The 72,089-nt window shown below is 37.3% G+C and overlaps 4 pseudogenes; 1 reads left to right on the top strand and 3 right to left on the bottom strand.

Moving 5' to 3' along the window:
* The first annotated feature begins 31,209 nt into the window (after positions 1-31,209).
* LOC149164874 (putative helicase MAGATAMA 3) lies at positions 31,210-32,916 on the top strand (annotated as a pseudogene).
* A 4,713-nt stretch (positions 32,917-37,629) lies between these two features.
* Positions 37,630-44,051, bottom strand: LOC149164873 (phosphoglucomutase, chloroplastic pseudogene; annotated as a pseudogene).
* A 4,622-nt stretch (positions 44,052-48,673) lies between these two features.
* On the bottom strand, positions 48,674-50,192 carry LOC149164872 (phosphoglucomutase, chloroplastic pseudogene; annotated as a pseudogene).
* A 4,630-nt stretch (positions 50,193-54,822) lies between these two features.
* Positions 54,823-65,301, bottom strand: LOC149164871 (phosphoglucomutase, chloroplastic pseudogene; annotated as a pseudogene).
* Between the last annotated feature and the right edge of the window lie 6,788 nt (positions 65,302-72,089).

The following is a 72,089-nucleotide window of genomic DNA, read 5'->3' as shown; positions in this document are numbered from 1 at the left end:
AACTAAGTCACCAACTTGGAAGTGTTTGGAATCGGATGAGGTTAAGTCAAAGGATGCTTTGATCATTTGTTGATGTTTGGCGTGAGTGATTCTGGCTTTCTCCCTTTCTTCTTCTAATTTGAGAATTTGGTCATGTCTAAGTGGGATAGAGGAAGAAGGAGTCTCTTCGATGTACTGTACTAGGGCTAAAGAGGGTAGAACAAGATTGGTAGGCAATACTGCTTCTTTTCCGTAAACTAGATTAAATGGGGAGGAACCTATAGAAGCCTTTTGTGTAATCCTATCAGCCCATAATGCAAATACTAGAGATTTGTGCCAGTTTCTATGATTCTGTTCAACAGTTCGCTTAATGATTTTGATGAGATTTTTATTAGTAGATTCTGCTAAACCATTTCCCTAGGGATAATAATTAGCAAAATATTTCAATTTAAACCCCCTCTTAATAGCAAAATCATATATAGCATTTCCTGAGAAATAGGAAGCATTATCAAAAACGAGAGCGTTTGGAACACCAAACCTGGTAATGATGAACTGGTCTATGAACTCGATGATTGCCTCTGAATTTGCTGCCTTCAAAGGAATAGCCTCTACCCATTTGGTAAAATAATCGGTAGCAGTGAGGATATACCTGTGTTGTTTGGAAGATGGTGGAGTAATCTCTCCAATGATATCTAATCCCCATTGTTCAAATGGATGTTCAATGTTGACAGGTTGCAGGGGGAAAGCTGATTTCCGTTGTCTTCCACTAGCAGTTTGGCAATTGAAGCATTTTCTTACGTATTCATGAGCATCTCTAAACAGTGTAGGCCAATAATATCCAGCATGAATAACAACTTGTGGGCTGTCGTGTCTGCCCCAAAATGTCCTCCCGCTGGCCCATCATGTAGTTCCTGTAAAACGTTTTGAGCTTCAGGTCTCTCAAGACATCTTAACAGGATAGAATCATAATTTTGTCTAAAGAGCACATCATTAATGAGAGTGAAATTATTTGCTTTTAACCTAATGGACCTTTTATTTTTGTAAGATAAATTTGGAGGAGCATAACCATTCTTCAAATAAAATATCAAATCTGCATATTGAGATTCGGAATCAGTGACACTTATCTGATTGATTGTTTGAGTCTGATCCATGTCGTTTGATTCAGGAATGTTTGATGCTCCTGCCAATATCCTGCAAAAACCTTGGTCCCTAACAATCTTTGCTGGCTTTATTTATAGGTCATATTCTTGAAGTGCTGTGACCCAATTGGCCCTTCTTTCTCCTAGTTCTTTTTGAATTAAAAGTTGCCTTACCGCCGGGAAAGGGACTATAACTTTTGTGTGAGTTTTCAAAAGAAAGGGCCTGTAATGTTTAACTGCTTTGAACACAGCAAAGGCTTGTTTCTCCACATCGGAATAATTTAATTCGGCACCCTGAAGATTTGAGCTAAAAAATGAAATGGGTGCTTCCAAGTTATGAGCATTTGGCTGCGTGAGAACTGCAGCATAGGATACATCGGACGCAACGGTATACAATGTAAAATGATTAGAAAAATTGGGAGTATTCAAGGCTGGGGCATTGATTATTGATTGCTTGATAACATCAAAAGCTTGCTTTTCTTCTGCTCCCCACTTGAAGACTGAATTCTTCTTGATCATTTCTGAAGTGGTAATACAATTTGAGAGAAATCTGGAACAAATCGTTTGACAAAATTAATCTGACCCAAGAATGACTGCATCGATTTTTTATTGTGTGGGAAAGGGATTTCAGAAATTTCCTTAATCCGATCAGGATCAATATAAATGCCATCCTTGGATACTATAAAGCCTAGGAGCTTTCCTTGATCAAGAGCAAAGAAAGACTTCTTTGGGTTTAGAGAAATACCATACCTTTTGCATCGCTGAAAGATTTGATTTAAGTCATGCAAATGATTATATCTCTTTTTAGAATATACAGTAATATCGTCTAAGTAGACGACTACTGATCGATTAATCAACCCTTTGAAGGCTATATCCATGGCTCTCTGGAATGTCGCTCCTGCGTTTATGAGTCCAAAAGGCATTTTCTGATATGCATAAGTTCCCCATTTTGTTCTGAATGTGGTTTTGAGTTGGTCATCAGGATGAACCAAAACTTGGTTGTATCCGGAGAATCCATCAAGAAAGGACATCAATTCAGAACCTGCTACTGATTGAAGAATTTGCTCCATAGTAGGTAACGGGAAATTATCTTTCAAGCTCGCTTTATTGAGGTTCCTGAAATCAATACAGATTCGAATGTCGCCATTCTTCTTCCTGACTGGCACCATATTAGAGACCCAACTTGAATGTCGGACCGGAAAGATAATTTTGGCTTTCAAAAGCTTATTAAGCTCCGACTTTATTTGGGTCTCCAAATTTGGATGTATTTTTCTTAATTTTTGCTGAATTGGTTTCTGATCAGGAAGCATAGGGATGGTATGCTGGATAATAGATGTATCATATGTCTTTAGGTCATCATATTTCCAAGCGAAGACCTGTTTGTTTTTTCTCAATAGTTTAATAAATGCTTCCTTTTCTTCTTGGGAAAGTCCTATTCCTAAGTTGATGTTTTGAGGAGCATCTTCTGTGCCTAGATTTATTAATTCAAACCTAAGGGTGGAACTTTGAAGCTTTGCATTAATTACAGGTTTAAACCTGTCTTTGATATCATAAAGGTCTTCAAGCTTCACCACGGGTTTAGGAATCGAATTTTCTTGAGGCGCTTGTTTCATCTGTAGATCGTGATCATCTTCCTCAATGACTTGATTGTCATAGGATTGTTCCGAAGTTAGAAACTGCAAGATATCTTTATCATGGTTAAATACTCTCCAATTAGTGACATTGTCAGGAATTGAAGGTCTAAAAAGTAATTCTACAGAAAATCTATCAAGGCTGTAGTCTTCGGAAGGTAGCAGTTTAGAGGCTACATTGGCTAGTAGGTCGGCTGCTGAATTTTGTGACCTAGGAATAGAAGAAATGTTGAAGGCTGAAAAGTGTGAGGTAAGATCCTGCACTAGCGATTGATAATGCTTAAGGTGAGTCGAAAGGCAATGAATTGCATTTCTAACTTGTTTAACAATGATTTCCGAATCGCCGAACACTTTTAGATATCGCACTTCAAGGCCGATCGCTTTATATAAACCCTGGACCAAAGCTTCATATTCGGCTGTGTTATTAGTACACTCAAATTCTAACCTACAAGACAGCATTGTCTTTTCTCCTTGCGGGCTAACCAAAATGCAACCTGCTCCTGAGCCTTCACTGGACTTAGAGCCATCAAAATATAAAGACCAAAATAAAGGAGTATTAACAAACATATCTACAATTTTCTCAGCATCATTAAAACATCTGGACTTATCTGTTTGTGAAAAAATTTCAATCTGAGATGTAAAATGATTAACTGAAAAAGGAGATGGTTGGGCAACAAAGTTGCCAAAGAATGATTCGGACGAATAGTTCCCCAAAATATTGTTGTTGAATGCCACAGGTTGGTTTTCTTGCTCAAATTCAGTAACTGTGTGGGTCATATGCTTCTCCCGATCGATCTTTATTTGATTCGGCTTTCCCTTGTAGGGAAGCCACATATGTGACCAATCTGTGGAAATATACCCATGTAGTTTTTCGGACCAATCTCTGCTTAAAATCAAACCATAAAATTCAGGTATGTCGGCAATTAAGATGTCAATCCTCTGAACTATTCTGGGGTCGGCTGACAACCTGATGGTTACAGAATTAATTTCTCCCACAACCTGCACCTTAGTCCTATCCAACTGCACTATATGAATGGCAGACTTCTGGGGTTCAATATTCAGTTTAGAGAAAACTAAAGCTGGCATTATATTAGATGAGGCCACTGAATCAATTAAACAGTTGTGCAAGTTTCTATTATAAATCTCATAAGTGAGCAGGAAGGGTGGAGTGTGAGAATTAGATTTATCTCCGATTAAAACTGAATCGGTAATTTCAACCATACCTGCAGGAGGCTGGCCTTAATCGTTGGCAGCTCTTGCACTGGGAAGGGGAGTAGAGGGGACAGCATTTAATTCTTTGAGAAGTAGCTTTTGTTGATATTTTAGTTTACTGAGTTCAAACATGGTTATATTTGCCTTAGTCTTCTTCATGTCATCAACAATGTTATATTCCATTGAATCCGATACCACCAGAGTCTTGGATGTTGAAGGAGAACTAGAAGTTGAAGGCTGGTTTTGAGGAACTACTACAGGTGACTTCTTTGGGGGAACTTTTTCCTTTGCTGTAGTAGCACCCGCACTCCTCTTCTTTGAAATTGCCTGGGCGGGTTCAAGAGTGCTTTTACTTCTTGTAGTAAGCGGGAAGGCTTCTTCTTCATTCTCCGTATCAGAGTTGGGGAGTATAAAATCCCACATTCCGTGGCATTCAGCTACTTCTTCTTCATCATCGGTCTGTGAAGATGTTTCCTCTTCCTCTTCTTCTTGGTCTGAATCGGCGTTAGATATTACATTGGGCGGCTTTGATTCGGTTTTCTAAAAAGTTCTAAATGGTCTTTTGCTTGAAGTTTCGGCCACCTGCTTCTTTATCTCAACCATTTCGTTAGACATTGTTTTAAGGACCTTTTGTAAACCTTCCATGTCATACGGGTCCTTCAGGGTTTTCTTCTTGGAATCTTCTTTAAACGAGACTTTTTTAGCTTTTCTATGCTCTAGAGCAGCTTTCTTTTCTAGAGCATTTATGCGCTTTTCAACAGCAAGTGCTTCTCTCATGTTTTCAGCTAAGGTAGGTTTGCCAACCCTGTCTACAAAAATGGATATGTTGGCAGGTAGGGCAGTGATATACCATTCGCTTCGGATTTGTTCACTTGGTTTAGAAGCAGTAGGGATTTTATTCAGTAGTTTATTAAATCTGGCATTAAACTCTTTTATTGGTTCCCTGTGCTCTATTCTCAAATTGGAGAGGTCGTTTATTAAAGTTGCTAGGGACCTATCATCTCCATATTTGGTGAGAAACTACTCTTGGCATGTGTTCCAACTGGTAATTGAACCAGAAGGTAAGGAAAAATACCAGGATCCTCCTGATCCTTGTAAAGTGTAAGGGAAAAGTCTTACAACAACATCTTGCTCTGTCACTCCTTTTAGGTTAACTGCTAACATAAAGTTGTTGATGTGTTCTTCAGCCCGAGTCCCATCATCTGGATTGAATTTAGGCAGCCATTTTTCGGGATAATCGGGTAGATCATGCAAGGGTGCAGGCATATTGACTGCTCCTGGCCTAGTCCATGGATCTGCCATTATGATAGCAACAGTGGTTGAGACTACTGCTGGGATTCCGGATGTATGGGAAGGAATTAAAGATGAGGAGTGAATAGGTTGGGATATCGAGGCTTCTGATCCCTGGTGAACGACAATTTGTAATGGGGGAGTGGATGGTCGACCTTGCAGTGGAGAAAATGAAATTGAGGACGTGGATGAAAGCCCTTCACTAGCGGACCCTTCAGTAATTTTCTTTGCCCTTTTCCTTTTAGGTAAAGGAAACTCAGTGGGTTCAATACCGAGTTTTTCGCTCTGAAGTCTGGTGAGAGGGTGAGTAAGGTTGAACTGCGAAGTCGCATTGCTTTCTGATACCTCATATTTCTGTGGTGAAATCGAGAAGCTCTGAAGTTTATGGATTAGAGACTGAACTTCAGGTGATTCAAGACTTAATTGTTCTGTGGTATGATGGGTTTGAGCAGTGGCAGTTGATTCCTCTTCTTCTTGTTTGGGTACCGGCGAACCAGTATACAAATGGGAAGATCGAGGAGATTCGGAGGGCGAAGTACTCTTAGAATGGCTTATAGGTTTGGATTTATGTTCCATTCATAGCTGAGGCCCTCCTTCTAGCGCCAATTTTGTTGAGGCCTCGAAAATTGCTGCCACAACAAAGGGGAAACCACCCGGTCCGGACCTTGAAAGCAGCTCCTTTTCCGTTTGGGATAGTGGCTCCGACTGGGGATAATGGGACCAGTTTCCCAATAATAGATAAAAGTGGGATGGATGAATAACTTGTGAGGTATGATAGTGATGAATAAACAACTAAAACTATCAGCGAAATATATATTAACTATAATCTAATTCCGGGACTTATCAATCTTTCAAAGCGTAGCGTTTGATAATCTGTGCTTTAAGGCAGGCATATAGATGACTCTAACACTAAAGCATAGATGTTTACGATAATAGCGAATTACTACACATTGTCATTCATATCATTGCTACATGCATGATTAAAAGAAAGGCATATCACAAAACATCCAATAGTGGAATGAAATGAAGATTTGCTGTTACAGCGCATACACGTATTCAACAATAGCAAAAGATAATAACACAACAATTCATATGAAAAGAAAGAGGACAGATGCAGATAAAAGTACCATGTAAGCTTCTCAACAATCCATTATATAAATCGCTATGTCGCAGTCCTTTCATCAACTAGAAAGCATTCCAGACAAGAGACAATAGTGCACAAATGCATAAAACAGCCTTCTCGTCAAATAAAGGACTATTGGTCGAGTTTCACAAAAGAATATAGGCTGAAGCACAGTAGTGCAAACTTCAGCCTTTAAGTCTATTACAAAATTTTATGACCCTTTCCAAAACAATGAAACGGTCTATAAATACTAATCTAATCTAAATATCTAAGAAAAACTGAACAACTACGAAATTGGAATCAATAAATGTTTTTCCATCTTTCTTGGTGATCTGGCAGTCGGCAGCAATGCTTCATTCGGTGGGCTCTTTGCCTTTAAACCTCAACTGACATATCATAAGCATTGGCTGTACTTCCGGTGGAGTGTTGAGACGCGACGTGAGTTGGGCATCATATGTGGCATCTTGAAAGTCGGGGATTAGGCACTTGAGAGCATCTGTTAAACACTTAAGAGCCGACCTTTGAGTGTGCGGCTTGATTAGAAAGTGCCAATATGCGTCAGAGGTTAAAGTATTTACTCCAGTGATTAACTTTCTCCTTTCTTCCAGTCCATGATAATTTGTTTGTTCAATTAAGTTCGCTGTGGTTATGCTTCCAGGTGTACACTGAGAGATCATGTTGGCCCAATAGAGTGTATTGTTGACCAAATCAATCATATTGTTGGCAATCATTTTACACCTTGAAGCTGCCCTTTCCACTTTCATCATCTGAGTGTTCCATTCCGTGAAGAGTATGTCTTTGAATGGCTCATAGATCCTAGGCAATTTTGCTTCTTTCCCCATATCAGGATCTTGCCAATCAAGATATGAAGTTATGGTTTCTTCAGTCTGATCTAGCTCATTTCTAGCTTTTTCAATTTGCTTACATACTGCTGTAGATACTTCACATAATGGCTCAGCCTCAGTTAATTGTTGGCACAAGAGTCTAACCTGAGAGATTAGTGCATTATTTATTTGAGCTGCCTCTGCTCTGAAATTCTCGACTTTCTTAGTGCCCTTGATATCTTCGAGCTGTGCTAATAATTGAGCGATTTGCTCATCCTTTGACTTCGTCATTAGCTCGTTTGCCTCTCTCAATTGTGCCAATGATTCCGTTAATTCTTTCTGCTTCTGGATTGCACTCTGATCAATCCTATGTTTTTTTGTCTGCAGTTGCTGGGTTAATACATTGTTTGCTTGCTGTTGCGCCAGCAACTGCTCTTCTACCTGTGCTGTCCTGTTTCGTGCTTCGGCTACTTCTGCTTGCAATGTACAAATCTCTTGGTCCTTAGTCTTTAACAAAAGACTTACCTCTGATGCTTTATCTATAGTTGCTGCAGAATAAGCTCCCGCATACTGCGATAGCTTGGTAAGATCATCAGAGGGGTCCAATTCTTCTTTCCAGACTACATTCCCTGTGACTGTCTGTTCAGGGAAGATGGAAGGTTGATCAAGCCTTCGTCTCTTCCTTGAGCGCTTAACAACTGCTTTGAGCCTTGGGCTGTAGAAAACGTCCAGGGGAGGAATATCTTCCACCAGGAGCACAATCTGATCGGAAGGGTCTTTGGTGATTACCTCGAGATCCTTTGAAATGGGTGGGCCGCTGGTTCCACATAGAACCTGAGAAGAAGTGGTGTCTGGTGCGTCTTTGGAGACTTCCTTTCCACTGATAATGGAATCGAATTGATTCCATTGTTTCAGCAATTCAGGATCTATGGAGGTCTGTGATTTACTCTTCTCCTTTTCTTGTTCCAACCTCTTTTTCTCCTCCAACTCTTTCTGCTGCTGTTCTTCTAACTCCTTTCTCTGTTTCTCTTCTTGCTCTCTTCTTTGCTTATCTGCTAATTCCTTTTTCTATCTATCTGCCTCTTCCTTCTTCCGTTGTTCCTCTATCTGCTTCTGCTTTCTCTGCTCTTGTTCCTTCTGCTCTTTCTGCTGCTTAGCCATTTGCTCCTTTTTCTGCTTCTCTGCCTGCTGCTTCTCTTATCTTTCCTCCTGCTGTTTATTTTGTTCTTTATTTACAACAGGAGATTGGGTTGTATGCTTCTGACCAGGCTCGCTTGAGGAGGACGCTGAGGTTAATGAAAATAAATCTAGAGGCAGAGTTTGCAACCTCTGCTCTCTAAGTTTATTGAACTCAGTTAAACTCTCATCATTATATCTCATCTTGGCAAGCTGCTTGGTTTGGCCTATTGAATCGGCAGCTCTGAACAGGTCATCAAACTCATCCTCTTGATGGTCAATCTTAGTCAGTTTGGCCTGTTCTAGGGCATTGTAAGCAGTTTTATGTGGATCATAGAGTCTGGCTGGCATAGTGGGCAGGGATAAAGCTTGCATCTTTATAGCCTCCTTTTCTGCATGTTGGAGATTATGCAGAGTAAAAACACCCATCCTTAAGGGAAAAGAGGGCCAGCCCCTCTTCTTCTCTTTCTTGAGTGTTTGGGTTACACTCTCAGCCATAATTTTGTAGGATATCTCTCGGGCTAACAGTTTATCTGAAACATATAGAGGGAGAACATGCGGTTTGGCTTGGCTTCCATAAACCCTAATATAGGTAAAGTGCTCTTCTCCAAACCATCCTGTGATAGCTGGTAAGTCGAAGGAAGCGAGATAGGAGATTTTGGGAATAGGCCGATAAAAAATGGAATAATGAATAGGAACCATAAAACCATTGCAAATTTGATACAAATGGTCCTTGTAAGAGGACTTCCATAATTTCCGATGATACAAATGAATGGGCGAAGGGTCTTGGGTGGTCCATCTCCAACCGAGGATGGGAAACTCAGAGTTAAAACACAATGTGTCGATAATGTAGGCGCTATAATAAAATGGGGGGAGTTTCCTTTCGGTGACTACAGATTTAGCTCTAAAATCCCGAATAGCTACAGTCAATTTATCAGAAAGAATGGTGGCCCAATCCATGATAAAACTATTAACAGATGCTTCCATTAGGGGAACCATTTCTATATCGAAATTGGTAGAATCATGTAATCCCCATAGCCTACACATCATAATTCCCGCATAGCAATAGGGAGAAGCCAAGGAATCGACAGAATACTTACCCGAGCTCTCGTGGTTGTGTTTGGCCGGGTTCTTCCTCCAATCTCGAATGGGCTCAGATGGTACATCGTTTTCAGCTGCAAACTTCTCCACGAAGTCTTTGTTGTAGATTTTCTCTGGCTCAAGCAAATGATACATTTCCCTCAGGTGCTCTGGCTTGAACGACCAGAAAATCCGTCCGTCTCTTGTGTGGAACGTTCTGTCAGTGATTGGAATTTACTCAATTGCCCATCGCACTACATCAGTGTAGGGAAGCACTTGCTCTCTAGCAGCTATTCTGTGAAGAAAGGAATCGGCCAACTCCTTGAGAGTTGCGTCGGACTTTTTGAGTGTGTCCGCAGTAGCTACTGTCACTGAAACTTGTGGTTGTTCGGCCTCTAATAGATTATATGTGCCCTGCCATGTAGCCTTGTTAAGACTAGTGCATGTAGTGTCTAAAACGAGGCCTTTCTTGCTAATTGTAGCAGCTTGACCTACTACAGGTGTAACAGTAGAGCCCGTAGCCCTCTTGGATCTTTTCCCCATCATGCTTAAGCTTCTCTCAAAAGAAGAATTCTACACAATTGCAAGAGAAATCGTAACAACATAATAACAATGACGTTACACAGTGAGATAGATATATCATTTGAAGCGTGCCAAGATTAATTTTCAAAAGTGGTTGCGGATCCAATCGCTAAGAGTATATTGCAGATGCATTAATGGTGATTTGAGGCCTACTACTCATTAAATGTGATAATTATACCGTTATCCGGGTGAATGACTCACTTAAGCGTGTAACAGATATTCTGGCGGTTAAACGCAGGTGCTCATTAATCGAAGGGGCAAAATCTTTTAAATACCCACGCATTACCTTATCCCTTGTATTAACGGCATTTTGGGATTCGCGCTTTGTCAACCGGATATGAATATAAAATTAAAGCTTTTAAGTGATGGCTTTTAAGACTCCCGACCACCGATGAGCGATACCACATCGCTTCGGGGATTAGGTGCTGCACAATTATTACCAAAAGATCGTGCCGATAGCCGATAAGCGATATTGCATCGGGCTAGCGCATGGGAACAGAAGTAGGTGCATATACAATGGTTTGGGGTTACCGATTGCGATATCACATCGCATCGGGGGTAGGAACCGAATGCCTTACCGAAGTGCGCGACGGCCGATAGCGATATCGCTTCGGGTCGGGATTTAAATCACAAGGCGGTTTCACATGAGGTATCGCCGATAACCGATCGCCGATATTGCGTCGCATCGGGACATGAGTTATGTGCCTTTACTTTGTGTGTATGTAACATTGCCGATCGCCGATAGCGATATCGCATCGGCGGAAACCAAAATTCCATTTGAATGCATCTCTCATGTTGTTGCGATATGCGATCTTGCGATCGCTTTATCGCAATAATAAAAGATTGTTTGTTATTTGAAACATTAATGTCCAAAAAAGGCTTAAGTACATGAAAGCTCATTTGATTATGCGGCCTTTTTTGAACATGCAAGCATTGATGCCAAAATTTTAAAAGGGACCCATTCCACATGTTAATTTTTTGAAAAATAAGAATGATATGAAATGGGGGGTTGTTGTAGGGCACAACAACTTCATAAGGAGTAATTCCGTCTAAAGAAGCAGTTGGAGATCTGTTTCTTAAGTAGACAGCTGTATGTATTGCTTCTGCCCAATATGTGGGACTTAACCTCTTGAAGGTTAACATGGATCTTGCCATTCCTAACAAATTGCGATTCATTCTTTCAACTACTCCATTTTGTTGTGGAGTGTAAACATTAGTGAGATGTCGTCTTATGCCATTTTCACTGCAATAATTTTTTAATTCATTTGAAGTGAATTCTCCCCCATTATCCGTCCTGAGAGTACCTATCTTTTCTTTGACTTCATTTTCAACAAGTTGGTGAAAAATTTTAAACTTATCAAATGCTTCTGACTTGTTCTTCAAGAAGTAAACCCAAGTCATTCTGCTGAAATCATCAATGAATAGGAAAAAATACTTGCAACCACCAAATGAGGTTTGTAGTGGACCACAAACATCACTGTGAATTAGTTGTAGCCGCCTGTTTGCACGCCATGAACTTGTTGGAAAACTTTCGCGATGTTGTTTGCCATAAATGCAAGCTTCACATTGTGCATTTTCCCTTTTGAATGTGGGAAGTCCTTTAACCATTCATTGTTTCTGCAATTGAGAAAGACTCTCAAAATTCAAATGTCCATATCGTACATGCCATAGTCTGATAGGTGAAATACTTGTAGTCACTGCCCCTGCAAAATCAGAATGTCTTGGAATAACTGTCCCTTTCATCCGTAACAGTTTTCCATCTTCATAACCTGTCATGACTGTTTTCAAATTCTGTTTTACAGAATTAATCTTCACTAAACCATCTTCCATAATCACCTGATATCCTGCTTGTCGAATCGTGACTAAAGAGAGCAAATTTTTCTTGAAACTGGGTACATACCATACATTGGAAATCAATTTTTCTCCAATGTCAGGGAGAAGAACTTTCACTACTCCTTTTCCATAAGGAGTATGTTTTGTATCATTAGCAAGAAAAATTGAATTAAGTTGGCATTCTTGAAAATTCCAGAAAAAATCACGTCGACATGTCATGTGCTGAGTTACCCCGGAATCCAAGATCCAGGCATCTTCATAGTCACTTCTAAGATGAGATGAAATTTGTGATGCTGGTGAGGAAGTAAAAACATATTCTGAGCTGTCTTCATCTTGATCATTTGCAAATTGTGCTGAATGCTGCTGAAACTTGGGAATTTTATTAAGTGAAGTTCGACAATCTTCAGCATAATGGCCAACTTTGCTGCATCTTCGACACACAATTTGACTAAAGTCTCTTCCTCATCCTGAAGATTGTCCTCTACCTCTGCTTTGACCTCTATTTGGAGATTGTCCTCTACCTTGACTATTATATCCTTGTGCTTGAAAATTGCCTCTTCCTTGGTTGTTTCCTCTACCTTGAAAATTATTTCTTCCTCCTCTGTTAAAATTGTTGCCTCTACTTTGGCTTTGACCTCGATTTGCTTTATTCTGATTCCGTCGGACTCTTCCTCGAGAACTATCTGCTGAAGACTTACTTGTGCTGGCTTCTGTGAGAAAAACATCTTCACCAACTTTCTTCTTCTTCCCAAAATTTTTATCATGTTGACTTAACATTTCACAAAGTTCATCAAACTTTAGTTTTTCTAATTTCCCAGTTACTTGTAAAGTCTCTAAAAAATGCGTATAGGAAGAAGGAAGCCCAGCAATTACAATTGTGACCATAAAGCTATCATCAATTGCGGGAAAACCAGCATTAATAATTTCCTACCTAATATTCTTAAGTCTGGAGAGATATTCAAGAATATCACCATCTTCAGTTAATTTTTGTTGCAACAATTTTAACTATAAATCAACCTTCTTTGATTCAGGCTGAGTATCAAAGAGGTCTTTAAAAGTTTTCAAGGCAGTCCATGCATCTGTGGCATTCTCTATATGTACATACATTTCATCATTCACAGACGATTTAATAAGAGCTAAGGCTTTAGCATTCTTGATTTCCCATTTTGCCAGTGGATCTGCATCTGTGGGTTTATTAGGCTTAACATCTCCATCACATATTCCTTGCCATAATTCATTGTAAATGAGTGTGCTTTCAATAAGACGATGCCACATTTTATAAGATTTGGTGCCTTCAAGTTTTTCGGAATCAGAAAATAAGTTAATCAACTTAGACATTTTTAGCGATGAAGAGACGCACCAAGAAGCAGAACAGAAAGGACAAGATAGTCAACACAACACACCACGCAAAAACACGATCTATCGGGGCTTGGCCTTGACCCTCGAATAGTCGTCAAAACAGGAGAATATTGACTGAGCTTTGCACTTGGCTCTAGTCAATTTCTCAAATTTTTACAGGGCAAATTTCAAAATTTGACTTTTTACAATGGTGCCTTGCACAACCTGGTAAAAAAAAAATTTACCCCCCCTCAAAGTAAAATTACTTTGAGTTACAAATATGATGATCCCAATTAAAAAATAGCTTCTTGAAAACAAATTACCAAACACACCTTATCTCTCCAAGTTACAAATAAAAAGTCATTATCTCTCATATAAATATTCTCACTAAATCTCTCATGGAAACACTCCACTCATTCTCTCACATTCCACTTGCTATCTCTCCAAACTTATCACTCCATTACATAAGGAATTAGAAATACTCCTTATGTCTCCTTAAAATTCCATAAAGACTTTATAAACACTCTTTTTAAAAAAGCCTTTACATACGTTCCTTTAAAAATTACAATCACCGTATTTCTCCCAAACAAAATCACTAATTACTTCACACACAATAAATTAAAAAAATACCATAACTCTCAAAATACAAAAAAAACTCCTTATCTCTGCGTCTTTACTCTTCAATTTAACTTTAGTTTTAACACCATACAAAATCAGCTACTTCCTCACATTGGAAGGTGAAAGCGAAGGTGCTGTAGCGAGCATTAGTATGAGGCTTTCAAAAAACACTCTCAACCTTTTTGTTTATCACTTCTTTGAACCCAACGAAATATAGTTAAATATTCTTTTAATGATACTTTCGAAAAGCCCCTGCTGAAACTGTAGATTGCTTCCTTATGTACGGTTTGCACAATGAGAAAACGTTTTTTTTATGTCGATTTTCCAGGAAAGCTCAGGCCAACTTTTCTAGATGACAGCAAGGATTCGTCCCATCGTTTGACATCATGAATCCGGTAAACACTCCCTCTATGATTACTGTTATATTTACATCATGTACAGCAGATGTCGGCAACCCAAAAGAACAAGATACACATCCGCGCTTTGGTGGAGCCTGAACAACAATATCTTTAATTTCTTTTTATTGCAGATAATTGCATGCTGCAACAAAATTTGTCATGTGGAATCAGATGTTAACGGTATAAAAACAATTAGCTCTGGATCATGCCTTAAGTTACACTTCACCAAAGAAATGAAGCAGCAACAGCTGTTGTGCCATCTTCTTTCGCTTTCGGTAGCGCTGGTAGAGTTGCTGATCTAGGTGCCCACAGGCGAGCGGATGGATATTACAATTACAGTGCAGGGAAAAGCAAGTACACATCCCACAATCGACATTCAATAACCTGTGCTATGTGAATTTTAACAACAGCATTTTTAAAAACCGCACCATTAACAACAGATTAATTAGTTTTCACCATTATGTATATGGCTTCATGAGTTCGACTTTCGAATCCGACATGCCAGAATCACACATTTACTGTATTGTTCAATGCTATTCGAAACATATCAAATTTCAATTGAATTCCGACAGAATTTCAACATAACTCTGCGCACTTCTATATTTAACTTACAGATTTGAATTGGTTTTCAATAGCCTCAAAAAAAAATTATTTTCAGATTTGAAAAATCTAGAATCAATAAATTTTTTCTCTTTTGAACAAAATTTTGACAAATTTCATACCAATTGCTGAGCACTTCAACGGAGTTGAGTTTTTCCACGATCTGATAGAGCTGGAATCTCCTCCTCAAATCAACTGCTGGAATCTCCTTCTCAAATCAACTGCAGCATTACCATAGCTCCGATACCACAATAATGGCAGAAGTGTCCTGAGACACGTAATTTTATTAATCAGAAAAAAAACAATTACATAATTGATTTGCAAGAGTTTACACCCAAACAACCAAACACTCTTGCAATGAGCTATTTATAAGCTCCATGTCCTAACTACCTCTAATTATGGATCACTTATTAAATAACAAGTGTCCATTTACATTAAATGCTATTCAAACCAACTAGCTAACTAATCTCCTAAAATAGAGCCTAAGATACGACACATTTGGAGAGTCATATCTAGTTACAACAATATGCTAATTCTAACAATCTCCATTAAATAATTAAACATTCTAGAATAATAATTATTAATTTAATATCTTAAATTAATAATTATTTTATTCTAATTTTATAACCTATGATAAAGTTGTATTTTTGGATCATCTAACAGCGCCTGCGGACCCTCACGAGCGGTGTTTAAAACAAAAATTCTTCCTAAAACTCAAAATATAAACCTAAAAACAAATTTCAAACAGTTGAAATGCAAGAGTAAAGTGATGTGGATTACTTGGAGGCAACGGTTGTCGATTCCAACGGACGGATTTTCCGCAATCTTCACGGGAAGTGTCTTACTGAAAGCTCTCTTTTCTCACTCTGAAGTCAAACGGTAAAAATGAATTTACAAAAGCCCTTTTTACAATCTTTTTTGAATAAATGAATTTTTAATTTGTTTACTTTTCACTTTAAGGAGGTAACTTTTGAAGTATTTTTATTTATTTTAAACAGGTATGAGTAATGTTTGAGTTTTTGTGCAGAATATCGTATTTTTCAAGCAAAATTGATCATTTTCGACAAAAAACATTAGAGCCATATTTTAAGCTCTTTTCTGACTCCTAAAATATGAAAATATTGCCGAGTTTTTCTTTTTAAGCTCATTAAAACGGAATTAAAAAGACGGTCCACTTATAGCTTTTTTCTGACCGTATAAACATGAAAAGATTGCTGGATTTTTGTCGTTTCAAATTCGATATTGGTTATAAAATGACGTGTCCTTGATCGCTTTTTTACTTTTTTGGATCAGAGACACTAATTATGAAAGTACTCCTTGATTGTAATGGTCAAGCGGTTCTCTCAAGTATTATTTTATACTTTTTCGGGCTTGGGAGACACAAATTTACGGAAAAGGACAACCACGGAGTTTTCTTAAGTTTTTCTTCCGACTCTTTAAAATTGAAAAACACTGAGTTTCTCCTATACTGGACTCGTTAAAATTTAACAGTAAAGGACCTGTTCAATTACGAATAGGAATGGACCACTCCTTCTTAGGGTTTGAATTTAAACTAAGTTCAACTCATCTGAAGGATGAGCTTATAATCAAGAAAATGTTATCCTCCTCAAACTTGTCAAAAATAAAGAGGTACTTGCCAGAAATGGTGGGGGAAAAGAGAAAAAAATGGACCTGTTTGTCATACTTTATGTCTCAGAAAAAAAAATTTAACCACTCTTGAACACGACACTTTTTGTTCACTTGGGTTGGGAAATCCTTTGCCTAACAGTTAATCAAACCATATTGAAAGTCCTCAGCCGGTTTCTGGGTATTAGCTTTGGGTCAATTGTCACCAAACCATCTGCAGTGTCATTATGTGTTCAAGAGGTCAGTGCAAATAAACCATTCATCTACAAAATATCTGTCATCCATCTTGACCATCCCTGAGTCAGTCCTTGCAAACATATTTCTTCAAACTTGATCTATGATTTCCTGTTGTGGGCTTGCCTACGACGGGTCGCTTTCTATCGACTTCAGCTCATTATCTAGAAAGATGATCTAGAAATCAGCGGTACCTTGGAATCTGCATGCCTCAATGGCAGGTTTCTTGCCTTCGACGACAGGTTGCATCCTTGACCTTCGATCAAAGGATTCTGTGACATGTTCGACATCAACACATTTATTCACAGTTCATGGATTGTACTGATTACTTTGAGTGCCATTGACATTACTGGTGGTTTCTCTCACACTTGTTAACAGTTTACATCATTGACTGGTAATTAAGTGGTTTCTACAATGTTCGACTTCGACACATTCATTCACATGGATAGAATCGTACTATTTCAGGAAGTAGAAATCAAGACCCTGGATCTAGTTTCCACCATCCAGGCTGCAAGGAATTTTGTATTCATTATACAGTGGAATATTCATAAAAATATGGTTGTGCCCATACTGTGTCTACATGTGTCTATACTTGTGATGTATTGTAAGATCATTCCTATATCAGAGCAGTTTAGTTAGTTTTCTAGTCAGCATTGATCTGAGTATGGGAATGCCTACCTCAGCGATGATATGATCTCATATATATATTTTGTATTGAATGTTTTTACAGGTTCCAACCAGGCTCTCCACAAGATGATCCTCGAAATGATAAAGTACTTCACTCTTCTTAGATGATAAATGAAATCCTCATCTACTACAGAGTTCACACTTTAGGGGGCAATCTGTTACACAAAATATTGTCACCATGACTTTCTGCAGTCAGTGTGAGTCTATCACCACTCATACTGTCCTCCTTTGCAAGTCTCAAACCTCAGATCTTCATGTCAAAGCCTTAAAAATGAGAGAAAGCCTTTGAAAATCTCTAAAACTCTAGTTCTTCACTTTCTCTTAGCATTACCTACGGTCCCGCACCCCTTAGTCATGTTCCCTGCGGACCTGCCCGCTCTGTCTTTAAAGGAATGGGTGCGGACCCCTGTAAAAGTAAAAAAGGTGCAAGCTTATTATTAAAAACTCACTTTGGATTAATTCTGGATGCTTCTAGAAGGAATCTTGAGGTGGCAAGTTCGCTCCTAGGTGATGTATGCATCCCATGACTAAAGGAGCTAACCCCTTGATGAGAGGAGCTTATCCCTTTGAAGAAGAACTCTATCCCTTTGAAGGTGGACCTAGTAACTTCCTTCCTTTGCACTATAAATTGAGGCATTGGGCTGGTTGCTAGGGAGCTTGAAAACTGAATATTTTTTAGGGTAAATGCTATTGGAATTTAGACTTCCTAGTTGAGCTTGAAAGGAGAGATTACATGCCTTTTGGCTTCATTGGGAAGAGAGTGAAACTTGTCAAAGTATAGGAGATTCTTGCTGGACCCTGGGAGGAGCTTGTACATCATCAAGGCACTAAGGTTGTAAAGTTCTTCTTTGTTTAAAGTTAATACAATCAAATTCATTTTTCTCAATAAATTGTCTTCTATGGTTTATTTCATGAATTCCTTGATCATCATAATAAATATGGTTTATTATATTGGCTATGAAGGTGTTATTTGATGTGTGTGCCTGTTTGTGTTTGCAGGTTCTTTAAAAGGGAGCTCATTTGGACAAACAGAGTGTGGCTTCCACAAACTAGCACTGGACTCGAGGTAGGCCTAAAACATCTATTAGCCTTTATTTATAAATCACATATTTAAAGAAAGATAGAATTTGTTTGGTTTGCTTGTCGCTAGATATCCAGAGATACTAGGGAGATCGGTCTTGTCCGCAAGAATGATTTATCCGCCCGACAGTAACTAGAAATGCCTCCGCAGTTTGAGTTTGTACAACTGTCACCCTAACTCCATCTCCTGGGATATAGGCCAGACCATAGTCCATTGTGCCTTCTAGGTACCTCAACCTCTCACCCTAACTCCATCTCCTAGGATATAGTCCAGACCATAGTCCATTGTTCCTTGTAGGTACCTCAACACATGTTTCTCAACCACCTAGTGCACTCTCCTGGGCTCCATCATAAACTGACTCAATGTGTTGATTGTGAAATAGATATCCAGTGTAGTGTTGACTAGATACATCAAGGAACTGATCAATTGGTGATACAAGGTGGGGTTCCCCAACTCAAAATTTGAAGCATGCAACTTCTTCCATTTTGTGATCATAGGAGTAGCCATAGGCTTGCAATCCTCCATACGAACTCAGTATGTCCCTTGCATATCTTCCCTAGCCCACAAACATATGCCCATTCTCCTACCAAACCTCCAACCCCAAAAAGTAAGGAATTATTCTTAGATTAGTCATATCAAACTCTGAATAAAGGTCCCTCTTGCAATGTTGGATGAGTATGTCCTCTCCTGTAATAAAGAAGTCATCCACATATAGAACTATAGTGAGTGGATCGTCACCAACCATGATAAATTATAGGTTTCGATCTGCATCACTCTTCTCAAAACCCATTTGCTGCAAGTAGGTATCTATCCTCTCGGACCATGCTCTCGACACCTGCTTTAGTCTGTATAAGGATTTTTTAAGCCTACACACATCGGACTCTCTCCCATGATAAAAGCCCTATGGTTGTTCAATGTACACCTCCTCCTGTATGAAGCCATTGAGAAAGGTGGTCTTCACATCCATCTGGTGAATCCTCCAACCTATCTCAACTTCTATCGATATCACTGATCTAATAGAGGTATAACGAGCATCTAGTCTGAAGGCCTCCTCATAGTCAACTCCCTCTACCTGTGAGAACCCTTGTGCCACAAAATGACCTTTGAACTTTTCCATGTTGCCATCCAAAACATGTTCGGTCTTATAGAACCATTTGGAAGTCACCACTAACTTCCCATCAAGTCTCGACACTATCTCTCATACATCATTCTTCATGATGGAGGTATATTCCTTCACCATGGCATCTCTCCAGATTTGCTGACTAGCAACCTCCTCGCAGCTACTCGGTTCAATCTCCACAACATTTTTCACGTAGCCACTCAACCTCTCTGCTGGTATGCTTTCCTACACTGATTACTTGGGTTTCCCATTGTCTCCTATGCTTTCTCTTCCCTATAGTAGCCTCTTTTATTCGAATGGGGAAATACTCAACTAGAGCCTCTCCTCTTGATGAGGAAGGCCCTCACGTATTCTATGGTAAACCCTTACTCTGACATCTTGTGCCTGGTGATACTGGACTCTGTGGACCTGTCACCCTAGAAGTAGGTAATCCTCCTAACCGTGGCATACCACTTGAAGATCTTGATACTTGTGGTGTGACCCCTTGCTGACGAGCTTGCTTCTCTACCCAATCATTCTCCAGAGACTTCCTTAAGACCCTGTCCTCTTCAAATCTCACATCTCACTTAAGGACGAATTTCCTCTATTCAGGAATGTATATATGATAAACCTTGTTGGTCTCACTGTAACACCCAAAGAAACCCTTCTTTGCAGTGGGTTCTAGCTTCGTTCTCTTCTCCTCAAGGACATGTGAATATGTAAGGCACCAAAAAATCATGATGTGCGCAATCTCAGGCTTCTTCCTAGAAAACGCGTCCTTAGGAGTCTTACTCCCCAAAACACTATGTGGGCTCTTGTTTTGTAGATACATTGTAGTGTTACATGCCTCAACCCATAGAAAATGGGTAGCCTCTGATCATGCAACATAGCTCTAGCTGCACCCACTATGGCCCTAATCTTCCTCTCTGCCACCCCATTTTGTTAGGGGTTATAAGGCACTATGTACTCTATCTTGATGCTTGCACTCCTACAAAACTCCTTCATCTCCTTGGAGGTATACTCACCCCCATTGTCTATTCTCAATATATTAATCTTTTTCCCCATATGATTCTCCACAAGAGTCTTAAACTATTGGAACATCTTGAATACCTCATCCTTGGTATTCATAAAGAAAATACAGGTATTCTTGGAGTACTCATGTCCACTTAATGATACATGAGACATGAGTGTACCAATTTTAGGATACATACTATTTTTTTTTCATTGCTTGGGAAATGTGTCTTAGTGTACTTTCCAAAAGCACATCCCTTGTACACATCATGATGCTCAGTGCTAAACTCAGGTAAGCTTGTAACCATCTCTCTTAGCAACCTGAATGCTCCATGGTGAAAGTGGGCCATCCTTCCATGCCATATCTCACACAACTCACCACTGTTGGTCTCCGCCACCAAGGCTTTAGTAGGTCAAAACATAAACTTTTATAGCCTCCCACTACAGACTCCAATCGCTCTCGCATACTCGACACTAGATCCCATGGGATATATAAGTTGTCCTCCTTGGAACAACATGGAATACCCTCTATCCTCAATATTGGATATTGAAATCATGTTCTTCCTCAGCCCTAGAACATAAAGACATTCATTACTTTGAAAGGAGGTGAAGACTCCCTTTCAAATGATATTGTATCCACTCACATTGCTCTAATCATGGCATTATCTTCAAGCACAACCTCCAAGTTAATATCATCCTCTATCATACTTGTGAAGTGTTCTCTCACTCTAGTCATATTTCAGGAAGCTCCACTGTCTACAAACCACATGGTGGAAGACGTGACACTTGTGGCAAGGTTCACCACTAAGTCAAACTCTATGTCACATTTGGAGGCAAACTCATCCACCTCTGTCGAAGTTGTTGTGCCCTTCTTCTTATTCTTCTTGGTGTGACACTGTACAACACAGTGACCCAACTTCCCACAATGTGGTGTGCTAGGGAAATTTTCCCTAGGTTTTCTCACACCGTTAAGTATTATTCAACAATTTAACACTTCTCATGGGTAATAGTTTTAATACCACAATTCACAATTTATAAAATTTAATGAACAATACATTCCAAATAATTAGTTACAACTAGATAACTCAATATACATGTCACCATGCCCCGGATGCGGGTGTCAGTACGTCTGCAAGTGAAGGGCCACATGGCCAACATGTGCCGCCTCGTGACCTTCAGCGGAATTCATTTCTGATTGCCGCCGAGGAATAAAGTTCTGAAACGTTTGCACAGGGCCTTCAATGCAACACAAGGTGAATTGGTTTTGTTGCAGAGCGCATTTATGGCGTCCAAGAATCGAGAGAATGTTGAGAAGCTTAAATTGGGAGAAAGAATGGGGTAGGTCCATACTCAGAGTAAGGAGCACGTCGCGAAGGTTTGTGTTGGCTATCTCTTCCTCCAGGAAGCAGCCTCGGCTGTTACAACTAGTTTACAAGAGGTCAAGGGACATTTCGAGCTCGTATGCCCTGTTGATAGCGGTGTGGGTGATACTGTGCTTCATTCAAGATCTGGTGGGAGAGAGCTATTCTCCGTCAAGCGGGGGAAACCTTCAATTGAGGGTTTGTTTCACTCCGCCAGAATCACTGCAAATATGGTCAGACCAAGGGAAAGGATGCCTTGTAGACGCGACACAAGTCGAGGAGGCTCATCACGCCATCCCGCTGTGGATTCCCACCACCATTGCTGTTTCTGTTACTTCCACATAAGGGCAGGGGCTACTCCCATACAGGCTGCTCAATTCATGGAGACGGGCGGCCCCAATGCAGGACCACCCTCTCTTCCAGCGTTTGGAACTGCCGTTTTCACCCTCGGCAGCTCGAGGAATAATTCATGCATCAATGCACACATATCAGTCTTATTCATTGAGGACACTCAGGAAGGTGAGGGCGGTTCGGAAAGCAAGGAGGCGCTATCAGATGAGCAACCGAAAATCGTCGAGGAAAAAACAGAGGTAATCCCTGAGTAGACTCCCATCCAATCTCAGAAGGAGGAGGCGTCGACCTCCAAGAAAGCTGTAGCGGAAGAAAAGGAAGGCCTCCCTGAACATTACGGATGGTGTCCGATCATCGAGGAGAAGCCCGAGGAGTAGAACTCTGCGGCAAGCTCCGACGTCCTTCACTTTTGTTCAGGTCTGGTTTAAGTCCTCTGTCTCGGTCTCTGTCTGTGTCTGGGTCTGGTATAGGGTATATGTTTATGTCGATGTCTCTCAAGCTCATATACAGGTCCATATTTGCCATGGCTCTGATAGTAGGATTCGTAAAGGCGCTGTCATAGGTCCTCTGTCGCCCCTGCGAGGGAAGTTTTTGAGTTTCACAGCCCCTGCGTGGGTTATTTTTGCTTGGATTGAAAACAATGTTGTGGTTTGTGGCATTCTGGATGACATTCTGGTTGGAAATGCTGCCCCTGCGTGGGCTAATATGGAGTGGCGAGCTGATAACCCACAGAGCCACAGTCGGCCTTGGGCAACCTGACTTTCTGTTTGTAATGTTTTCCTGTACATAATATAATACAATAGCATAGATTTACTGAGAAAAAAAATATACATGTCACCATGACAATTAAACAGCATACCCCAATTTTGCCAAGAAAATATAGACTAATTGTATTCACTGTCAAATAATTTAATTCCAGTCTCACACAAAATTTCTAATTAAGTTCCCAAATATGGAGTTCAACAAGAATTTTAACGACTATAACAACAAATAAAAATAAAGTCTCGTGGTATGACTCAACGTCCTGGCTTGCTGTTAATCTTTCATTTTATCATCCCATGGCAGGGTTAGGATTTAGTTCTTGTTTAGATCCCATGGATTTCCATGTAGCCAACAGTCATTAAATCAGTTATTCCAAGCCTAGATGTTGGGTCCCCTTAATCCTTAGTGGGGATTGAAGCTTGACAATGATGATTCTTATTTAAATATCTCATTGTGTTACCATTGTATGGGCCCTTGAACCCTTTCGTATCACCAAAACGGAACCTTCCAACGAATCATGAATGTTGTGAAATGTGTGGATCTTTATTGGGTTGCCGCAAAACACGCTTAGATTCTATCGATTGTTTGGTTTTCAGACCACCCATGGAAACTTTCTAGCAAATCACGTCCAATGAACCATGTTTTCTTCAGTGTTCGAATTTGTGTTCGACCTGTCACATGATTGTTGTAGGAAGCTTTCCCTTAGCACGAAATGACTGCGAGTGGGTAGGAAACCCTTCACTATAATACTGGTCACATATCCTTTGCTCAATTTCATGCCAGAAAACTTGTATGTGGCTTTGCTTCAGAAATAAATCCTGACTTGCCACAAAATAGAATCGTATGGTCCAATTTCTCTCCGTCCAAAACTTTGTTAGGGTTTTTGTTCTCATATTTAGCTTTGCAGTACTTCAAAAAATAGATTTGATCTAGCTCAATTAAATGGATGCCGCCTGAGAAGAGTCTGAATTGGTTTATTAATCCTTTTAGATCAGAAAAGCCTGCCCAATAACCTGCGCGAAAACAAAACAAACAAAAATAAATAGAACTAACTAGGGTGGAATATTTTACCACCGAAATTAGTGGAAGGAAGGGGTCTTAAAACCCTTAGAGCCTCAAGCTCAAGAAAAATATAGATAAATTGTTCTACAAAATAATGATTCCAAATGAATTCATCCCTCTCATATTTATAGATTTTGTAAAGGGGGTCTCTTCTTCTAAAACAATTGAGTAAGCTTTACTCCAAGCCCCAGTTTTGGGTTTCTTCGCTTGTGGGAATTTTGGCTTTTTTCCCCTTTATGGAGGATTATAGCCTACAGGGATCAATAGGCTACTTCATTCTTTGGATGACTAATTTCTTGGGAACATTACAGTTCCCCCTTCCTGACATTACTTGTCCTCAAGCAATGATGAATCCTACTACTGGCCACTTTGTTTCCCTTCTTTGATGTATTGGAAGTATTTTATGATATCCTCCATATACTAGTCTTTTGACTTTTACAATTTCATGACTTTTTTGCTAATTATTAATTCTTTCTCTAATGGATAAAGAAGGGGATTTACTTCTTTTCCCTGTTGCTTTTATTTCTGCAACTTTAGTTTCATCTTTATTCATGGGAAGGACACAAATAAAGGGTGGAGAAAAAGAATCAATAAAACTATTTTGTCCCTCTACTAGTGTTTTTATAACAAAAACTACAAATCTTGTCATTGAATTAGCTAAACTAGTCTCAATTGAAATTTGATGAGAAGTAACCATTGTAAGATGTCTGTGAATAAGTTCCCCAACCATGGGTTGTAGTACTATTATGTTTGGTATTGTATTCATTGCATCTAATAGGTATGCATCAAATACCATTTTTAACAAAGTACATAATGTCTTCCATAGACTCAATAGCTTGCTATTGAAACAAGATTCTAGTAGTTGAGTTCCTTGCTGAACATTGTTTCGAATAAACAGATGTGGCTTCTTTTCTAAAATCTTATTCATGACATCAAGGTCATGTAAGAGGATTGTTGAAGGATCTTTGTATTTCACTGAAGGTTGCGAATTCCCTTCCAAATTATTGAGCTTTACATTAAGTGCTAGCCAAACCTCCAAAGCCTCTGATAGTAGCTTTAACATCTCTTTGTATATTTGAAACATTTCTTTATCCTTGGGTTCAAAATTAGGAAGGCCACTTTCTTTTTTAACTTTCTTGGTCAAAGAATCTGGAAAGCCTCAAGCACCAAATGGACGTTTTGAATGTATTGTTGCACTTATCATGTAACCTCTTACAGCTGGAGTCAAAAGTGGCATATCCATAGACTGAACATGGCCCTCTGTGTCTGATGTTGCCTGTGCTTCTGCTTGATATTGTTTTTCCCATGAAATAACAAGCCAATGAGTTCTATAGCTAGATGTCTATTTTTTGGGCGAATGTTTTGATACAGTCCAAGGCGACAGAGAGAATTTAGCATCTATGACTCAATTTGGGCTTGATAGCTATAAAACAGGTTTGAATTTTGTAAGTAAGCTGGAAAATGTGAACCAAATAAGAAATTGAATGGCACTCTACAACCAGTATTTCCTTCATATAATGGATCCTTAGAGGTATCTTTCTTTCTACTAAGAGAAATATTTGTGGTAGTTGTGGTACGAATATATGGAAATCTCGGTTAACTATATCCTTGTTCTCTAGCCATGACATTTTTAAAATCTCAAGAAATGCGTGAAGTACGGTTTTCACAGGAACTTCATGAACCTAAAGATATTGGAAAAACATAACAAAGGCACACGACTTGCTAGAACGTTCCTTTTGAGTGAGATAGTTTGCCACTAAATTTTCAAGTTCTTTTTTACGGTCCACAAGATCATTAAGGAGATACTTCAGCAAGTGTGTTTCTAGCTGCAGAAACTCTGTCTTTAAGGGCTCATTGTATTCTACACTTATCCTTTCAAGTGGATCAATCATCTTTTCAACAATAGTTTTTATAATAGAAGGATCAATAACATGACCATTTTGAAAGGCATGGACCAACATAAGAAGAATCAAAATTTGCATAGCAATGACTACTTCATCATGTGTCAGTTCCTTGGACCAAAATAAATTCAAAAAGTGCACCAGAAGTGTCTTCTTCATTTGAGGATTGTATCCTTGTTTATCAGGTCTTTGAGAAGCATCTGGCTTTCTTTCACCTATTTCAAGATGAGACTTTGTTCATGACATATGCGGTTTTGTACAGGAAAATTATTGTTCATCCAATCTGGCATCAATTTAACCAATGTTGACACCTGTGAAATTCCCTGGAGATGGGCATCTTGCTGCATGGTCTTCCCAGTAGTTTGTATGTAACCATTACCCCAAACTTCCATCAGCCGGACATTGATCCACACATTCATGTCAATTGCCATTTTTCAGATGCTAACTCTTCATTTCTAATATATGGTTCAACACCTATAAAAGAACCAGCTAGAAAATTCTTGTCATTCTTAACATATCCAACACTCTTGTCATCATCAACATGAAGAGTTTCTCTTTTTTCACTAGGAACATCTAAAAACACACTCTTGTCACTTCTTGTAGTAGTTACAACACCCAAAGGAAGTTTCTAAGTTGAAGTGTATCTGGTATCAGAATACAACCTATCATTAAAATGCAATTCCAACATAGAATTTGGCATTTCATCCATTTCAATAGGTGTACATCCCATCTGCAAAGGTAAGATTTCATTCACAGGCTTTCCCCCACTAATATTTTTCTTTGTATTAGTTCCAGTGGCTCGGTATGGGAAGGATTTTGTCCTACGGGTCATACTTTCTACATCAGTACCGAGTTCACCATTTGCATCATTAAACCTTTTATCTAGAGAAATTTTCCTGTTAATTATTTATATAATATAGTCCCTGTTGCCTCCATATAGGGTGGTCCCCACATCAGTTGTGGCCCCATTTTTAAATGGAGCTCCAAGAGTATAGTTCTTAGGATCACCATAAATTGAAGTGCCTGCAGCTAAAGAAATGCCAACATCTTCAACCGACAAAATAGGCTCTCCCTGAACAGAAACCACAAATGTAGTAGTAGTTTCTGTAGGTTGTCCAAGGGTTTTGAACTTGATTTTTTTAGGTCCTCAATGTGAATTAGTTTCCTCAAAATTTGATTCTGGTCATCAACACCATCAAGAACCCCTGATTTGTCATTAATAGCGTGTTGGTCACTATGTTGCTCATATATTTCTTGCCATTGAACCAAAACAATTTTTCTTAATGCCAAGCATAAAACATAATGATTGCATTTAACAAACATTCAAAGAAAAATCATGTAGCGACAACTTCTTTTTAGCGGCCATAGTGTTGTTTGTTGTAACTAAAGCACTGTGAGCATGCTTTTGTAACGTATCAATAATTATGAATAATTATATGTTCCTTTATATGTTATTGGAATTGTTGAGAATTTCATAAAGTTGTGTTTTTTCAAGAATTTGTTGGGTATTTGCATGATGTGGATTTCCTTAGAGAATTTTTGTAGCTAGCAAATATACTACCAAGAGATAGATCATTAGTAGTATGGCCTTCGGCTCAAGATCAGTGCAAGCTTGGGGGATTACCACCACCTTTTAGTGACAATAGAAACATGGATCTTCGACAGCTCGTGTTATCTGCCAAGAGAGTCTTCCCATGCCTCAACATTGGGTGTCATTGTCCAGACAATAGCAGAGTGCATAGTCCAAATTATCTTATAGTTTGTCTTCGAAACAATGGTCTATCTGGAGATCCTATCTTGAGTTTTCTTCATTTGGCCTTGGAAGTTAGGAGAGGTAGAACTAGTGGATAGTGACCTAGTCCCTAGATCCTTTCCCTTTTCACATCTCCCTTCCATTGTGACTGCCTACACTTGGATCTAAGGGTTTTCTCATGTTTTCGCATATAGACTTCATGTTTCTACTTTATGTCTTGTTCTTTATATAGGATATTTTTTCGTACTCCTGCTTTGTATTGACATCATTCTACTCGATAGTCCCATTGTCCTACTTTTGTGGTCATTTGTTAGACATTAAATAATTATTCTTATCCCCCATTCAGCCTTGGATATTCAGAGAGTGGTTATTGGTAGACCCTGATTGACACTCACTCTTTATATTCCAGATTTTGGGTCCATCTCTTCTAAATCTTGTTTTAGCTTCTAGAGCTCTATTTAGATCTTAGGTTAGGGAAGTACCTCATTTTATTTCTCTTAATTTCATCTTGATTTACTTAGGAGCTTGTCTTAAACTCTCACTTTGTATTGACATCTATGTACTCAGCAGTCACACTGACCTATTTTTGCATTCATTTTTTGGACACTGATAAAATCTCATCTTATCTTATTACCTTGATGGAATATTTCTATGTAGACGATTAATTATTTTCTATGCTATTCTATTTTTGTAATGCTTCCTCAACATATCTCTTTTTCTTCAAGCTTTGAAATACCGAGTTGAATTTTTATGTAGGTGACTAAAATTAAAGGCATTGAATAATATTTCTAAAATTACCATTGCATCACCCATCCGTGGTTTCAGTCTCCAGATTACCATTGCATCACCCATCCATGGTTTAAACATATCTACATAATCTTCTCATGATGTGGTTGGTGATGATGTGTTTTTTGAACTACTTTGAGCACCTCCTTCTACTGTTGGTGGGTTTGAGGTACTATAATTCTGTAGAATAGTTGTTGTTAATATTCCACAAATTTTCTAAAGTTTGCTACCTAGAGTCAATCCCAGTGGTCAAAGTACTCCCATTTTCAAAAATTTATGATACAAATATGCATTTTTCAAACAAAGGCTTTTGATGAATTTTTCAGGTTAAATGTGTTGCATAGAGTCAATCCTAGTGATCAAAGTACTTTTCAATGTTTAGATAGAAATCTACAATTTTCAAACAAATACTTTTGATGACTTTTTTAGGTCTAGTGTACCCATTAGAAGTTTAAATCCATAGTAGAGTATGTTTCCTCTTTTATTTCACATCTAATAAAGGAATGAGGATAGAATTCCACAATAAACTTGAATCCTTCTATGAAGCTCCATATGCAGCTGTAGAATTTCCTGAGAAAATACGGCCATCACATGGTGCAATGGAGGTATACAAGATGCTTATTGACAGAGAATATGACATCTGAGAGAGGAAGGGAGGACAAAAATTTACGCCCAAACCAAATGATATTCTTATACTCTCAACAAGAGTACCTCAACGTGTGGAATATATTCATGACTCCATGATGGCTTTAGTAAGTACGACAGAGTGTGGTGAATATGAAGATAGCAGTATTCTCGAGGTGAAAATATGTGTTCCAGATATGCATCCTTTTTGCGCCAAAAATAGAAATATGAGAAATGAATGTTTTGGTATTTATCTTGGTAACATGGCAACAAATTTGTGAATCTGGAATGCTTTGCATCCTAAGTTGGGCAATGAAACAATCAATTTGGCTATGCTTGGGAAGGCAGTATTGTTGGAAATTGTACTGAGAAGGAGGGGGTGAATCAGTATTAGAAAATCAATAATCTTTTCATTTCCATTATCAGATTCATATACACTACTTCAGTTAAGGCAACCCGCGTGTATATGCAATTGTGTTTAATGCAACTAGAGTATATACAGATCTGAGAATAATTACTAATTCCTGCGCTGCAATTTCAATCTCAAATATACCTAGAACATAAGATATAAAGGATAAGACATGCGTTAGTATTCATATCTATTCATGATCATAACATATATCCATAATGAATTTTAGTCTTCATTTTCCTGGTCCTTCAACCTTCATCAACCGCATAGGAGCCTCCTTAGTTCAGATCAAGCAAAGCATCACAAACCCATAACCAACATACTAGATCTCACACTTCATCAGATATGCATCACTTGCACACTTGCTCTCCTTGGCCTAATGATATTTTCCTTATATAGGTTTAGGCCTCTCTCAATACCATGGTCCAAAACCACGTAGAACGAATACCTTGGACCCAATACCTAGGGTCAACACTTTGGACCAAATACCATGGACCAATACCAAAATACTATGGACCAAATACCACAGACCAAAACTTAGATTCCCCACATGTACATGCCTTTCCTTCTGTAACTGTGGGTGTGTACATATACATGACTTCGTATACGGTGAACCCACATGTATACACTACTTTGTCACAGCACAATTGTATATACCTCTTTGATCATTCCGCAGCACCTTGAGACTGGGGATGGATGGGTGGGGTAGCCACTAATGAGGAGGGACTTCGTAACTCATCACTTTCTCTGTGGACGTAGTCCCACCAGGCCACGTAAACATTTCATCTGGCAAGGTAAAACCCTAGGTGGTACAACTACAGGCTACCTGGAAGTGCATGCATGAGCTGCTTCCCGGAGAACATAACTCGAATTATGAACAAGTCGTTTTTCGTCGATGAGGAAGGGTAGGTTTTCTTTTCTCGTGATCTCAGGGTGATTATATTATATACGATGCTCAGTATTCGTTCCCCATCTCAGAGTGAGATGGATAGAGAGGTTGAGAATGATTCCTAATGAGAGAGATAGCTGGCTGGGGGAGAGGTTGAGAATGAGCCGGGTAGGTCCGAAAGTAAGTAGTTCCCTTTTCTTTGCTATTTACTAGTTGTACTACGATTTATCATCCAAGTGAGATGCCATCAAGGACAACACCTGTATCATAATGCCAAAAAGTATACTATAATACAAAGGTGTGTGCTTGTACTATTTTAGGCCTCTATAGGATTTGAGATATCTATTTTTTTCATTGATTTTTAGTAAACTATAATCTAACTGGTTGAGTGGACAAGCCAGAAAATGAGCCCTAACCTCACTACGTTTTACAAGACTATAATGAAGATAGTGTCAAAGAAAATGAAGATGATATAGATATATTGAGAAATAAACATTATGAGTCCCACATGTTAATGCTGCTAAGAAGAAAAGACGTCCCCGTATAAATCTGATCCTGGGCCCCCCTGGGACATGGAAGACCTTGATGCTAGTTTCACTTCTTTCTGTCTTACTTCATCAGAGGTAAAAAGTACTAGTGTGTGCACCAGCAAATGCTATAATATCAGAAATTGCGTTGATATTATTGAAATTAGTTATAATTCCATCTAATGAGTGCCCCAATATATGAAAATTTCCTTGTATTTTTCCCTTGGGTGACCTTCTACTAGTTTGAAATGAGGAACGCTTAGATGTTGAAGGTCCTTTGGAAAATATTTTCCTTCCATATTGAGAGGAATGCCTGTTAAAATGTTGTGTGGCAATGATAGGGTGGAGGCAGAGAGTGGCATCTTTTCTTGATTTTCTTGAATCAGAAGTTTCACAATATGAGGTTTTTCAAGAAACAACACAGAAGACGCAATCAGTTAACTTTCTACAATTTGTCAGAAAAAGGCTTGGAAACTTAGCTGCAGACTTTTTTGAGTGTGCGTGGATTTTATTGAATGATTATCCAGGACCAATCTTGGAGAAATAGGATTTGGATTATCTGATTGAAGCTATTGAGTGTTTTGTAAATCTAATTCATAAAAATGCATGTAAGGAGAAAATTCTTAGAACATGCTTTTCTGGTGATGGAGAAATCTGTGAAGAGCTAACAAAGTGCACAAAGATATTTAGAGAGAGACTAATTAACAATAGAATGTCCTTAGAAGAAGCCATTTGCTGCTTGATAAGTGAATGTATCCATCTCCTAAGGAAGGAACTACACTGTGCAAGAACAATCCCCAGGAAAAAACATTTAAAAATGTGTTTGTCAAGTGCTAAAGTGGCCTTTTCAACTGTATCATCTTCTGGAAAGAGTTGCATGAACTTGGAAACACCATTTGACTGTTTGATTATTGATGATGCGTCCCAGCTCAAAGAGGCCAAATATACAATTACACTACATATTGAAGGTGTAACACATGCATTTCTGATAGGAGATCCAAAGTAGCTACCGACAACAGTAATCAACAAGGTTTGTTTACAGTGGCCTTTTCAAAAGTCTCTTCCCAATTTCATTTTCCTAAAATTTCTTAGAAATTTATTAATTCCATGCAATGATTGGTTCATCATCTTACGAAGAAAATGAAATATGGAAGAAGTCTCTTTGAAAGATTGGAGAGGCTTGGACACCCAGTTCATCTTCTAAATGTACAATATCGCATGCATCCATCGATAAGTCTTTTCCCAAATGGGGAGTTTTATGACAACCGTATTGAGAATGGTCCCAATGTGTAAATGAAGCCATATGGCTATCTCACGTTGGAAATGTATGGAGCATACGCATTTATTAATAGAAAGGACAGAAGAGAGGAGGAATATAATTTTGGGAAGAGTAAGAGGAACATCATGGAGGCTGCTATTGTCATGTACATACTTTCTAAATTGTACAAAGGTAATTTCACTATTCTGTTTGATTTGTATGTATACAAATGTGTTTTCTTATGTCCTCATTGGACCATTTTCTAATTGGTGTAGTGAAATGTCTAATTAGACCATTTTCAAATTGGTAAATTATTGTAGTGAAATACCTTTGCAATTTCAAGTGGGTACATATGTGTCCTGAAGTAATGCTTTTTTTTCTTGATTATTCAAGTTTCAAAAAATATGTTGTTTATATCAAATGATTTATAATAATGCACTTGTTAATTTATTAGTTTCTCCCTTCATAAGAAGAAATGCATTCTAAAGGTTGTTCAATCTTATTGTTAAATTAAAAGAGGAAAAGCATAAAAAACAAAAATGTCTATTAGTTTGATTTTGTGTTATGTAAGGTTTGTATCCGTGTTTTTTGAATTGATAGAAGGTCATATTCTATTGAGAATACAGTTTTTTTTTTAAGAATTGTTCATTGTTTGCTTTTTTAGAAAACTAGTATCAGTTCCAAGGAAAAACTTGTCGAATCTCTTCTCTTCTTCCTTGGAGTATCTGGGTGGAGGGCATCTGAACTGCCAGCCATAATGGTGGTTGGTAATCCTGAGGGACTCTTATTGGATTTGAACTTGTGACCTATAGTCTCCTCATTAGCAACATGCCTTGGGTAGATGGTTTGATTGAGCTAACTCTTAGGGCTGAAATTTTGGTTGTAGCCAAAACGGTTAGTGTCTAGTCTTAAGGATGACAAGAGTGTTGGCTTTGATTTGCTTATAGGGTTAGTGCAGTGCAAGCTTCACACATTTTACCACTAAATTTGGGTGCTCCCATGGAAATGTAAAGGGTCAAATGCTCTCATGGGAATTGAACATTGGTCATTATTGAAAATCTCACCATTCCTCACCAATGGGTCCAAACCCCTTTGGGAAACTAGTAGCCATCAATAACATCTACTCCCTTTGTTGGAAAGAATGTACCATCAACATAAGTTGGGAGAACTTCTTTTAGTAGGGAGAAAATGATGAGACTTAATAATCAGAATCAGAAGTGTGCATAATTCCACAAATGGAAAGTGGATATCGTGATAGATTTCAATTTTTTTCTTTGTCTTAGAATTATACTCATCCTATTTTCCTTATCTGGATGGGTCTTATTCGATGTTTCATAGGGACCCAACCCCTCCCCTCCCCCACCCCCCTCCCAAGGAAAAAAAACCCAAACCCGTTGTTTCAAAATTGTTGGGAATGTCATTGGGGATGTGGGTGTGCAATTTTTCTTAAATTGTAGCAACTAGAAATTTATTCTTCTAACTAATTAATTATGTATTTTATTTTCTACAGAAAATAATGAATAAATCACACTGCAATTCTTCACAAATAAAAACACTGCGAAAAATAAAATGTTGGAAACTGAGAAATATATAGTGCACACAATAAAATTTGACAATTATTCTTGGACAATTGTCCCCAAAAAATGCAATGGGGGAAAATCGGTGCAACAGATGAGGGTTTTATTATTATATGCAGTAGTGAAATTTTGAGTACAATCTGGATGCCCAAAACTAGAAACCTCCACAAGATAATCTGGCCAAAAATTTCAGACACAAATTTTATATCACCTATCATCGATCCAGCAAAAAATTGGCACAAACATGCCACTTGAACTGCCCTGGTGTTACCCTCTTTGCTCTCTCTGTGCAGGCCAAAATCACACTACCTAGAAGTTGCTCTGATTAAGACATCCAAGCCAACTCAAAGTATGAGAATGACTCGCTTGGCCTTCTGGAATTTCTCTCCACCTCCAAGCAATGAATTGATCCTCACTCTAGCTGAATTGAACTCCTCCTCTGAAAATTGAACCTCACTCAGGGAAACTCGCCCCCCCCTGAAACTGACTCTCTGGAACTGGAATCTCCTTGGAATCACTGTCTCTACCCCTCACTGACTCTGCTTCCCCTTTGGCTCAAACTCCTCTTCCCTGCTCAACTATTGTTGTTGAATAACTTGATCTACCAAGGAAAATCAATCTCAAGTGTGTATTGCTCCAACCCCATCGAACTCCTCTTATAATCTCTCGTTGGCTCACCAACGACCATGATTACTCCTTATCAATGACTAAAATCATCTCTAAGTTGATCCATGTGAGTTTCTAGAGAAATCTCACCTTTCTCAATTAATACCTATTAATTAATCACTTTTCCTAAGTTAGACTAAGGAAATATTTAATTATTGACTAATTAACTTAATTGAGCCATCTCTAGGTGTTTTCTCCTAAAACATTTTCTAGGTCCTAAAGTTCTAGTGTTTCTTAGCCTCTCTGACCAAAGTTGAGACTAGAACAACTGTCTGATGCTACCCAACCATCAAAAACTATCAACGGGCACCTACTGGCTATCCCCAAGACATTCCAGGCATATTTTAGGGACATTTCAGACAAATTTTGTGGTTGTTCTGGGAATATTTTGGGGATATTCTAGGCATATATCTTATGTTTTAACAATGGACATTAATGATTGGAGAATATGATTATTTTTCCCATCCATTTTTTTTGTATTACATTAAATCTAAATCTGTTGTACAAGTTGTAGAAATTTAAGGCCCAACCTGGTTTTAAGTTTTAGGAATCACATCAGTTTAATGCCCAACCCATCATTTATTTTTTAAAACATGAATATATTTAAAAAGAGAATGAAACACATAAGTCAACCCTACTTGAAATTTTTGCTGAGAATAACACAAACTGACCCACAATTTAACACAGTGATTTTTGATCCAAAGACCCTGGAAAAACCTTGAAGGGAAAACCAATGAGGAGAGGGATATTTTATTTATTATCAAAAAAATTATTACAATAGTTATTTAAAAGCAATTAAATATGCTTATCTCCCTTGAAATTTGTGCTTAAATTTCCTTGGAGAAAGTGTTGTAGCTACCTCCTCAAATTTCGTGCCTGAAAGTCTCAGAAATTCATGCCCAGCTCACACAGGAATTCATGCCACTACTGTATTGTCAGTCTCCCTCAAAATTCATTCCTTTGCCTTGAAATTTGTGCACTGACAGACTCAGAAATATGCCCTAGATTTTAGAGCCCTGACACTTTGATTTTCGTACCCCTGACAGCATTGTGCACACCACTGAAAGCCTTGAAAATCATGCCCTATCTACTCATAATTTAAAGCTGACTATCTCAAAATTTGTGCAGCATTGAATACAACCCAAACCCTTGAATTTCGTGCCATAACTAACAGTAGTAAATTCTTGTCAATTCCCTCAATTTTAGTGCTCAACCTATTTCAAAAAATGCACTGAAATGGCCTTGAAACTCATGCTAACCTAGCTGCAATTTGTGGTGGAGAAGAGCCTTGATTTCTATGCCTTCTCAGCCTAAAGCTCATTGTTGTTATTCCTTTCTCCTACTGTACTTCTCTCTCAGCCTCCTTTTCTCCTTAACTTCAAATCTCATGAAGTGTCCAAATGGTGCCTTCTCCCCTTTCTTTTTCCCTTTTGTTCTCTCATTAAGAAGAGAGACATAACACACAAACATCACTCTCTCTCTCTCTCTCTCTCTATATATATATATATATATTTAAAATCAAGAGGTATGACATGCCTTAGTAAATCATGAATTCATCGTGACAAACTCTGGTCTCACATTTTGGATGTACATAGTTCTTAGTAGAACTATATGGGACTTGCCAGTGTCAAAGGATATTACAACCTTTCACACAAGCCTTGTTTCCTCATTTCACTGAAAATAGTATTTTCCTCGACCATCTTATTAATATATGTAGCTATTTTATAGGCAGATTGAATTCCGTGAGATAATATTTGATTAGCATATATTACATTCTCTCAATTTTCATCAACCAATATTCATGTCACTCCTTTGTAGTTTCTAAAGAAATTACAATCAGTTACAGATTTTTTCCTATTTTTATTCCAGTTTAGATTTATCAGCAACATAAAGTAATTCCAGTTTGCTTTGGATTTTTTGTACATATTTTTTAGATCTCTACAAACCTGATACTTAAGGAATTTTATATTATTCAATGTAGTATATGTTAGCACTTAGAATGAACCTCGTGGCTTAAAAGAGGCAATTCCTAGGTAACCACAGAAGAAGCTTCGATCTGGCATCTAGCCCTACCAGATAGAGAGGGCTCTCTCTTTGCCAACACAACGTGGCTGCAATAAATGAAATCTTAGGTTAGCTATGGAGTAAATGGATTTTTTTGAAAGTTTTTGGGTCGAAAACAACAAGAGAAAGGACCATTTGGGCTATGGAGTCGATGCTAGTTTCTATCGGTAAACTAGGGGAAAAGCAAGTGCAATGTCCAGCCAGATAAAATATTGCAAATGTGAGAAGAATAGGAGAGAAATCTTGTTGCCCTCCAGGAATCAAACAGGGGATGGATTTATAGTAGCAGCTTTAGACGAACGAGAAACACAAGGTTGCTCAACAGAGCATCTAACAAAGGATAGATTCTGCAAAGACAACCACTACATTTAACAAAAAAATCATCATGAAAGGAGCATCGTCTGTAGATGAATTCCTAACACATCTCTTAGATAATGCTGTAACAAGGTAGAGAAAACAAATTATGTAAGTGAATTACAGGAAAAAAATACTGAACATTAAACACCTTGATGGATCCCAGGTCTAAAGGGCAAAAACTGCTTTATTAAAATGATATTCAATAAAACTTTACACAGTCCCAAGCAGCCTCTCTACTGCCAAAATCAATCCCTTAAATCTTCAAAAATCACCCTATATATACCCTATTACATATTAATTATGAATTCCTAAACATAGGAATCAAAATAATTTAGAATAGGAAAACAAACAAACACCTAAATATGTTTTTATGCCGTCAAATAAAATAAATCTAACTTATAACTAAGGAATTAAATCACAAAAAAACAGAACAATTGATTTACTGACACAAGTTGAACTGCCTACCTAAGTTTTTCTAGGAGCGATCGCTAGAAATCAGGGATAATCTGGGATGCTAATCAAATCATCCTCCACCTGCGCTATGTAGATTCCTTGGATTCCTAAAATATTTTCCATTTGCTCATTGAATGTCTTGAATACTGCCACCTCTCCTTCACCATCATAACCGAAAACTGATGATACTTTGGGAATATCTTTTGCTTTCTTGGAGGCAGCACCTGAAGAAGTCTTGGAATGAGCAGCCAAACTTTTGTTAATCTTGCACTGGAAATAATAATGACAAAATTTTAATCCCTTGGAATATAACTCAAACACATTATGTTGGTTCATGTAATGACTATGGGTTTTTCATGTCCAGTGTACTCCTTAAGCTTTGATATTGACAAAGCAACATCAATTAAAGGCCTCAATGTTGTTTGTGCATCCACGACATGTTTAGAAACATCTGGCTCATATTGTTCCACTTAAATTCTAATTGTCGCACCAGCTAAACCTGTGCCTGATAAGCGAAATATAATCCTAGATCCATTCATGAAAACAAAGTGAATTCCTTGTTTTAATGCTAGACTTTCATCAACTCGATCAGTATATGAAAAATCATCTGCAAACTGGATCGTGTAGTTTCCGTACTTCTCTCCTCCTTTGATGTTAGAAATAAACCATGTAGATGTTCAACCATTTCCTTGGCTCCTTCTAATTCACATTCCTCATAATCATAACGAGAAAAGAAGTTACGACCATAGGTTGCGCAATGTTCTTTAGCAATATCTACAGCAGATACCAACTTTTCACCAACTTTTTTTTTATTTTTATAAGTGATAATTGAAAGCCAAGCTAATAAAACACAGATTCTATCTTTCTCATGAATGTGATCAAAACTAGTTCGAAATCTTTCTTCCCCACATATTCAAAGTTTCACTGCATCCATGAGATTGGCAAAGAATTTCTAACTAGTGGGGGCCTAAAAAAATGGAAGGTTAAGTTTCTTTGCTACAAGGTCAAGGGCACCGCTCATTGGCATGGACCTTGTCAGACCTTGGAGGTGTCCTACCCAACTCATTTTCCAGCAGACTTCTTAGATTAGAGCCAGCATGAGCGAAAGAGCAATGTGAAGCCAAGCGGGCACCTATAGAACTTTGTTTTTTAGAATGGCCCTATGCGCAACACCATAGTCCAGAAGCGCAGCGCCACAACTAGGAGCACAGCATTACAATCCAGATAGGTTTGATTTCGATTTTCACTGGGTCAAACCCTTGTCATGCAACCTACCCAGTTCTGTTGCCTCAAAGACTTTTAGATAGTATGGATGATACTGATTTTTAGGGAGAAGAAATGGGAACTATCCCTTTTCTCTATCTTGATTAACAATAATACCTTCGAATTCCTTCCCATTCCTTGCAATAAATTCAACCATATTTTCTACTACATGATTTAAAAAATGATGGTGGCTCCAATATTGGAAACTTTCTCTATGAGATTGATTTCTTGATTTTTGTACTATCTCTCTGTTATTTCTCGCAAATTCATGTGAAGGCAAAGCATGACTTCCTAAACTATCACCAGAATGATGTCTAGAAGCCTCTAAAATAGATGGTTGGTCTATGATAGAAGTATCATTATCTAGAGCCGCATCTAGTTTAGTGCTACAAACATCATTTTGAAGGTCCTTTCCTTTTGAAGATTCAACTATCTCTAAAGCCATGCTGTTGTCTGCACTACAAGCAGTATTATCAATAGAACAATCTTGGATGCAGGATGTCCCTTCTTTTGAATCTACATAGACTTGAGCCATTCCTTCATCTTCATCATCTCCGGTACCATGCACTAATCTAGGAAGGGAGAGGCCCTCTCCTTGAATAGTGCCCTCCTCGAAATGTTTTCTTATCAACTTTGTTATTAGGATCCAAAAGTTCAGGATGATCAACCAGGAACCTAAAGTATATATCAAGATGGTGATCAGGAATTAGGAACCCAAAAACTAGATTACTTCCCTGCTTCACCCTCAGAACAATTTCTCATTGCCCTCCATACTCACTGACAAACTTTGTAGTTCTAGCCATTATGTGATGTGTCTTCTCCATAGGTGGCTGCACAATACTTAGTCATGAACCATCAGTAGGATTAAGGCCTTGAGCTTCCCGTTGAAAATCATTTCTTGACTGAAAACGTTACTACTATAAAGATTCTAGATTGATCCTTTTGTTTTCACAAGATCACCAACAAAATTATAACTCTGACTGAAGAATTCTTGCAGAAGCTTTTCTTTAATGTTATTTTCTTCTCTATCACAATCCAGCCACAAGATCAGCCACTAACATCTCCTAGCTTCCTCTGGATCATTCAATACCTAAATTGTTGCACGGGAGGCCTTTGAGTCAACCATTCATTTGGTCATATCTTTTGATCCAAGAGCTAGTTTTGGGAGTGTGATATACCATTGGAAAGATCTTTCTGGATGCTCCTGATAAGCATAATTATTACATCTTTTGTGTTGAATATCATGTGCAAAACACCTAATAAAATAGACATAAAGGAAGGCCAAAAGACTAACTCTAACAGTAGCGCCATCTGGGATGGTAGCTCCTTGGAGGTGCCAAGAATTGTAGATATCTGGGAACATGTAGATTAGTGCCTCATCCATTAGGAATTATTTTCAAATGGTTGCAAACTCAAAACAGCTTATACCAATCCATAAAACATACACATACTGCAACCTGTACATAAACAAATATTGGAAACGAAAGTGCTATATTAGGTAGCTTATTTATAACCAAACCTAATCTACTTTGTAGCAAAATCAATTGATCAAGTGATGTTGTAATGCCAGATCAACCAATCAAATAACTGTGAAATGGATGCTGCTTGGAAGTACTTGAACCAGGACACAAATGTAAATGCTGATAGCCATACATGCACAAAATGAGTGTGGTTGTGTAAAAGGAAATCTGGCTTGTTATTCAAACTGAAAAAATACTCCATGTACTCTGAAATAGGATCGAAGAAACCAGACTCTGTTTGCTGCCCCAATTCCTTAATACATGCTTCCAACTGCAAACCATCAATGCAAATATCCACGGGCAGCCTTACCTTCTCTTCCTTCTGCTGAAAAAGGTTCATAAAGAATGGGACTCGACAATCTAGATCCTAGGACTGTATTTGGGTCTCCAATTCAGTTAGATCTCCTTCAATTTTGATGTCAAATTATTTCAAGAAATTGAGCTTAACTTCATGGCTACTTCAACAAAACTTCAAATAAGAAGAAAGAGATCAAGCAAAGTTCTCATCTACCTCATCATCCATGCACATATCTTCCCATTCTCTAAAGCCTTGAATAGAGGCTACCTATATTTCAAATTATTCCTCTTTCCCCATCCATGTTTCAAGAAAGATATGCCAAAAATATGCAAATGACTTAATATATCTGATAGGAAAACTTTTGATCCATTGTCTACATTTCCCTTGAAATGAATCATAGAAAAATCTGATAAAAACAACTTCCTTTTTGACTCTAAGAGATTCTATAAATGTTTTTAAATTTGTTATATGTTCAAGAGTCAAAGTTAGATCTTCCACATTGAATTTGGGGCCATTTCTCAAAATATATGCATCATTCGGTAATTGATTAGGAAAACCAGGAAGATTAGAAAAATCGATACATGAATACCTTGAACAAATAGAAGCAACATATCAGTCCTTCATTTAGCCAGTGGAGCTACCATCAATACTTTGAAACTTGGTATCTCGAATAGTGGAGTCGTCAGGTGGATGATTTTAACCTTCATATGTGTCTAACTATTGTCCACCATTAGCAATCAGATATGCAACTTGAACGATATTTCCCAAAGAAGATCTGTCACCTCATCTCTGACAATAGTGCCAATATGTTATCACTCAGAATGAACGTCAAGGCTGAAAAGAGGCAATTCCGAGGAAACCACAGACCAAGCTTCGATCTAGCATCTAGCCCTACCAGACCAAAGAGGGATCTCTCTTTGCCAACACAACGTGGCTGCAATAAATGAAATCTTAGGCTAGCTATGGAGTACGGGGATTTGTTTGAAAGTTTTTGGGTCGAAAACATTAAGAGAAAGGACCATTTGGGCTATGGACTCGATGCCACTTTGTGATGGCAAACTAGGGGACAAGTAAGTGCAATGTTCAGCCAGATAAAATATTGCAAATGTGAGATGAATAGGAGAGAATGTCTGCTACCCTGCAGGCATCAAACAGGAGATGGATTTGCAGTAGCAACTTTATATGAATGAGAAACATAGGGTTGCTCAACAGAGCATCTAACAGAGGATGGATTCTGAAAATACAACCACTACATTTAACAACAAAATCATCATGAAAGGAGCATCATGTGTAGATGAATTTCTAACACATTTAAGGTAGAGAAAACAAAATATGTAAGTGAAATATAGGAAAAACATACTAAACATTAAACACCTTGATGAACCCCAAGTCCAAATTGGAAAAAACTGCTTTATTAAAATGATATTCAAGAAAACTTTACACAGTCCCAAGTAGCCTCTCTGCTACGAAAATCAAACCCTTACATCTTCAAAAATCGCCCTATATATACCCTATTAGATATTAATTATGAATTCCCAAACATAGGAATCAAAATAATTTAAAATAGAAAAACAAACAAACACCTAAATATGTCTTTATGCGGTCAAATAAAATAAATCTAACTTATAACTAAGAAATTAAATCACAACAAAACAGAACAATTGATTTGCTGGCACAAGTCAAAATACCTACCTAAGTTTGTTTTGGAGCCATCACTGGAAATCAGGGATAATCTAGGATGCTATTCAAATCATCCTCCACCTACGACCTGTAGATGCTTGGATTCCTGAAATATTTTCCATTTGCTTGTTGAATGTCTTGAATACTACAACCTCTCCTTAAAAAACTCAATGTTGTTGATTTCATAGCTAAAATACTTGCCATCGATTCCTAGAAAGATTCGAATAATGCCACACCTATTTATGATTCCCCATCATCATCATACCTGAAAACTGATGACAATTTGGAAATATCTTTTGCTTTCTTGGAGGAAACACCTGAAGAAGTCTTGCAAGGAGCAGCCAAACTTTCATTGATCCTCCACTGGAAATAATAATGAAAAAATTTTAAACCCTTGGAATATAACTCAAACACATTATGTTGGTTCATGTAATGACTGCGGGTATCTCATGTCAAGTGTACTCCTTAAGCTTTGATATTGACAAAGCAACATCAATTAAAGGCTTCAATTTTGTTTGTGCATCCACTTCATGTTTAGAAACATCTCGGTCATATTGTTCCACATATAGTCTAATTGTCGCGCCAGTTGAACTTGTGCCTGATAAGAAAAATATAATCCTAGATCCATCCAGGAAAACAAATCGAATTCCTCGTTTGAATGCTAGACTTCCATCGACTAGATCAGTATATGCAAAATCGTCTGCAAACTGGGTCATGTAGTTTTCGTACTTCTCTCCTCCTTTGATGTTAGAAATCAAACCACGTCGATGTTCAACGATTTTTTTGGCTCCTTCTAATTCACATTCCTCATAATCATAACGAGAAAATAAGTTATGACCATAGGTTTCCTAATGTTGTTTAGCAATATCTGCGGCAGATACCAGCTTTTCACTAACTTTTTTTTTATTTTTATAAGCGATAATTGAAAGCCAAGCTAATACAACCCAAATTCCATCTTTCTCACAAATGTGATCAGAACCAGTTCCAAAGCTTTCTTCCCCACATATTGAAAGTTTCCCTACATCCATGAGATTGCCAAAGAATTTCCAACCAGTGGGCACCTAAAAAAAATGGAAGGTTTAGTTTGTTTGCCACAAGGTCAAGGGCATCGCTTGTCGGCATGGACCTTGCCAGACCCATTGGTCCATTCTTGAAGTATGGAATTGTTTCTTGAGCATTAGCGGCAATCATAGCCACTGAATCTAAAGATGTAACAAAGACGATTTTTTCAAGAATCATGTTTCGATCACCAGCTCCATCACTAGCAGCTCCAAAATCTAGTGTGTCTACACAATACATAATAGTTACAAACTCCTTAGCATACGTTAGGTTGGGGTCTAGATGTCCATTCCCAAAATCCTCTAAAGGAATTCCATTGGATATAGAATCTGCATTTGCTCCAACTTGATCCACAAAGATAGGCTTTGCATGGGCACTAGTTATGGCATGCATAACATCGAATTGGAACATGAAATCTAGCCATGTTATGAAGGTCTTTATAAGTTCGAAATCAAAGACACTTTGTATTAGCTAACTATAATCAGAAAGAGGATCAAAAGCTACTACAGTAAAACTAGGAAAATCCACATCTGAAATGTTTGCCATCTTGATTTGCGAAATAGATAGAGTGTTGCCATATATCTTGTCAGTAATAGATTCAGGTGCAAGTTGTCCATTGTCGTAATTAAACTTGATACCCCAATCATTTTCTGGTCCACAAGGATTTTGTCTTGCACTCATAATAAAACCCCCATTAGCCTTATGTTTTCGGATAACTATAACCACTCCTGGTGTTGACATTAGTCCATCCTTGCTGACAAGAAGTTTTCCTACTCCATGGCCTACTGCTATGTTTATGATGATCTAAACAGCTTCCTTGTTGAAAGAGCATCCATCTCCACCTAGTACAAACAAATTTTGAAACATCATATCCAATATTGAATAAACGTCCAAACCAGAATCATCCTTTGAGACTACTAATCAATGCCCTTAATAGCCATGGTTTGTGTTTAGTACTTTCTTGTTCCCAACATCGCTGGAAATTATTGTAAATATTCTTAGTTTGATCCCATGTATCAAGCTTCAAAACATCTGACTCTGTAATAGGCCTTTGATTGCCTAGCTTCATGAGTGGTGTCATCTACTCAAAAAATATTTTGGAAAAGATATTCACATGTTGCTCAGGGAAAATCCTGTCCCCTCCTAGAAGAGGTTCATACTCCACTGAAGTTGCAGTACAATCTTCACGCTCAACAGGAATGTACCCAGAATAAGGAATCAAATTGGGTAGATAAAATAGCAGTAATATGCAAAATATAGCCTGGCATAATATCTCACTGATGTCAAAATCAAAATGATTCCAGGAGTTCCACACCATGGAAGGTGTCCTACCCAACTCATTGTCCAGCAGAATTCTTTTATTAGAGCCAGCATGAGCGAAAGAGCAATGTGAAGCCAAGTGGGCACCTACAGAACATTGTTTTTTATAATGGCCCTATACGCAACGCCATAGTCCAGAAGTGCATCGCCATAGCCAGGAGCACAGTGTTACACTTGAGATAGGTTTGATTTCGATTTTCACTTGGTCGAACCCTTGTCATGCAACTTACCCTGTTGTGTTGCCCCAAAGAATTTGAGATAGTATGGATGATACTTATTTCTAGCCAGAAGAAATGGGAACTATCCCTTCGCTCTATCTTGATTAACAATAATACCTTTGAATTCCTTTCCATTCCTTGCAATAAATTCAACCATCGTTTCTACTACATGCTTTAAAAAATGATGGTGGCTCCAATATTGGTGAACTTTCTCTATGAGATTGATTTCTTGAAGTTTGAACTGTCTCTCTATGATTTCTCGCCAATTCATGTGAAGGCGAAGCATGACTTCCTAAACTGTCACCAGAATGATGTCTAGAACCCTCTAAAATAGATGGCTAGTCTATGATAGAAGTATCATTATCTACAGCCGCATCTAGTTTAGTGCTACAAACATCATTTTGAAGGTCCTTTCATTTTGAAGATTTAGCTATCTCTAAAGCCATGTTGTTGTCTACACTACAAGCAGTGTTATCAACAGAACGATCTTGGATGGAGGATGTCCCTTCTTTGAATCTAAAAAGACTTGAGCCATTCCTTCATCTTCATCATCTCCAGTACCATGCACTGATCCAAGAAGTGAGAGGCCCTCTCCTTGAATAGTGCCCTTCTCGATATGTTTTCTTATCAACTTTGTTATCAGGATTCAAAAGTTTAGTATGATCAACCAGGAACTTGAAGTATATATTAAGATGGTGATTAGGCATTAGGAACCCAAAAGCTTGATTACTTCCCTGCTTCACCCTCAGAACAATTTCTGATTGCCCGCCATGCTCACTGACAAACTGTGTAGTTCTAGCCATTATGTGATGTGTCTTCTCCGTAGGTGGCTACACAATACTTAGTCATTTCTCATTAGCAAGATTAAGGCCTTGAGCTTCGCATTGAAAATCATTTCTTGACTGAAAACATTGCTGCTATAAAGATTCCAGATTGATCCTTTTGTTTTCACTAGATCATCAACAAAACTATAACTCTGACTGAAGAATTCTTGTAGATGCTTTTCTTTAATGTTATTTTCTTCTCTATCACAATCCAACCACTGACATCTCCTAGCTTCCTTTGGATCATTCAATACCTAAACGGCTGAATGGGAGGCATTTGAGTCAACCATTCATTTGGTCATATCTTTTGATCGAGGAACCAATTTTTGGAGTGTGATATACCGTTGGAAATATCTCTCTGAGCTACTCCTGATAAACATACTTACGGCATCTTTTGTGCTGAATATCATGTGCAAAACACCTAATAAAATAGACATAATAAGAGTCCCATTTTGATCACTGAAGGAAGGCCAAAGGACTGACTCTAACAGTAGTGCCATCTGGGATGGTAGCTCCTTGGAGGTGGCAAGAATTGTAGATCTCTGGGAACATGTATATTAGTGCCTCCTCCATTAGGAAATATTTTCAAATGGCTGCAAACTCAAAACAACTTATACCAATCCATAAAACATAAACATACTGCAACTTGTACATAAACAAATATTAGAAACAGAAATGCTATCTTAGGTAGCTTATTTATACACAAACCTAGTCTACTTTGCAGCAAAATCAATTGATCAAGTGATGTTGTAATGCTAGATCAACCAATCAAATAACTGTGACAAGGATGCTGCTTGGAAGTACTTGAACCAGGACAAAAATGTAAATGCTGATAGCCATACATGCACAAAATGAGTGTGGTTGTGTAAAAGGAAATCTGGCTTGTTATTCAAACTGAAAAAATACTCCATGTACACTACAATAGCATCGAAGAAACCAGACTCTATTTGCTGCCCCAATTCCTCAATACATGCTTCCAGTTGCAAACCATCAATGCAAATATCCACGGGTAGCCTTACCTTCTCTTCCTTCTGCTGAAAAAAGTCCACAAAGAATGGGACTCGATGATCTAGATCCTAGGACTATATTTGGGTCTCCAATTCAGTTAGATCTCCTTCAATTTTGACGGAAAATTCTTGCAAAAAATTGAGCTTAACTTCATGGCTACATCGACAAAACTTCAAATAAGAAGAAAGATATCAAGAAAAGTTCTCATCTACCTCATCATCTATGCACATATCTTCCCATTCTCTAAATCCTTGAATAGAGGTTGCCTATATTTAAAATTATTCCTCTTTCTCCATCCATGTTTCAAGAAAGATATGCCAAAAACCTGCAAATGACTTAATAGATCTGATAGGAAAACTTTTGATCCATTATCTACATTTCCCTTGAAATGAATCATAGAACAATATGATAAAAACATCCTCTTTTTTAACTCTAAGAGATTCTATAAATGTTTTGAAATTTTCTATATGTTCAAGAGTCAAAGTCAGATCTTCCACATTGAATTTAGGGACATTGCTAAAAATATATGCATCCTTCGGTAATTGATCAGGAAAACCATGAAGATTAAAAAATTGATACATGAATACCTTGAAAAAATAGAAGAAACATCTGAGTCCTTCATTTAGCCAGTGGAGCCACCATCAATACTTTGAAACTCGGGATCTCAAACAGTGGATTCGTCAGGTAGATGATTTCAACCTTCATATGTGTCTAACTACTGTCCACCATTAGCAATAAAATCTGCAACTTGAATGATATTTCCCATAGAAGATCTTTCACCTCATTCCCAACAATGGCGCCAATATGTTATCACTCAGAATGAACCATAAGGCTTAAAATAGGCAATTCCGAGGTAACTATAGACCAAGTTTCGATTTGGCATCTAGCCCTGCTAGACCAAAGAGGGCTCTCTCTTTGCCAACACAATGTGGCTACAATAAATGAAATCTTAAGCTAGCTATGGAGTGTGGGGATTTGTTTAAAAGTTTTTGGGTCGAAAATAGTAAGAGAAAGGACCGTTTGGGCTATGGACTCGATGCCACTTTCTGCTGGCAAACTAGGGGACAATTAAGTGCAATTTTCAGCCAGATAAAATATTGCAAATATGAGAAGAATAGGAGAGAAATTTCGCTACCTTGCAGGCATCAAACAGGGGATGGATTTGTAGTAGCAGCTTTAGTCGAATGAGAAACATAGGGTTGCTCAACAGAGCATCTAACAGAGGATGGATTCTGCAAAGACAACCACTACATTTGACAACAAAATCATCATGAAAGGAGCATCATCTGTAGATGAATTCCTAACACATCTCTTAGATGATGATGTAACAAGGTAGAGAAAACAAAATATGTAAGTGAAATATAGGATAAACATACTGAACATTAAACACCTTGATGGACCCCAAGTCTAAATGGGAAAAATTTGCTTTATTGAAATGATATTCAAGAAAACTTTACACAGTCCCAAGAAGCCTCTCTACTGCCAAAATCCAACCCTTACATCTTCAAAAATCACCCTATATATACCCTATTAAATATTAATTATGAATTCCTAAACATAGGAATCAAAATAATTTAAAATAGAAAAACAAACAAACACCTAAATATGTTTTTATGCGGTCAAATAAAATAAATCTAACTTATAACTAAGGAATTAAATCACAAAAAAACAGAACAATTGATTTGCTACCACAATTCAAACTGTCTGCCTAAGTTTGTTTTGAAGCCATCGCTGGAAATCAGGGATAATCTAGGATGCTATTCAAATCATCCTCCACCTACGCTCTGTAGAAGCCTTGGATTCCTGAAATATTTGCCATTTTCTTGTTGAATGTCTTGAATACTTCAATCTCTCCTTCAAAAAATCAATGCTGTTGATTTCATAGCTAAAATACTTGCCATTGATTCCTTCAAAGATTCGAATAATGCCACGCCTATTTATGATTCTCCATCACCATCATACCCAAAAATTGATGACAGTTTGGAAATATATTTTGCTTTCTTGGAGGCAACACCGGAAGAAGACTTGGAAGGAGCAACCAACCTTTCATTGATCCTGCATTGGAAATAATAATGACAAAATTTTAAACCCTTGGAATATAACTCAAACACATTATGTTGGTTCATGTAATGACTGTGGGTTTCTCACGTCCAGTGTACTCCTGAAGCTTTGATATTGACAAAGCAACATCAATTAAATGCTTCAATGTTGTTTGTGCATCCACATCATGTTTAGAAACATCTGGGTCATATTGTTCCAAATAAAGTCTAATTAGCGCGCCATGTGCCTGATAAGCAAAATATAATCCTAGATCCATCTGGGAAAACAAATCGTATTCCTCATTTTAATGCTAGACTTCAATCGACTGGATCAGTATATGAAAAATCATCTGCAAACTGGATCATGTCGTTTTTGTACTTCTCTCCTCCTTTGATGTTAGAAATCAAAGCACATAGGTGTTCAACCATTTTTTTGGCTCGTTCTAATTCACATTCCTCATAATCATAATGAGTAAATAAGTTAGGACCATAGGTTTCCTAATTTTCTTTAGCAATATCTGCAACAGACACCATCTTTTCACCAACTTTTTTTTATTTTTATAAGAAATAATTAAATGCCAAGCTAATACAGCCCAAATTCCATCTTTCTCATGAATGTGATCAGAACCAATTCCAAAGCTTTCTTCCCCACATATTGAAAGTTTCCATGCATCCATGAGATTGCCAAAGAATTTCCAACCAGTGGGGACCTAGAAAAAATGGAGGGTTTAGTTTCTTTGCCACAAGGTCGAGGGCACGACTTGTTGGCATGGACCTTGCCAGACCCTACGGTCCATTCTTGAAGTATGGAATTGTTTCTTGAGCATTAGCTGCAATCATAGTTACTGAATCTAAAGATGTAACAAAGAAGATCTTTCCAAGAATCATGTTCCGGTCACCATCTCCATCACTAGCAGCTCCAAAATCTAGTGCGTATACACTATACATAATAGTTACCAACTCCTTAGCATACATTAGGTTCTGGTCTAGAGGTCCATTCGCAAAATCCTCTAAAGGAATTCCATTGGATATAGAATCTACATTTTCTCCAAGTTGATCCACAAAGATAGGCTTTGCATAGGCACCAATTATGGCATGTATAACATCGAATTTGAACCTGAAATCTAGCCGTGTTATGAAGGTCTTTATAATTTCAAAATCAAAGACACTTTGTATTATCTCCCTATAATCAAAAACAGGATCAAAAACTTCTAGAGTAAAATTGCCAAACTTGGTAACTCCCAATATAGGCAAATCCACATCTAAAATTTTTGCCATCTTGATTTTCGAAATAGACAGAGTGTTGCCATATATCTTGTCAGTAATAGATTCAGGTGCAGGTTGTCCATTGTCGTAATTAAACTTGATACCCCAATCATTTTCTGGTCCTCCAGGATTGTGGCTTGCACTCATAATAAAACCCCCATTAGCCTTATGTTTTCGGATAACTACAGATACTTCTGGTGTTGACATTAGTCCATCCCTACCGACAACAATTTTTTTTACTCCATGACCTATTACTATGTTTATGATGATTTGAGCAGCTTCCTTGTTGAAATAGCGTCCATCTCCACCTAGGACAAACAAATTTTGAAGCATCATATCCAATCTTGAATAAACCTCCAAACCAGAATCATCCTCTGAGACTACGATTCAATGCCCTTAATAGCCATGGTTTGTGTTTGGTACTTTCTTGTTCCCAACATCGTTGGAAATTATTGTAAATATTCTTAGTTTGATCCCATGTATTAGGTTTCCAAACATCTGACTTTGTAATAGGCCTTTGATTGCCTAGCTTCATGAGGGGTGTCATATATTCAAAAAATATTTTGGAAAATATATTCACATGTTGCTTAGGGCAAATCCTGTACCCTCCTAGAAGAGGTTCAGACTCCAGTGAAGCTGTAGTACAATCTTCACGCTCAACAGGAATGTACCCAGAATAAGGAATCAAATTGGGTAGATAAAATAGCAGTAATATGAAAAATATAGCCTGGCATAATATATCACTAATGTCACAATCAAAATGATTCCAGGAGTTCCACCCCATGGGAGGTGTCCTACCCAACTCATTGTCCAGCAGACTTCTTGGATTAGAGCCAGCATGAGAGAAAGAGCAATGTGAAGCCAAGTCGGCACCTACAAAACTTTGTTATTTAGAATGTCCCTACACACAACGCCATAGTCCGGAAGCAGAGCGCCATAGCCAAGAGCACAACGTTACACTCCAGATAGGTTTGATTTCGATTTTCACTGGGTCGAACCCTTTTCATGCAACTTACTTTGTTGTGTTGCCTCAAAGACTTTGAGATAGTATGGATGATACTGATTTGTAGGCAGAAGAAATGGAAAGTATCCCTTTTCTCTATCTTGATTAACAATAATACCTTCGAATTCCTTTCCATTCCTTGCAATAAATTCAACCATCTTTTCTACTACATGCTTTTAAAATGATGGGGGCTCCAATATTGATGAACTTTCTCTATGAGCTTGATTTCTTGAAGTTTAAACTGTCTCTCTATTATTTCTTGCCAGTTCACGTGAAGGCGAAGAATGACTTCCTAAACTGTCACCAAAATGATGTCTATAACCCTCTAAAATAGATGACTGGTCTATGATAGAAGTATCATTATCTAGAGTCGCATCTGGTTTAGTGCCACAAACATCGTTTTGAAGGTCATTTCCTTTTGAAGATTCAGCTATCTCTAAAGCCATGCTACTGTCTGCACTACAAGAAGTGTTATCAATAGAACAATCTTGGATGGAGGATGTCCCTTCTTTTGAATCTACAGAGACTTGAACCATTCCTTCATCTTCATCATCTCCAGTACCATGCACTGATCTAGGAAGGGAGAGGCCCTCTCCTTGAATAGTGCCCTTCTCGATATTTTTTCTTATCAACTTTGTTATCAGGATCTAAAAGTTGAGGATGATCAACCAGGAACCTGAAGTATATATGAAGATGGTGATCAGGCATTAGGAACCCAAAAACTGGATTACTTCCCTGCTTCACCCTCAGAACAATTTCTGACTGCCCTCCATGCTCACTAACAAACTTTGTAGTTCTAGCCATTATGTGATGTGTCTTCTCCGTAGGTGGCTGCACAATACTTAGTCATGACTCATTAGCAGGATTAAGGCCTTGAGCTTCCCGTTGAAAATCATTTCTTGACTGAAAACATTACTGCTATAAAGATTCCATATTGATCCTTTTGTTTTCACAAGATCACCAACAAAACTATAACTCTGACCGAAGAATTCTTGCAGATTCTTTTCTTTAATGTTATTTTCTTCTCTATCACAATCCAAACATAGGACCAGCCACTGATATCTCCTAGCTCCCTCTAGATCATTCAATACCTAAACTGCTACACGGGAGGCCTTTGAGTCAACCATTCAATCGGTCATATCTTTTTATTCGGGAACCAATTTTGGGAGTGTGATATACCGTTGGAAATATCTCTCTGAGCTACTCCTGATAAACATACTTACGGCATCTTTTGTGCTAAATATCATGTGAAAAACACCTAATAAAATATACATAATAATAGGCCCATTTTGATCACTGAAGGAAGGCCAAAGGACTGACTCTAATAGTGGCACCATCTTGGATGGTAACTCCTTGGAGGTGCCAAGAATTGTAGATCTTTGGGAACATGTAAATTAGTGCCTCATCCATTAGGAAATATTTTCAAATGGTTGCAAACTCAAAACAACTTATACCAATCCATAAAACATACACATACTACAATCTGTACATAAAGAAATATTGGAAACTGAAATGCTATCTTAGATAGCTTATTTATACACAAACCTAATCTACTTTGCAGCAAAATCAATTCATCAAGTGATGTTGTAATGCTACATCAACCAATCAAATAACTGTGACAAGGATGTTGATTGGAAGTACTTGAACCAGGACAAAAATGTAAATGCTGATAGCCATACATGCACAAAATGAGTGTGATTGTGTAAAAGGAAATCTGGCTTGTTATTCAAACTGAAATAATACTCCATGTATGCTGGAATAGGATCGAAGAAACCAGACTCTGTTTGCTGCCCCAATTCCTCAATACATGCTTCCAGCTGCAAACCATCAATGCAAATATCCACAGGCAGCCTTACCTTCTCTTCCTTCTACTGAAAATGGTCCACAAAGAATGGGACTCGACAGTCTAGATCCTAGGACTATATTTGGGTCTCTAATTCAGTTAGATCTCCTTCAATTTTGATGGAAAATTCTTGCAAAAAATTGAACTTAACTTCATGGCTACATCGAAAAAACTTCAAATAAGAAGAAAGAGATCAAGCAAAGTTCTCATCTAACTCATCATCCATGCACATATCTTCCCATTCTCTAAAGCCTTGAATAGAGGCTGCCTATATTTCAAATTATTCATGTTTCTCCATCCATGTTTTAAGCAAGATATGCCAAAAATCTGCAAATGACTTAATATATCTGATACGAAAACTTTTGATCCACTGTCTACATTTCCATTCAAATGAATCATAGAACAATCTGATAAAACCATCATCCTTTTTTACTCTAAGAGATTTTATAAATGTTTTGAAATTTGCTATATGTTCAAGAGTCAAAGTCAGATCTTCCACATTGAATTTAGTGCCATTGCTCAAAATATATGCATCCTTCGGTAATTGAATAGGAAAGCCAGGAAAATTATAAAAAACGATACATGAATACCTTGAACAAATAGAAGCAACATCTTATTCCTTCATTTAGCCAGTGGAGCCACCATCAATACTTTGAAACTTAGGATCTCGAACAGTGGAGTCAGGTAGATGATTTCAGCCTTCATATGTGTCTAACTACTGTCCACCATCAACAATCAGATCTGCAACTTGAACGATCTTTCCCAGAGAAGATCTGTCACCTCGTCCCGGACAACGGCGGCAATACATTATCACTCAGAATGAACCATAAGGTTGAAAAGAGGCAATTCCGAGGTAACCATAGACCAAGTTTCGATTTGGCATCTAGCCCTACCAGACCAAAGAGGGCTCTCTCTTTGCCAACACAATGCGGCTGCAATAAATGAAATCTTAGGCTAGCTATGCAGTGCGGGGATTTGTTTGAAAGTTTTTGGGTCGAAAAAGGTAAGAGAAAGGACCATTTGGGCTATGGACTCAATGCCACTTTCTACTGGCAAACTAGGGGAAAAGTAAGTGCAATGTTCAGCCAGATAAAATATTGCAAATGTGAGAAGAATAGGAGAGAAAGTTCGCTACCCTGCAGGCATCAAAAATGGGATGGATTTGCAGTAGCAACTTTAGATGAATGAGAAACACAAGGTTGCTCAACATCTTCTAACAGAGGATGGATTCTGCAAAGACAACCACTACATTTAACAACAAAATCATCATGAAAGGAGCATCGTGTGTAGATGAATTGCTAACACATCTCTTAGATAATGTTGTAACAAGGTAGAGAAAACAAAATATGTAAGTGAAATACAGGAAAAACATACTGAACATTGAACACCTTGATGGACCCCAAGTCTAAACGGGAAAAAATTGCTTTATTAAAATCATATTCAAGAAAACTTTACACAGTCCCAAGAAGCCTCTCTGCTACCAGAATCGAACCCTTAAATCTTCAAAAATCACCCTATATATACCCTATTACATATTAATTATGAATTCCTAAACATATGAATCAAAATAATTTAAAATAGAAAAACAAACAAACACCTAAATATGTTTTTATGCGGCCAAATAAAATAAATCTAACTTATAACTAAGGAATTAAATCACAACAAAACAGAACAATTGATTTGCCGCCACAAGTCAAACTGCTTGCCTAAGTTTGTTTTGGAGCCATCACTGGAAATCAGGGATAATTTGGGATGCTATTCAAATCATCCTGCACCTATGCTCTGTATATGCCTTGGATTCTTGAAGTATTTTCCATTTTCTTGTTGAATGTCTTGAATACTACAACCTCTCCTTCAAAAACTCAATGCTGTTGATTTCATAGCTAAAATACTTGCCATCGATTCCTAGAAATATTTGAATAATTCCACGCCAATTTATGATTCTCCATCACTATCACACCTGAAAACTGATAACACTTTTGAAATATCTTTTGCTTTCTTGGAGGCAGCCCCTGAAGAAGTCTTGGAAGGAGCAATCAAACTTTCATTGATCCTGCACTGGAAATAATAATGAAAAAATTTTAAACCCTTGGAATATAACTCAAACACATTATGTTGGTTCATGTAATTATTGTGTGTTTCTCACCTCCAATGTACTCCTTAAGCTTTGATATTGAAAAAGAAACATCAATTAAAGGCTTCAATGTTGTTTGTGCATCCACGTCATGTTTAGAAACATCTGGGTCGTATTGTTATACATAAATTCTAATTGTCACACTGGCTGAACTTGTGCCTGATAAGCAAAATATAATCGTCGATCCATCCGGGAAAACAAATCGAATTCCTCATTTTAATGCCAGACTTCCATCGACTGGATCAGTATATGCAATATCGTCTGTAAACTGGATCATGTAGTTTCTGTACTTCTCTCCTCCTTGGATGTTAGAAATCAAACCATGTAGATGTTCAACCATTTTGTCGGCTCCTTCTAATTCACATTCCTCATAATCATAATGAGAAAATAAGTTATGACCATAGGTTTCCTAATCTTCTATAGCAATATCTGCGACAGATACCAGCTTTTCACCAACATTTTTTATTTTTATAAGCGATAATTGAAAGCCAAGCTAATACAACCCAGATTCCATCTTTCTCACGAATGTGATTAGAACCAGTTCCAAAGATTTCTTCCCCACATTTTGAAAGTTTCCCTCCATCCATGAGATTTCCGAAGAATTTCCAACCAGTGGGGACCTAAAAAGAATGGAAGCTTTAGTTTCTTTGAAACAAGGTCAAGGGCACCGCTTGTTGGCATGGACCTTGCCAGACCCTTTGGTCCATTCTTGAAGTATGGAATTGTTTCTTGACCATTAGCTACAATCATAGCTATTGAATCTAAAGGTGTAGCAAAGAATATTTTTCCAAGAATCATGTTTCAGTCACCATCTCCATCACTAGCAGCTCCAAAATCTGGTGTGTCTACACTATACATAATAGTTACCAACTCCTTAGCATATGTTAGGTTGGGGTCTAGATGTCAATTCCCAAAATCCTCTAAAGGAATTCCATTGGATATAGAATCTGCATTTGCTCCAAGTTGATCCACAAAGATAGGCTTTGCATAGGCACCAGTTATGGCATGCATAACATTGAATTTGAACCTAAAATCTAGCTGTGTTATGAAGGTCTTTATAAGTTCAAAATCAAAGACACTCTGTATTAGCTCCCTATAATCAGAAACAGGATCAACAACTTCTACAGTAAAACTGCCAAACTTGGTAACTCCCAATCTAGAAAAATCCACATCTGAAATGTTTGCCATCTTGATTTCTAAAATAGACAGAGTGTTGCCATATATCTTGTCAGTAATAGATTCAGGTGCAAGTTGTCCATTGTCATAATTAAACTTGATACCCTAATCATTTTCTGTTCCTCCAAGATTGTGGCTTGCACTCATAATAAAACCCCCATTAGCCTTATTTTTTCGGATAACTACAGACGTTGCTGGTGTTGACATTAGTCCATCCCTGCCGACAATAATTTTTCCTACTCCATGGCCTACTACTATGTTTATGATGATCTGAGCAGCTTCCTTGTTGAAATAGCGTCCATCTTCACCTAGGACAAACAAATTTTGAAGCATCATATCCAATCTTGAATAAACCTCCAAACCAGAATCATCATCTGAGACTACGATTCAATGCCCTTAATAGCCATGGTTTGTGCTTGGTACTTTCTTGTTCCCAACATCACTCGAAATTATTGTAAATATTCTTAGTTTGATCCCATGTATCAAGCTTCCAAACATCTGACTTTGTAATAAGCCTTTGATTGCCTAGCTTCATGAGGGGTGTCATCTATTCAAAAAATATTTTGGAAAAGATAGTCACATGTTGCTCAGGGAAAATCCTGTCCCCTCCTAGAAGAGGTCCATACTCCACTAAAGCTACAATACAATCTTCACGCTCAACAGGAATGTACCCAGAATTAAGGAATCAAATTGGCTAGATAAAATAGCAGTATTATGCAAAATATAACATGGCATAATATCTCACTGATGTCACAACCAAAATGATTCCAGGAGTTCCACCCCATGGGAGGTGTTGTACCCAACTCATTATCCAACAGACTTCTTTGATTAGAGCCAGCATGAGTGAAAGAGCAATGCGAAGCCAAGTGGGCTCCTACAGAACTTTTCTTTCTAGAATGGCCCTACATGCAGCGCTATAGTCTAGAAGTACAGTGCCACAGCCAAGAGCATAGCCCTACACTCCAGATAGGTTTGATTTTGATTTTCACTAGGTTGAACCACTTTCATGAAACTTACCCTATTGTGTTGCTTCAAAGACTTTGAGATAGTATGGATGATACTGATTTGTAGGCAGAAGAAATGGGAACTGTCCCTTTTCTCTATCTTGATTACAATAATACCTTCGAATTCATTTCCATTCCTTGCAATAAATTCAACCATGTTTCCTACTACATGCTTTAAAAAATGATGGTGGCTTCAATATTGGTGAACTTTCTCTATGAGCTTGATTTCTTGAAGTTTGAACTGACTCTCTATTATTTCTCACCAATTCATGTGAAGGCGAAGCATGACTTCCTCAATTGTCACCAAAAGGATGTCTAGAACCCTCTAAAACAGATGGTTGGTCTATGATAGAAGTATCATGCTTTGGAGCTGCATCTACTTTAGTGCTACAAACATCATTTTGAAGGTCCTTTCCTTTTGAAGATTCAGATATCTCTAAAGCCATGCTATTGTCTGCACTACAAATAGTTTTATGAACAGAACAATCTTGGATGGAGGATGTCCCTTCCTTTTAATCTATAGAGACTTGAGCCATTCCTTCTTCTTCATCATATTCAATACCATACACTGATCCAAGACGGGAGAGGGCCTCTCCTTGAACAGTGGCCTTCTCGATATGTTTTCTTATCAACATTGTTATCAGGATCCAAAATTTTAGGATTATTAACCAGGAACCTGAAGTCTATATGAAGATGGTGATCAAGCATTAGGAACCCAAAAATTGGATTACTTACCTGCTTCACCCTTAGAACAATTTTTTACTGCCCTCCATGCTCACTGACAAAATTTGTAGTTCTAGCCATTATGTGATGTGTCTTCTCCATAGGTGGCTACACAATACTTATTCATGACTCATCAGTAGGTTTAAGGCCTTGAGCTTCCCATTGAAAATCATTTCTTGACTGAAAACATTACTACTATAAAGATTCCAGATTGATCCTTTTGTTTTCACAAGATCACCAACAAAACTATAACTCTGACTGAAGAATTCTTGTAGATGCTTTTCTTTAATGTTCTTTTCTTCTCTATCACAATCCAGCCACAAGACCAGCCACTGACATCTCCTAGCTTCCTCTGGATCATTCAATACTTGAACTGTTGCACGGGAGGCCTTTGAGTCAACCATTCATTCGGTCATATCTTTTGATCTGGGAGCCAATTTTGGGAGTGTGATATACCGTTGGAAAGCTCTTTCCGAGTTGCTCTTGATAGGCATACTTGTGACATGTTTTGTGCTGAAAATAATGTGCAAAACACCTAATAAAATAGACATAATAAGAGGCCCATTTTGATCACTAAAGGGAGGCCAAAGGACTAACTCTAACAGTATCATGTTTTATGGCAATTGGATTTGTGCTCCAAATTTGAGCTTCTCAACATTACACTCAGATATGCTTAGTATTAATTTAATTGGGTTTTTATATATCTCTTCAGCATATTGAGCTCTTTGACTGCTAATTGTTTAAGTGGTTGTATAATTTCTATATTATTACAAAATTGGGATGCAAACCTTTCACTAGTATAGTTTTTTTAGGCTACCGAATTCATTTCTCGCATGTGATAGTTGAATTCATATGGGAATTTTGGCATATAGTCAGGAAAAAAAGAGACAGAAGAACTTAAATGATGTAATACCATGAGTGGTAATGGAACATTAGGAGAACTACATAATTGAAGGTGCATATGAAGGAAAATCTATGATCATGGACATCAAGTATGAAGGAAAAACTTAGCATAATAAATTACAAGTCATGTTGTTGTTTTGGTATCTAACTATGGTAATAAGCTAAAAAGACATAAGCTAATTTTGGGAGATTAGCTATAAATAGGTTGTTAAAAATTAGAGTACACATCTTTTAAGGGAGCTTATTATTGCAAGTAATTTGGAAAATACTATTCTTGTCCAGGCTTTGCCTTTGAGTTTGAGTATGAGTGAAGCATCTAGTAGATCTATTGAAGCATGGTGCCTTAGTGTATGAAAATGACAGTTTGTGTGTAGGATCCTCCTAGCCAAGAGGCTTGTATAAAATATTCTTGAAAATGATAAGGATACTCAAATCTAACAATAAACCCTTTTGGAATTGTCTATGGGATATGATTAATCTAAATATTGTAATTAAATATATGGGTTGGAGACTTGTTGGGTGATCTTATCAAACTTTGATCCATAATAACTTTTTTGGAGAGATTGGGAGTTCACATATAATTTAAAAGGGCCTGCTACTTTACATGGAACCATTTAAAAATATAATCTGCCATATCATGCAAAGGTGAATGTCAACAAATCTCATTGTCTTTCTCGCTTCTTCTAATTTATCTCTCTATTATGTTGTTGTAATTTTCTTCCACTCGACAACTTTGGTACTTTCTGGGCCTTGGAATATATTAGAGTTGTAGCAGAAGACTAGAGGAACATAAGGAATTGAGGAAATTCATTTTTGGAATTGCATGGGAAGGGATTTCAGAATTTGGAATAGGATTTCTGAACTTGAGTGAATTTTTTTATTTTGCTATCAGTATTGTTTTTATGTCATTATGCCTCATATGATATTGTGAATTGGCTACTTGTTATTATGTACTCTAATGACATGAGAACTAAAACAATAGAGTCAAATTTCCTTCTGGGAAATAGAACAGTCTAGCAGATACCAAAAAGAAGTCTTTACGAGATGGTGAATCAGTTGAGCTTTATGCTTCGGGTAAGTAGGGCGAGGGTGTGAAATTTTGGCAAGTAAAAAAAAGAGACCTTTAGATCCCATTCCCAAAAAATTGTATTGGGAATTGACTCTTTTCAATATCCACTTCTACTTATCAAAGTTGATAAGGAGGGGTGTTACAACATCAAATTTGTTGAAATATGCAATTTTTCCTTGTCTGAAATTCATCGTCTAACTGTATTTTTTTTTAAATCATTGGCTATGAATGTAATTTTAAGGATTACCATACCTCTTCACATAATTCTTTAAAGTGTGCTAGCTCAATGGAAGAGCATCTGCCTTATAAGCAGGAGGTTAGTGGTTTGATTCCACTGTGTGCTAACATGAATTAACCAACGATTTTGTAGTTTATTTTTAATTAAATGTTTTTTATATTGATTTATTTCAATGGTGAGATATCTCTTGATTCATTGTTGTATATTGTCTCTAAAGAGACAAAAATGATCTTTAAATAAATTTTTTATCATCTCTAGAGAGACAATAGCTAGTATTTCAAACATATTGTCTTTAATCTGAGTGTTGTCTCTAGAGAGACAAAAAGGAGATTGTCTCCTAAGAGACAATAATGCTTGTGTTATATGTTGTATTTATAGAGACAATAGTTTTTAAGAAAATAATCTTTAAGATAATATTTTTTAAGGCAATAATCTTTAAGACAACATTTTTTAAGACAATACTTTTTAAGACAGTAATCTTTAAGATACAATATTTTTTAAGACAATAATATTTAGGACAATAATTTTTGAGACGCCTACTTAAAGACAATATTTAAGACAATGCACAAGTTAGATATCATTTTTGGATTCAACTACGTTAAGTAAGTCATTCATCTATGACCATTTCCATGAGAGGTAGTCATAACTCACTAATTTTTCATGATTTTTAAATAGTCCACTTAGCACTCATTGCATCGAGTGATGATCAGAGGGGTGAAGAAATGAGATTGAAGCTAGTGAAATGAATCACATAGCATCAGTCATTAGTTCCGGGGCTTGCACCCAATAACCAGGATTTCCGAGGAGGTCACTCATCCGAGATCGCCTCTTGCTAAAGCGCGCTTAACTGTGGAATTTTCCTCACAATCAAGCTCACTTAGCTTGCTACCCCATTTGCAAAACCTTAGCAAGTATTGTGCCTCATGAACCATTCAAGTAGAGTTCCCTTCACTCTTTTGAATTAAATATTGGGGTTTTTGCAATGCATTATATTAGATATCATTTTGATATTCAACTACGTTAAGTAAGTCATTCATCTATGACCATTTCTATGAGAGGTAGTCGTAACTGACTAATTTCTCCTAATTTTTTAATAGTCCACTTAGCACTTGTTGCATCGAATGATGCTCATAGGGGCGAAGAAATGGGATTGAAACTAGTGAAATGAATTTACCCAAAAATTGTCTCAAATATTGTCTTATGAAAATGTAACATCTACAACAAACTCTCAGGTGGCAACAGTCATGATCATGTTCTTTGCCACTAGCTGCTAAGTCCAAGATGGATGACTATCAATGGGAAATTTCAATCTTTCATTGCAAACAAATATTTAGTTCTCGAATATGGCATGCTGGGCCTTCAAATGTTGGGACATGGTCACATGACATCATTGTCATAAGCATGCAGTGTAACATTTTAATGGTTCTTATATGTGTTTCAAAGTTTTAAGGAAAATAATAGAAAATTTGGAATTATTTTGTTAAAATTTGGTAGAAGTATTTGAAAATTTATATATATTTATCAAACTTCAAAATTCTGAGTATTTAATTTTTTTTTGATTAATAATAAATTTATTTCCACTATAAAAAAAATTCAAACACCTACTATCAATTTTTATATTTTTTAATAAAATAACCCTAAACATTTTTCAGTCCAACCAAATTTAACGCCTCAATAGACAAGGCCGTTCCTATATAGCATTTCCTGTTAACGGGGAATTCACGGATAGCCGGCGAACTGTGTATGCAGTTATCGTTACTCACAAGGCTATTTTTAAAATGAAGCCCTCTTTAACTTAGGGGGACATGCGTTATAGTGCAATATGTTTAACATTTTGTGAGCATGTTAAATAGAACTCTTGAGAAAAGAAGACTAGATAATATGCATGCGTCATGATCTAGGACATTTCCTTGGAGTTTGGGTCAGAATTTGGGTTTGGGTTTATATTTTTAAGTTGAATTTTTTTTCTAGAATTCAACAAGAATTATGTTGGAATTATGAGTTTGAGTTGTGTTATATGTTTTTGTATTTTTTCCGGTTTGAAATTTATATATATATATTTAATAATACATTTTAAATAATAAAAAATTAGAATTTAACCAAAAATTATTTGGCAAAATTTCCAATATAAATATCAAAATTTAAAATAATTATATAACACATTTTATTTCTTCAAAATTTGTGACCACCACCACCACCACCACCACCACCACCACCACCACCGAAAAATACAAAAAGTATAATTATTAAAATATAACAGATTTTAAATATATAATTATTAAATATATATGGATTATTTAAAAAAAAAATTCAAAACAAAGAAAAGAGGAAAGAACTAGATACATTTATGACAGAATTGAATTTTAAAATAAAATCTAAGAAATATAACAAAGAGTAACATTAATACTTTATATTGGGTGGTTAATGACTATGCAATAGAATTTAATTTATAGATAGGGAGTTTATTTCAAAATAAAGTTATTTTTTGAATCTGAAGTTTTTTGATAGGGATTATTTGGAAAAGATTGTTTATAGTTAGATATTGTATTGATGTATAATTTAGATGAATGGTTGGAATGTGGATTTTAGAATTTCAATTTATTAATCAATAATTATTAAATAGAAGGTAGGGATTCAATTTCCATGATATATTTTAAAATATTCATAATAGTTTATACAAATTATTGATTGAGATATACTTTCAAAGTAGTTATGTTCTTTTTATCTTTCTGATTAAATTGACCAATTATAAAAATGACATAAGAAGAAGGGTCGTTCGAAGTGAATTCTGATTTTTTGGGCATATGGTATTGATAATTCATGGCATTTGACCATCTATTATAACAAAACCTCTTTACATATTAAGAATTTCCATATTAAAGTGTAGCTAAATCTCCATGGTTAAGAATCGTGTTCCATGTTTCTTAAAATGTATATCATAACTTGTTTGTCAAACTAGCAGTGAGGACAACATCAATGGTTCTTATATGTGAATGCAAGTTAATTGATCATTGTTATTTAAGGAAAATGTATATGTTTAAGCTTACATTAATTGTTTTTACAATTAATAGTGATTTTTTTTCCAAGGAAAAAAACGGTAACCTTTTATTTAAAAAATGAGAAGTTACACTCGCAGATGCATTGAAGCATTTCCATAAGCTGCCCATATGGGCTCGAGTGCAGTCACACCCCACGCAACGTTAGAAGACTAACGTGCATAAAAAATAAAAAGAAAAGAGAAGAGAGGAGAGAGAAGAAAGAGGCAAAAAACTGAATTCCGGCAGTGAGTAAAAGCTCACACTTCAAGTTTTTCTCCCCTTTTTTCTTTTCGACCTTGCGCCACTCTCCTTGAGTGGGCTCGATCGAAGCTATGACTAACTGTGTTTCTGCTTTCTGTGGGGCTGTTTCCTTGTCTGAGTCTGAAGTATCTGAGTGGTGATGCCGTTTGATCCCTCCCATGCTTTGATCCTCGCTTGTCTTCTCTGCTTGATTTTGGTGGAGCTTTGTGATCTTGTTTTCTGATGTAGATTCCTTCTGAGTCTCCATTTCTTGGGATACCTCTGCATTCTATACGGGGGTGTCATCCTCTTCTGGTTCTAATTCTTCATCATCTGAGTCCGGGGGGGTAAATTGCCATCCTTTCCTCTGCTTCCCTTTCTCCTTCTTTTTACTATTTGCTTTTTTGTCTTCTGGGCATGTACTTTGCAGGTGTCCTGTCTGCCTACAGAACCTGCATCTGAAAGCAGTATTTTCATAGTCTAGTGCTTGCAGCCAGTTTTGTTGTTTGTAGATCAGCCTTATGTTGTCTGGCAGCCCTTTGCTTACATCTACTTCCACACAGATGCGTGTGAAAGTGTATACCCTTTCATCAATCCTCTCCAGATCTGTTTTGATATATTTCCCTATGCTGTTCTCAATTCCTTCCAAGACTCGTTCACTCCAAAAGTGAAGGGGAAGGTTGTATAGACGAACCCAAACCGACACTTTGGATACAGTCATGTTGTTTGGATCGAAATCTGCGAACCATGGGGTCATGAACAGCCCCGATGTTCCCCAGAACCAAGGCCCATCTCTGATGATTATTTCTTTGACTTCCGAGGATGCGAATCTAACTATAAAAAATCCCTTGGAGCATAAATGTATATCACATTCCATGGTCCAAGTGGTGAAAATCCAATGGAATAGATTTATTGGTTTTGGCCAGAAACTGTTAAAACGGCAGATTAGGGCCTGCGTTTCATAGGACTTAACGAAAACATCAAGCCCTGTAGAGTCAAAGTTTAGGGCTGGGGTTTGCCCTAACTGGTCTACTATGTATGGCCTAGGAGTATACCTGCCTTGATCTGGAGAGGACCCTGTATCTTTGTTACCCTGAAGAATGTTTTTGTAGGAGGAACCTCCTTTGGGTTGCTGCTGAGATGCTGTCTTTTTCCCCTTGTCCCCTCCTGAGGATTTTTTGTCTCCCCCTGAGTTGCTTGTCTGACCCTGAGGAGGGGCTCCTCCTCTCAGTCTGAGGTTCAAGAGAATTGTTTCTCCTGGGCTGATCCCATAGCTTCCCATGGTTCTGTTGTCTTGGAGAGACCATCTGCCATTGACTAAGTGTTGGATCTGGCTAGGGTATCCAGTCAATGCATAGATTTGCTGCTTCAGCTGCAACACAGTACTTTCTGCATGTACCCATACTAAAGAAGATTTCGTCTCTGGGGTTTTAATGAAAATCTGAAAACGAGTTTTTGTTACCTGATGACTGCAATTTAGCTGAGTTTCTGCTCTGCCTGAAACAGTGATGTTGCTGGTTGCCTTGTGATCTCGCTGTCGGCAATCTTCCAGATCTGAGCTTCTATTGAGGCATTCTACCTTTTGCCTGTCGCGATCTGCCAACCCTCTGTTGGATCGATGCATATAACCACCGATCAGCTGCCTGAGCTCCTGGAGGTCTTGCATCTTGCTCATATTTGAGAGATCCGGCCTGGATCTACAGGGATCGGGCCATGCAAATGTGTACATAGGCGGGTCTGCCCCATGCAACCCTTCGTCTTTGCATGCATGAAGCGACTGTAGAGTGCTGGTCTTCGTCTGGCCGGCCTTAGTGACGGCGCCCCTCTGAATAGGGCCGAAACCCCCTTTGCCCCCTCTCAAGCGATGGCTTTGTGGGTACCAGCCTACGCGGCCAGCAAACGGAGGGACGTCTTCTGCGATCTGGCGGATGCCCGAGACTGTCCTCTGAAACTGCAGGGGGGCTTTAATCCGGTCGCAAAGCCAGTCCTTCAGATCCAAGACCACGAGGTGAGATGCAGACCCCTGCCGGCATTTTGTTCTGCCGTCCAAACCCTTAGCGAAGCTTTGATGCATGACGATGGGTGGTCTCAAGATCGAAACCTGGGAAATCCGCCTTTTCCACTCCGAGAGTTTATTCCCTAGTTACAATTAATAGTGATTTAAAATAAGGTTATAATTTATTAATTTTTATGGTTTTCTTAATTTTAGCAATTTGACATGTATCATCAAGTAAGTGGTGATGCCTATGGGCATTTACTAGCCATTTAATTTATATGATTGCAATAATATGTATTATAGCTTATCAAATTAAAATATAGATACATTTGAGGCTTGTTGTTGTAGTATATTCAGAAAGATATGAAGGAAAAATCCATAGATTTAAAATTAGTTTATAACTTACAACTTCAAGATTAAAGGAAATACTTCCTACCCTATTCTCTTGATCAAACCGAGTATTTCCCATTTGAAAGGATGCATGTTGACTTATTACCATTAGTTAAGGAAAATGTTGACATGCTTAATTGTAAATTAATACATTTTATAATCAATAATAATTTAAAATAAATTTATAATTTAGTAAGTTTTATGATTTTTTTAATTTTAGCAACTTGAGATGTATCATGAAGTTTTTTGAACTTATTATGGATTGATGCCTATGGGAATTTACCAATCATTTAATTTATATGGTAGGAATAACGTGTATTACAATTTATCAAATTAAAATTTAGATACATGCGAGGTTTTTGTTGTAGTATATTCAAAAAGTTATGAAGGAATATTTAATAGATCTAAAAGTAGTTTATAATTAACAACTTCAAAATTAAAGAAAATACTCCCTACCTTATCCTTGATTAAAGCAAGCATTTCCCCATTTGCATGTTTACCTTATGGATAAGAAGTTATATAATACGAATGTGAAGAGGTTTCCAAATATTGCTTATAAATCTAGTCAAAACCCCCACCTTCTCCTCAAAGAGGGTCGCATAAGGATGCCCTATCTTGGTTGCACCATTCGGGAACAAAGTAGGAGATTATCTTGCATAATTTGGATAACATAAACAATATTATCACTTCCAACACGGAAATAAAGAGCTACATGATATGATGAGGTGGTCAACCCCTAAATAAAAAACCAAAATTACCTTTCTTTGTTGACTAGTGGTAAGAAGAAAATGAAAATTCCCAAGGTAAGGATCTCTCTTTAGCTTCATAGTGACACTAGCTAATTAGTGAATTCCCAAAATACCCAAAATGCCATAGGATGGGAGAGTTTTTCACATCTTAATAAGTTTGAAGATGAAAAACATTTCTCTTATATTGTCCATATTATAATCACATTATATCTAATTTTCAAATTATTTGTCACACTACCAACCTTCTTGACATTTTAACTATGTTTAGACCATATAGATATCAGTGGATGTTAATTATCAACATAAACATTCTAATGTTCTTTTAAAAAATATTATAATTAAATTATAATAATTTGTTTTAAGCTCAATATTATGAGTAGGGAAAAATGGATTATAAATCTTATAATGTTTTTAGTATCATATTGTAAAATATATTTTATTTTTTTCAATATAATGTTTTAATATTTTTTATGACATTAAAAAAATTTAAATATTAAGAAAAAAGAATTAGGATCGTTATTAACGAGTTTCATATTTATTACCTTCTAATTATTTATAATATTTGTACTTTTAATTAATTTTCTTTAAGCCAAATTTCCATTAATTCTTTCGGATTATGGAAGTTTAAATGGTTTTCTTATCAATGGCCTGAAATTTGTGAAAGTAGACTACTAATAATATAGAGTGTCATTTCAAAATGAAGCCAAGTTCTGAATAACTATATTAAAAAACAAAGTGCTCCCTCGAATGACATCGTAGTATATAGACATATTACTAAGAGTAGTTTTCAAAAAGACGGAAATTAGAGATTATGCATTAGTCATAGAAGCATTGTAGTAACCAAAATCCTAGTAGTTGAGGTACAAGCATCATAAAAAACCTAAGGTTGAATACTCTTGCGTTACATGCTCATTTCCTTCTTACACAACACTACTTCTTGTAATACCAAAATAATTTCTTAGATTTATTCTAGTCCCATGATAACATGATCTAATATTGATTCTTCTTTCCACAAGCTTGGCCTATGTTAGACACCCAGTCCCTTATATTAATGGTCACTTAAGAGTATGATAGGAACCATCTCTCCTTAACAATATCCTTCACCAATTTTTGAATTTCCTCTAAAACCTCCAATGGTGTTTGCTCCTTGTACATTCTTATAGAGGTCTTTAGCCTCATATAGGCCCCAGACCCTCCTTGCACCCCGTGATCCCCACATCCTCTTTGACATTGTTTGTAACCATAATTCCAACCCTTGATCTTATCTTGGGCAATGGAATGTGTTACCTACTTTCTTTAAACCGGCTGCCAAGGTCTATTATGAAGACAATGTTAAAAAATGCTTCTCTAAATTTGGAAGAATTAGATTTTGGCATCACCATCATACTCATCTTGGTAAGAGATTTATGGTGATATAAATTTTACAATAATCACACTTGGGGATCATAAGTTATGGACTCTCAAAGTATTAGCCATTCAAACCCTCCCATGTCACTAATATGTTACCACTAGGAATCCATGTGTAATCTGATATGGCCCCTGTGACACTACCACACCAACATTCTATTGCAATACAATGTATTCATCCTTGATCGAATATGGGCCTGTACAATTGCTCAACCTCTTAACACCCACAAATTCACCTAACCTATGGATAACATGTTGAACGGTTCTATTGGGCATGGTTCCCTAGTGGGATAGTCTTCTAGCATTGATGTCTTATACCTGACTTATTAATGGGACCAATCAATACTGAGAATGGGGTGTAAATCAATATTGAAGTTAATATTGTTCATATTACACCTTTTAAATTTTGAAATAACTGATTAAAAATATGCAACTTCAAGAGAACAATTAATAATACACAGGAGCAAAAATGATTAAGGTGGAAATCCTCAAGGGGATAAAAACCATAGTACGACTTCTCTTATTTCTTTTATTATCCTTCAATTTTATTCCATTGCTTTGCTGGCACCCACGAGCTAGGAGATCCCACTCCCTCTACATAAATTTGTTGGCACCCATGAGATAGGACCACCCACTCCCTAGGTAGTTTAGCAAGCCTCCACCTCCTTGAGGCCCCAACCCCTGCAAACACAATACTAGATAATATTCACCAGGAAAATGCAATCTTATCTCTAGCTTAACATAAGTGAATAACATACAACAATTTATTAAATATTTAAAAACCTGTTCAACCACTTCTTTGAGTTTCCCCAACAAAATCTTCAAAATGAGGCCAATATTCAAACCTTTCTTTACTCCCTAACATTCATATCATGCATCAACATTGACCATCACATGTGAAACAATCAAAGAAAAATGATATACTCCTTAAGAAAGCTATTATAGACCCATACAAAGATCACTCTATTCCAAAATAAAATCTTCCCATTATGTTTTACAGTACCTCACACTCTCAAGAAATAAAACCCCTACCTTTGCACATACAACATATATGTAATTGGTGAAGAAGCACAAAATTGATACACATTACACCAACATAGAGCAGATCAACATATGCCGATATTATAGACCATAGCATCATGAAATAATTGCATTCCATTACACCTTCATTATAGTTTCTGAGATTAGATAGAAATTACTCCATACAGCATCAATAAGGTTGTCATTAATGTGAGGTTACTCCATCTCATCCACAAGGTTCAATGAAGATGTGAAATTTCACCAGAATGATCAAGACCCAAAGTCATAAACCAGATTAAGCACTCGATGTATCAATCAATCTTTGACACCTTCACATAGACAAAATCAATCATTGGTTATGAAGACCAAATAAATCACATGCGCATGACCATTTTAGAACCACTACTCTGCCACTCCAGGAACACTCATCACACTAACCAGATCATCATATTCAAAACTAATTACAAACTAATGCTTTTAATAGTCCATACGTGTTGGCTAAATCAAGTGCTAAGGACCAAATCAAATCGTACCAATCACAGTGACTAGATTAACTATAAGATCATGGACTAAAACAAATGTTGAAGACAAGATCAACACATTAATTACCATAGGAAAATTCCATGGGAAATCCCATGGTTTTTTCTTTTGCACACACAAGATTGTGGACGTGGATTACCAATGAGTAATCTAGGATGTGGACATTGTTTTGACACTAGAAATATGTGTTGTAGATGCAAATAATCCATGTCTAATCAATTTCCATTTCCTAAAATTAGGAAAACTGAAAATTTCTCCACCCAGATTTGCTCACACCATGTTATGTGGACAAGTCCCTCTTGTGGAAAAGAGTGATCTCCCTAGACTTCAAAGAACCCTAGTAACAAACACATAGTAATTGCTACCTTTCTCTGAGTTATGATCTTTTGAAATCAAATAGAATGAAGAAGGCCTCTTACCGGTTTAACAAACTCATTAATAAAGTCCCTCGAAGCTTTCGATCACTTGCTCTTTGATACTCAAAATGTCCTCTCGGTGCTCCTAACAGCTTCTCTGTAATGTCCTAAAAGAGATCTGAAAAGCCAAGGCAAAGAGGAGGTCAAATCATACAACATATAACCAAAGAGATAAACATTAGGGGAATTTTGAGGTCTAAAATGGACCTCCTAAGAAAAATTTACAACCAAAATAAACTTTATAAGAACCAATAGGATTCAAGATGATGATGTCAACCATGGGGGATGATTCACCATTTTTCAGTGAAAAAGTTAAAAAATAATAAAACTGCTTTTACAACTAGTATTTTCAACTTATCTCCCTAAGATTTTACTCAAATTTTGAGTGGGAGTACTCGTTGGATGCAAAATTTAATTCATTATCTAAGGATTACCCATGCTGCATACTTTCGATGGACCCTACTAAATGAAAAATCAGAAATACATGAAAACATGTTATTGCAATCATGTTTTTTATGTATTTCTCACTTTTTGTGTAGTAGGGTCCATCAAAAGTATGCAAGATGGGTACTCCTTGGATGAGGAATCAAATTGTGCATCCAACAAGTGTTGTCACTCAGAATTTGAGTGAATGCATAGGGCGATATGTTGAAAATATGAGTTGAAAAAATAGTTTTTCTGTTTTCCCTCTAAAATTTGATGATGTAATCTAATCTTATTTTATTATTTCCACTATTATTTTATCATTTCCTTAGGATACCCATTTTAGACTTGAAATATCCCCTAATGTGAACTAATTAACTAAATATACATGTGAAATGATCAATTATACAACTAAAACTCATATCGGTGATCAAGGAATCCTACAAATTAAATCAATGAAGATGTAGCTGAGAAAGAACAATTTCTTATATTCATAAAATTGGGGAAACTCCTTACAACCATGTAGCCTTGATGTAGCAAGCCCTTTTTGCAATCTCCAACCATCTCCCGTGCATGAAAATCCTTCCAACCTAAACTCAACAACATAAATCAACTTCTAACAATCCTCTCCCAATCCTCAGACCTATAATGGCTTTATAGGCCAAGAATGGGAAGTTATGGATCCATTCTCGAAGGGATGAGATACACTATTAGTGGGATAGAGGTTCCACAAAGGAATGGGAGTTACTCCATGATGGGAGGGATCAACACTGAATGGGCACTCATTCAAAGCTTGTTAGTTGGGATAGACGCTACCAACAATGCTTCTAGAATTTACTTTTTATTTTTACGTACTTCAAGTCATGTTTGCAGGTCATAGTGGAAGACAGTGAATTATTATGTGCATATAATAATGGTATTCCCTATGTATGTGTAGGAATCAGCTAGATAACTGTGCACATAGCCAAAATCAAGGTTTTGTACCATAGGATCTAGAAATTCCACTTTCTCTAGGATAATTTAATTTCAAACTTTGCAAGGTAATGCTCGAGAACACATGTTTGGATAGCAAGAGATCCAAACTAATGGTCATTTACCTAATGACAAAATGACAAATAACAAATTTCCCCCTAAAGTGCAAAGTCAGAAGAATTATTCTGATCACTAAAGTGATTTATCATGCGAAGGTTTGGGTTAGAGACTATAGTGAGAGACTTGAAACAATTAGATAAATGTTACAATGGAATAGATAATATCATCACTAAGGTAGGAATTCCCATACATAGAACATAAATGTCTCAAATCACAGTACGGAAATACATCTAACGATACATGTCAAAATATGACATAGTATGGACGCAGCCATCAATGGATCTATGTTTACAATCATGAATATTTAATAAATCCACGCAATGTGGACGGATGAAACTAGATATAGGGTCTTGATATCCATATCTCGATCTATAGTACGAATCTAATGATGTGAGTGAGTGTCTCAAAGTCGAACATGGTAGAAATCACTTAATTAACGGTCAATGATGTTAATCATTAACAAGCGCGAGAGAAACCACGAATAATGACAATGTCTCTCAAGGTAATTCTTGTACAATTTAGGGAGTGTGAATAGATGATTTGATGTCGAACGCCCATAGAATCATTTGATCAAAGGCCAATGATGAGAACCTATCATCGAAGGTGAGGAACCTCCCATTAACGCATGCAGGCTTCAAGGTACTAAAATTTTCTAGATAAACTCCCTAGATAATGAGTTGAAGTCGATAGGAAGTGATCTGTCGTAGGAGGGCATACAACACGAAACTCATGTCAAGCTTTGAAGAACAATAGTTTAGAGTAATTCAAGACTCACTCAAGGATGGTCGATGCAACTGAAGGTGAAGACTAATAAAGTAATTTTGACTAA

This window comes from Pinus tabuliformis, chromosome 5_1 (genome assembly GCF_031772625.1).
Source record: "Pinus tabuliformis cultivar Carrire ecotype Pingquan chromosome 5_1, CPIR1, whole genome shotgun sequence".
Lineage (NCBI taxonomy): Eukaryota > Viridiplantae > Streptophyta > Pinopsida > Pinales > Pinaceae > Pinus > Pinus tabuliformis.
Note: the sequence above shows the minus strand (reverse complement) of the source record. Positions and strands in the feature narration are given on the sequence as shown.